The 72,089-nt window shown below is 39.6% G+C and overlaps 2 protein-coding genes across 2 annotated transcripts; both read right to left on the reverse strand.

The window, feature by feature from the left end:
* Positions 1-18,458: 18,458 nt before the first annotated feature.
* Positions 18,459-19,640, reverse strand: LOC114272858 (hyoscyamine 6-dioxygenase-like). The gene is made up of 2 exons (XM_082915757.1): positions 19,434-19,640; positions 18,459-18,605 (listed from the first exon to the last, which is right to left on the reverse strand). Exons 1-2 carry the CDS (start codon positions 19,638-19,640, stop codon positions 18,459-18,461), a joined length of 354 nt encoding a protein of 117 aa, XP_082771883.1.
* A 6,513-nt stretch (positions 19,641-26,153) lies between these two features.
* Positions 26,154-31,598, reverse strand: LOC114272859 (hyoscyamine 6-dioxygenase). The gene is made up of 4 exons (XM_082887302.1): positions 31,250-31,598; positions 30,016-30,275; positions 28,968-29,286; positions 26,154-26,610 (listed from the first exon to the last, which is right to left on the reverse strand). The coding sequence occupies exons 1-4, from the start codon at positions 31,454-31,456 to the stop codon at positions 26,368-26,370; spliced, it is 1,029 nt and encodes a 342-aa protein (XP_082743428.1). The 5' UTR covers positions 31,457-31,598; the 3' UTR covers positions 26,154-26,367.
* Positions 31,599-72,089: the final 40,491 nt, after the last annotated feature.

The following is a 72,089-nucleotide window of genomic DNA, read 5'->3' on the forward strand; positions in this document are numbered from 1 at the left end:
ATGAGACACTCATATAGATAATAACATTTTTTTTCATTTCATAAATTATTAAGTACATGTAGCTATAAATTGGCCCAGAAATCAGTACAATGCTTCAGTTGTTCCCTTACAATTGATTCTCTACTCCTAAGGGATAGGAACAACTGAATGGTTGTAACCATGTCCTGTCTACGGTCAACTAGCCCTTGATTGGTGATTTGTAGCTTTTTAGCAATACAATCCAAGGCTAGGTTAACTGCTGCTAACTGTTTCTCTAATTGGGCCTTTTTCTCCAAAAGTTGAGTTTGAAACTGAGAAGTAGAGGAATGTTGTCCCTTTCATTCAAATATCTCAGTATGTATACGGGAAGAAAATTCCTTGTCCTTCTGTAGTTTCTCTTCTGCAGCTTTAGCAATATGATAGATATTGACATAGAAGTCCATGGTAGCTGCTGCCTGGGATAAGTGGCTTAAAATAGCCATGTTGGATTGCTTAATAACTTTGCAGCATTGGAGGAAACCATTCTTAATGATAGGTCTTTGTAAGGCTTCGAATGGAATCCTTGAGAATAATGTCAGCAATTCCAAACAGGTGACCAAGTCCACTGGAGGCGAAGGAACTCTACTGATAGTAGAGGAACTCTAAAAAATTTCCAAGAGGAAGTCAGCAAGGACCAACGGTTCAGCTTCGCTGTTGGTTGATTGAACTGAGGAAGGCATATCAAATAGGCTAGCTAGCCGGGCTTCAAAAGTATCCATCTCCTTTTCTGACATTGAAAGTACAGAGGAATCACTAATAGAAGGAAGAGATGGCTGCATGGGGATTGGAAAAGGAGTGTGAGGTTTCCCAGCAGTGTCTATAGTCTTGGCCACTAGCAGATCAAGAGAAGAGGGACTGGAGCTGGATGGTGGACAAAAACTTAGTAAGCTACCAGTATTTTCTCTGGGAGTACCCTCAGGACTATAGAAAGAGTAAACTGGGCTGAGGCAAAGGTTAGATGAGACAGATATGAAGTTAAGCTCGGGCATAAAGAAATAGGGATGCTTAGCCTCAAAGAAGGTATGGAAAGTGCAGGGTTGGGAAGTAAAAGTACTGTTTGGATGGGCTCTACACTTAAAGGCACTTCGGTGTTGTTATTCTTTCTTCTTTTTGAGGCTACCTCTAATGACCTTTCATCTTCAAGCAAAACAGAAGAAACAAGTATCGAAGGATGGCGAGGTGGAATAACTGTTGTTGTGAATCAGAAATAAGAAGCAATGGTGAGTTTTTATGTTGAAATCTTGGGAAAGGAAATTACCACAGGGATTAAGAGAAATTACCAGCCTTAGAAGTGGTGGTGATGGTTGGAGAACTACGAAGAGTATAGTGCTGGGCTGTTTGTTGCCTCATTGCAGTTTCTTTTTGTAGTGCATCAGCAGCAGCAGTTTCATCCCTTAGTATATGCTATTGTCTCCTTTTCTCAGACTTTTGGAAGACAATTATTTCTTTGGATTGTTTTCTCTCCACTGCCTTAGCAGTTACCTTGTGAGTAGGGTCCTCAGTAAAATAAAAAAGGGAGACAATCACCTTTTTCTTTTTTCTTTCTAATGGCACTTCTTTCTCCTCCTCTGCCTCCTTCTTGTCTGTATGAGCTACAGATACTTCTTCTTCTTCAGGGTTAAGCAGGAGTTTTCTCTTCTTTTGTTGTTGTTGCTTGCTCCTAAGAATGGTTAAGGCTTGAGCTCTCTAAAAAGAGTCTTCTTGAGAAGTTCCTGCGTTAAATAAAGGCCATAAGCAAACAAACGGAATATTATAAAAGGAAGGGAGAAGGGAAAGAAGAAATGAGTACCTTTCTTCAAAGCAGCCTTGTGACTCTAGGAAGAGGGGCTGACACAGCAAGAGTAGAAGCTGAGATAATAGGAGGAATGGAAGCAGTAGCAGAAATCCCAGTCCCCTTGGGTTTAGCCTGAGAGGGCACATCTAATCCTACTAATAAATCCTCAGAGGAAATGGCCAAAAGCACCTCCATATTGGCTGCCCACCAATTTTGGTATCTTTTCAATGCAGTGCCTTGTGGGATGAAGGGAATGAATTGAAATTCGATCAAGTCTTGAATCAATTTGGAGGTTTCTTCCTCCAGCCTAGTTCTTTGCACTTTCAGATCCCTAGTGGAAAGATTTGGGTTAGTTTGGCTGCATAAAGGAATAGGGATCCCCTGGGTAAGCCCAAATTGCCTAGCAAATTGAGCAGGACAGTAGGTTTCTACTATGCATTTGTAAGCTCAAGGGTGTAAAGTGCCAATAAAAAGCTCTCTTGGAGTTAAGATAGAAGCCCACATGTCCCTGTGTTGGGAGTAGTTTCCGTCAGCCAAGAAGGTCTTCAACCATGTTGGGCCAACATTAGCTTCAAAGGGACATAAAAATGTGTGAGAAGGAGGGGAAGCTGGAAGTTGGTGGAAAAAGGTGAAGTAGTAAGCAAAGTTGGAAGGGTGGAGTGAAACTCTTGCATATTTTTCTCCATAAGTAGTAGGGTTTGGTACCAAAAATCTTAGACATCTGGAGTGTAAATCGGTGAAGTAGATAAAAAGCCAAAGTAGCAATATCCAGAATGGCCCCCCTTGGTTGGCATCCAAAGGTTTTTCACAAAACTGGGAGTAGGCTCTATATACGTGGCCTAAAACATATGGAGCTAGGGCTATCTTCTTTCCCAAAGCAAGAGCCTTGGCAAGAGGGGCAAACTCAAGCATAATCCTTTGAGAAGAAGTGCAAAATAAAAATTTGCAAAGCCAGTATAGAAAAAAAGAGAAGAACTCTCAGTCTGTTACAAGGCCCTCCCTTTGGTTTTCAAAATTTGAGAAATCACTAAAGGAGGAGTTAAGAGGGGGAATGGAAAAATGCACATTAAGGTCAGGGTAATTAGGGCCAAAAGGAGTGCCAATGGGGAATAACCCTAAGAGATGGCATATGTCAAGAACAGTAGGGGCCGTCATACCACATCGAAATTGGAAAAAATTGAAAGATGGATTCCAAAAACAGAGTGCAACGGGTATGAGGAAAGGGTCTTCAGAAATAGAAAACCTGGCTAGTTGAAGAGCATCGGGGAGACAGAGCTCTTGAAGGTCCAACATCCTAGCAGGAACGACTTGATTGTACCATTCTTCCTATTTAGGCCTCAGGATGGGCCAGCAGCGATGGGGTCGGTTCAACCTCCAGCTTCCCAGTCAAGGCCACCATCGTAAAGGAGGCAATGAACTTCTAGATGCGGGTATAAGGCAGGGAGTTGAGCAGGGGCTTCCCTGAAAATGGGTCCAAGTACGTATTCTTCTTGAGCATGGTGGCGGGGAATGAGGATGCGTCCATCGACAACACACCGTTCACCGGCTCTGTATTTGTTACATTCCTCATTAATGAGTCTCCTCAAAGCCACAGAGGGGCTCACGCGCTCAATGATTGGTACTCTTAAAGGAGAAGAAGCCATTATCGAGGAGTTGAAGGAAGAAGGTGGATGAGGAGTGAAAAGTTGCAGACAAGATCAGTAAGGGTGAGAAGGTAAATTTTGGGCACGTGAATAGATAAAGTGCGAAAAAAAAGGGTTTTAAACCTTTTCGTCCAAAAAAATTACCAAGTCGACCCAATGGGTCAAGTAGACCCAAAATAAATTATTTGATGTTTTTGACTCATGTGGAATTAAAACTCTAGTTTTAAAACCCAAGGGGTCTCAAAACCATAACATAGAGAGTCTCTTTTGTTATCCCAGATAGACAACCCAAGAGAGGGGGTGAATTGGGTTATTAAAAATTTCACAATATTAAAATTAACACAATATTTAGAATTTTAATAAATAAACAAAAACAGAATAATAATTATCAATATAAAAGTAAGATAAATAGGGAGAGAAAATCAAACATTGCGATTTATAGTGGTTCGGCACGCCAGACTTACGTCCACTCCCCAAGGAACTTCCTTGAGAATTTCTTTACTATCAATTGAATAAATACACCACCAAGCTTGTGGATTTGGCAGATGACTTACTCTTATTTATTGAGCCTCACTCAATAATAAATGCCTTGCCCTTACAAAATCTCTCACAAAAATAAAGAATAAGAATAAGTGGTACTTAAACCCTCTTTTACAATAATTCTCTCACAAAAAGTAGATATGAAAGTGTAAGAACAAAGGCTAGACTTAGATCTGAAAGTGAAAGAGCAGAATATAATGTACTCAGAATTTTGGAGCTTAAGAAAATTTTCTCTTCAAGTTCTTGATTTTTCTCCACACACAACACTTCTATTTATACACAAAAATATACCCGTTGGACGCTCCTTGCTGACGTCATGGCTTACATAAGCACACTCCTGACGTCATGGCTTACATAAGCATGCTCCTGATGTCATGGCTTACATAAGCACGCTCCTTGATTTTAAATAGTCAGCAAATGTTAATAATTAAAAAGATAAAAGTAAGACTAATTTTTTCTTTTCCTTTTTTGTTTTTTCAAACATGGAGCCATCGTTTTTGTAGACAATTTAATACAAAGTTCACAACTTTCAAACAAACAAATGATTTGCTCAATCTTGTTTATAATATATATATATACACATATATATAACTCCATCTTTTTCTTCTTGTTTGATTATAATATGATATAATCAATATAGTGTAGTGTGATATGATATAATCAATATAGTGTAAAAAGTTTAATAGCGCACGTGATGTATTCTATTTATATTATATGCATTATATATATAATGTTCTAATCACATATTTGCATACAGAAAAATTTCTTTAACAATATTTATGATGGATCTGAAAATATATGCCCTCTTTAAAATATTGTATATGTTGTAGAGATTTTAAACTAAATACATCCTACAACTACACATTTGGATATATCACTTTTTTCAAAAGAAGACAACTCATTAATATCATATTTGTCAAGATAATACAACCAATCAATCATTTTTGTCAAAATAATATAATTAATCAATTTTAATTTTGTCAAAAAGTGAATAGTGATCAGCTTAAATTGTCAAAAAGTGAATAGTAAAGTTTTCAAAAATATTATTATTTAAATAATATTTAACAAATATATATATTTTAAAAAGATAATATTTTGTGTCAAATAATATGTATATTAAAAAAAATCCAAATTGTTACAAATAATATTTTAGACATCATCAAAATTAAATAATATGATTAACAATCTCCCCCCTTTTGATGATGACAATATTTATATGGATTTGACACAAAATAAAATTAACAAAATATTTGATAACCCAGCAACATACTGCAACATATAATTTTCAAAAGCAAAATCATATTTTTTCTCCCCCTTTGACATCATCAACATAAAAGATGAAGAGATGAAACAAACACATTTGATAAAATAATCTGAGCGGCCAAAAAATAAAATAATTGGCCTTCTGTCTTGTCGGAATCATTGTGGGGGATTTTGGAGTATCTTGAGCGCAGAAAATATTGACAAACAAAAGATTTGAGCAGATATGTATCGAGTAATAGATCGATGGAGTGTATAAAAAGTGACACAGATCATAGGCAAAGATACAAAATCATCAAGTGTTGGAGAGAAAAATTTGTTTTAGCTTCTTGAGTAATCATGTCATTCCTTACCTTATCTATCAATGAGTCGGACCTACATGAGGTGCCTGTAATGCAGGCAAATGAGAGAGTACCAGTGGTGCAGGCACATGCTATGCCTGTAAATGAGGGTTCTAGTGTTATTGGTAATCGAAATGATATCGATGCTATTAATAACACTATGGCTCTTAGTACACAGGCCATGACTGCAGTTTCCAATATGGCGTGACGATTATAAGCAAGAGCACAAGAAAATCAACAATGGAGAGATGGGGTGTGCTTGTTAAAACAACAACTGGTTAATATGTGCAAGGAGAAGAAAAAGCTAAAAAGAAAAAATGCACAGTTGGCGAATGCGGTGCAATATTACGCAACGGTTATAATGCCGAGACTCACAGAAGTCGAAAATAGAGAGAAACATGTAAAAGAGGCTCATGAAAAATTGTTGAGAGAAGTGAAACGGAAAAAATCTGTGAAACCTTCTGAAAATTTACATGTAATCGAGTAATATTTTCTTCTTCTGAAATAAAATTGCAAGCATTTCTTCCTTTTTATTTATTTATATTTTTTTAATTTTGCCTTTGCACAAAAATTGTTTGTTGGTGCAGATAAGGAGTATTGCAGATAAGGAAAAAAAAATGTTTATATATACTCCCCCTAAAATTATGCACGTAATATACACACGCCCCCTTTTTTTATATATATTTTTATAATAATTGTTGATCTCGAAATATATGAGTCTCCCTCTAAATTAATGCACTAAAAATTACATAAATTTGAAGAAACAAATCACCAATCTATAATACCAAGGGCCATTAAGATCCGGCCATAAACAGCTACACCAAGTGTACTAGCATAAAAGGAGAAAATAAAAACAAAAACAATTTCTTCAGACAAGGTAGAAGCAACCATTATTAAATTCAAGAGAATTTGGAGCACATACAACAAGTAAAAAAATATAACACAGTGCAACAAGAATTTTAACATGTTGATCAGTGATAACCTTGATGATTGGAAGAAATGGAGAAGATTGGGTAGATCGGTGACAAATTTGTATAGATCGGCAATGGATCTTGATGGATCAGTCACGGATCTTGATGGATCAGTGATGGAACTTGATGAATCGGTAAAGATGGTGATGCAGATTTCGGGTAAAGAAGTGATGGAGTTCGGAAGATTGGTGAGGGATTTGGGTGGATGGTGATAGTGATGAAAGTGATGGATGATTTTGTGGATGGTGGATGGTGGAGCTGGTTGTAGGCTATGGTGAGGGTGGAGATGGAGTCGGCTAAGGGTATGAGGAAGAAGGAGAGAGCGAGAGAGCAAGAGAAAGAGAAAAATAGAGAGTAAAGGAGAGAGCGAGTGAGAGATAGAGACGGAGCGGGTGAGAGAGAGAAAATATATGTATATAATTTTATTATTATTATTAGAAACATTTTATTTAATTATTTATTATTATTAAATTATTATTTTTTTATTTATAATTTTTTTTTAATATAAACACTATATTGGAGTATTCATCATATCAAGTTCAGTTCTAATATAACAAAATTATTCTTCATTTAGAGGCTTGGTAAAAATGTCAGCTAATTGATGATTTGTAGGCACAAATTCGAGTTCAATGTCACCTTTGAGTACATGATCTCTTAGAAAATGATGCCTTATTTCAATGTGTTTAGGGCGTGAGTGTTGAATAGGATTTTTTGAAAGGTTAATGGCACTTGTGTTGTCACATTTTATAGGAATCTGATCATAGTGAAGTCCAAAATCTTAAAATTGTTGTTTCATCCAAAGAAATTGTGCACAACACCCAGCGGCTGCAATGTATTCTGCTTCAGCAGTTAACAGAGCCACTGAGTTTTGTTTTTTGCAAAATCAAGAAGTGAGTGAGTGTCCAAGAAAATGACAAGTGCCATTAGTGCTTTTTCGGTCAAGTCTATATCCCGCAAAGTCGACATCTGAGTAACCAAAAAGTTCAAAGGTGGTTCCCTTAGGATACCATAACCCCAAATTTGGAGTGCCAACAAGATATCTGAAAATGCATTTGATACGGTGATGTGTGACTCTTTCGGTGCGGATTGAAAATGTGCACACATACAAACAGTAAACATTATGTCGGGCCTACTTGCAGTAAGATACAGTAAAGAACTAATCATATCTCGATATTTCTTTTCATCTACAGGTTTACCTTGCTCATCTTTGTCGATTTTTATCGATGTGCTCCTTGGAGTTGTTGCAGGCTTTGATGATTCCATTTCAAACATTTTGAGTAGATCTTTGATATATTTCGTTTGATTTAAATGGATTCCATCATTAGTTTGTTTAATTTGTAGACCAATGAAGTAATTTAATTCCCCTATCATACTCATTTCAAACACACCCTGCATGTCTTTAGCAAACTCTTTACACAAATTTTCATTAGTAACACCAAAAATGATATTATCAACATAAATTTGAACAATTAGCATATCTTCTTTTTTGATTTTTATAAAAAGTGTTGTATCAATTTTTCCTCTACAAAAACCTTTGTCAAGTAGAAAATTACTCAATCTTTCATACCATGCTCTAGGAGCTTGTTTCAAGCCATATAAAGCTTTTGAAAGTTTGAAAACATGATCCGGGTATTTATGATTTTCAAAACCGAGAGGTTGTTCAACATAGACTTCCTCCGAAATGTACCCTTTTAAAAAAGCACTTTTAACATCCATTTGATATAATTTAAAATCTTTAAAACACGCAAAAGCAAGTAACATTCTAATAGCTTCAAGTCTAGCAACTGGTGCAAAAGTTTCATCAAAATCAATTCCCTCTTCTTGATTATAGCCTTGAGCTACTAGTCTAGCTTTATTTCTAGTAACAACTCCAGATTTGTCCATTTTATTTCAAAAAATCCATTTTGTACCAATAACGTGATGATCCTTAGGTCGAGGGGTCAAAAACCAAACTTCATTTCTTTCAAATTGATTTAATTCTTCTTGCATTGCTAAAATCTAGTTTTCATCATTTTCAGTTTCTAAAAATGATTTTGGTTCAATTTGTGAAAAAAACGCTAAGTTACCACAAATATTTCTAATAGAGGAACGAGTTTTTAAACATTCCGCCGCATCACTTATGATGAGGTCTTTGGGGTGGCCATGAGCATACTTCCATTCTTTTGGTAGATTTGAGTCACTTTCTGGAAGAGCATATATTTCTTGAAGTTTCTCCATTCTCATTTCTTCTTCATGTTCGCGTAATGGATTTTCTTCATTTTCCTTTTTGTAAATGCTCTCTATGCTTGGTTGATTTTCTACAATATCATTACTTACAAGATTCTTGGAAATAATATCGTTAGATTCATAAAAAACAACATGCACAGATTCTTCAACAAATAGAGTTCTTTTATTGAATATTCTATAAGCTTTACTGGACATAGAATAACCAAGAAATATAGCTTCATCCGATTTAGAATCAAATTTTTCTAAGTTATCTTTATTGTTATTTAATACAAAGCATTTATAACCAAAAGCATGCAAGTGACTAATATTAGGTTTTCTACCTTTCCAAAGTTCATAAGGGGTTTTCTTAAGAATAGGTCTAGTCATGGCATAGTTTATAACATAGCATGCAGTGTTAACAGCTTCCGCCCAAAAATATTTAGGCAAATTATTTTCACAAAGCATAGTACGGGCCATTTCTTCAAGAGTTCTATTTTTTCTTTCAACCACACCGTTTTGTTGAAGAGTCCTAGGGGCTGAGAAATTATGATCTATTCCTAAGTCATCACAAAACATAATAAAATTATTTTTTGCAAATTCTCTACCATGGTCACTTCTAATACTACAAATATTAAGATTTTTCTCATTTTTAATTCTTTTACAAAGTTTTGAGAAATTATAAAAAGCTTCATTTTTGTGTGCTAAAAATAATACCTATGTATATCTAGTATAATCATCAACACAAACAAGGGCATAAGATTTTCCTCTTAAACTTAATGTTCTAGATGGTCTGAATAGATCAATATGCAAGAGTTGAAGCGGTCTAGTAGTTGAAACAATGTTTTTGGATTTAAAAGAAATTCTAGTTTGTTTTCCAAATTGACATGCATCACAAAGTTTATCTTTCTTAAAAACAATTTTTGGTAAACCTAGGACTAACTTATTTTTTGAAAGTTTGAAAATTAAATCAAAATGAGCATGTCCTAATCTTCCATGCCAAAGCCAACCATTATCATTTATAGCAGATAAACATTTAATGTTAAAATACGAAGATAAATCATGTAAATCAAACACATATACATTCTCATGTCTATAACCTACAAATAACGTTTTGTTTTCTAGGGTGTTTTCAATAGTGCAATGAGTTTTCTCAAAAATAACTCTATAACCTTTATTACATAATTGACTAATGCTAAGCAAGTTATGTTTTAAACCTTCAACAAATAAAACATTTTCAATAATAGGAGAGGGACTTTTACCAATACTTCCTACACCAATGATTTTACCCTTGCTATTGTTGCCAAAAGTCACATATCCGCCATCCTTTGGTTGAAATGTGGCGAACATAGCTTTATTTCCAGTCATGTGCCTCGAACATGCACTGTCGAGATACCATCTATCGTTACTGGATTTTGTCTTGAAACATACCTACAAAAATTTGATTTTTCTATTGGTACTCATTTTTTCTTGGGTCCATAAAAATTAGAATTTGATACTCTTGAACTGTCCTCAGGGACCCATATCTTTTTTATTTTAGCAAAAGGATTTCTTTTAATAGGACATGAAGGTGAAATATGATCTTTTGTACCACAAAAATAACATGTGAGATGAGAGTGAATAGAAGATGTATACACAAAGCCATTTTTGACAGTTTTTACTTTTGAAAAAGGTTTATATCCAATTCTGGCTCTACCAAAAGTATGATTTTGATTTTTAAGAATTTTAGCTAAAGTTTCTTTGCCTTGAGTGAATTTTGGAAGAGTATTTTTCAAGTCTTCAATAGTTTCTTTCAAAATAATTTGCTCATTTTTTAAAGACTCATTTTCTTTTTGCAATACAACTAAATGTTTTTCAGAAATTTAAGACTCTTTTCGAGTTAAGATCTCATTTTCCTTTTTCATTTTTATGGCTTCATTTTCTAAAACATTTATCTTGGAAGTCAATGATTCATTTTCTTTTGATAAACTTGAAATTACTTTCTTTTGACAATTACTTTTCAAACTAAGTTTCTTAAATTCAGCATGTAATTCATCAAAAGCTAATTGTAATTCATCAAGTGTAAAGGATTCGTCATTTATCTCATTTTTGTTTCCAAGTGCCATTAAGCATAGGTTAGCAACCTCATTTTTGCAAACTTCGGTTTCTGTGTCGCTTTCATCACTATCTTCTCCCCATGCTGCAATCATAGCTTTCTTCTTGTCCTTCTTGAATTTTTTCTTAAGTTCTGGACATTCTGATTTGTAATGTCCAGGTTTGTTGCATTCGTAGCAGGTTACTTCAGATTTTTTGTGATTTTCTCCTCTTTGAAAATCCCTGTTGTTGAAGTCTTTTCTAAAAAATTTCGTACGCCTTGTTTCTTTCTCACAAACCTTTGGAACTTTCTAGTGATGAATGCCATTTCCTCATCCTCATCTGAATCATCTTCCTTATCCTCTTGATGTTTCATGGTGGATTTGAAGGCTATTCATTTCTTCTTGTTGTTTTCCTCCACTTCCTTTCCTTCTTGCATTATGAGCTCATGAGTTAAGAGAGATCCCATTAACTCATCTAGACTTAGCTTTGATAAATCCTTGGCTTCGGTGATGGCAATGACTTTTGTCTCCCTACTTTTTGGCAATGACCTAAGTACTTTTCTTACAATTTTAGCATTAGTATATATTTTTTCAAGAGAAGTTAAACCATTAATAACATTAGTAAAGCGAGTAAACATTTGAGGAATAGTCTTATCAGGCTTCATTTTAAAGAGTTTATAATTATGAACTAGCAAACTGACTCTAGATTCTTTAACTTGTTCGATTCCCTCACGAGTCACTATAAGCTTGTCCCAAATTTCTTTTGTGGTTTTACATGTGAAAATTCTGGTGAACTCGTTGGCATCTAAGGCGCAGTACAACATGTTTGTAACTTTAACATTAATTTGGACCATTCTAGTATCTGATTCATCCCACTCATCTTCAGGTTTTGGTACCCTAAGTCTATCTACGGTTTTGGTAGGAATTTTTGGACCATTGCAAATAATTTTCCAACATTCATAATCATTAGATTGAACATGTATGGTCATCCTAGTTTTCCAATAGTTAAAATTTGTGCCGCTAAATAGTGGTGGCCTATTGGATGCTTGTCCCTCGGGTAAAGAATAGCTAGGGGTTTCCATGATCTACTCTAAGACGGTTAAGTCACACAAACTAGAATTTAGGCTCTAACACCAATTGTTATCCCAGATAGGCAACCCAAGAGAGGGGGTGAATTGGGTTATTAAAAATTTCACAATATTAAAATTAACACAATATTCAGAATTTTAATAAATAAACAAAAACAGAATAATAATTATCAATATAAAAGTAAGAGAGATAGGGAGAGAAAATCAAACATTGCGATTTATAGTGGTTCGGTATGCCAGACTTACGTCTACTCCCCAAGGAACCTCCTTGAGAATTTCTTTACTATCAATTGAATAAATACACCACCAAGCTTGTGGATTTGACAGATACTTACTCTTATCTATTGAGCCTTACTCAACAATAAATGCCTTGCCCTTACAAAATCTCTCACAAAAATAAGGAATAAGAATAAGTGGTACTTAAACCCTCTTTTACAATAATTCTCTCACAAAGAGTAGATATGAAAGTGTAAGAACAAAGGCTAAACTTAGATCTGAAAGTGAAAGAGCAGAATACAATGTACTCAGAATTTTGGAGCTTAAGAAAATTTTCTCTTCAAGTTCTTGATTTTTCTCCACACACAATACTTCTATTTATACACAAAAATATACCCGTTGGACGCTCCTTGTAGCGGCCCTAATTTTTGTAGGTCATTATTTATTATTATTATGATTATTATTATCTTATTTTATTTTTGGCTTTATTAATTGTGTGGTCATATTAGAATTTAATGTGATATTTAATAAATTTAATATGGTGATTAATTAATTTAATGTGTTATTTAATTATATATAATTAATTCAAATATTTATATATTTATAATTGTTATATAAAAAAAAGAGGTGTTATATATATATATATACATTTAATCTTTTATTTGTATTGATATATATTGTAATTATGTTGTATTATATAATAGTCATAGATTAGAATAGGAAATTACGTTATTTAAACTTAGGTTGTTGTTATGTGGAGAATTTTCAACACAGCAGCCGCCGAGTGTGTGTGGTTGTAATCACACTCATGGATATATGAAATTAAAATAAATTAGGAACCCATAGATAAATTCCTTATACTCCACCATGACTCCATGGATTGTTGTTTTATTTGAGTGTTTTTGAGAAAGAGTGTATAAAAAAAAAAGGTGAGAATTATGAGATTTATTTGAATGTCTTAAGCTTGGCATTGTTATTTTTATTCTCATGAGTGAGATGTTGTGTATATGTATATTGTTGCCTCGTTCTCATGAGTAGACGGGTGCTTTGATTTACGCGCGCACGTATATGCTAACCATCCGGGAAGTGTGAGTCAAACTCGGAACGATATCCCCGTGCAAGTTTGGTTTCGGAGCGGTGTTAGGTATACGGGAGGCACATGGGATATATGTGTAGGCCGGAAGTGGAGGGCCAAAGTGGTGGAGTTAAGGTACAAAGAATTTAATTATGAGATGATTATTATAGTTTGTATTGTATTGATTTGTACAGGTTGAAAAATAGTGAACGACCTCGATAAATTAAGAAATTTGAGCAGAGGCATGTATACGTGATTCTAGACAACTTTTGTGTTTTAACTTTTTATTGATTAGAACTTTTAATCGGATGATCTTGGTTATTATAGTTTTGATTCATTTTGACAATGCAGATTTTAGAGGCTGTTTTAACCCACGAAACGAGCTCATTTTTATTGGTTTTGCATAAAATGAAGTAAAACATTATTCTGCACACTTTTCGTGTTTTGAACTTTTTTGAAAAATATCATCTTAGAGTAGTTTTTGTTTGTTTTTTTGCTTCAAATTTTTCGATTGAATTCTGTCTGGGTTTTTCTATCAAGTTTTTCTCTCAACCTATTTAGTTTCTGTTAAATTCGTTTGCGTTGTCTTTTAGGAAATTTGATTCAGTACAACTTTCGTTCTTTGAGTTTTGGTCAATTCGAATTATTTAAACATAAAACGGTACATTTTTATACTTCTTCAGTAATTTACTTATTATTAAATTATACTAACTTTATTTTTTTGCAGGATGGTGGGTCTTACTAATTTTTTTTTTTTTATGCAGGGCTGACCCACCATATTTTTATTTCTATTTTGTTTATTTTATAATCAATTTATATTTCGTTGTGTACGGACAAGAAACTAAATGTCACCGTATCTCGGGAAACTGCCCATTCGTCTCAGTGCGGTTGGAATTACTTGTCTTGTCACGTAATAAGAATTAAATGTATTTCTGTTTGTGTCTGGTGGACACGTGGGTGTTAAATCTTCTACTCATACCAGTATACCTGTATACTGACCCGTTTTGTCTCTTGGCAACTCGGGTGCGTTCTGTTTAAGCGCAGCTGAGCTTCCTTCGCAGGATTAGTTAAGGCTATGGTGGTGACAAGAAATAAATATGATCGTAGGACATGTCGTTTGGACTTCTTTTATTTTCTTGGGCTTAGGATTGATATTAGTTTATGTATTTATTATGTTTTTATGACTTTAATATTAAAATAATTTGGTATGGTTTGTAACCGTACTTTATTTAAATTGTTTTGACTAGTTGTTGCTACCTTAATGTTGAGGTATTGGTTAGTTATGAGATTATGGTGGATGGTTTGATTGGCGTTTAGTTTTTTTTTTTTGTTTCACCCCTAGGGTTTGGATGATGGAATATTGATTGGGGTTTAGTCCTAATGTAATATTTAATTGTCCAAATTTTGGGGCGTGACACTCCTTGTTGACGTCATGGCTTACATAAGCACGCTCCTGATGTCATGGCTTACATAAGCACGCTCTTGATTTTAAATAGTCAGCAAATGTTAATTCTTTTTAAGCACGCTCCTTGATTTTAAATAGTCAGCAAATGTTAATAATTAAAAAGATAAAAGTAAGACTAATTTTTTCTTTTCTTTTTTTGTTTTTTCAAACATGGAGCCACCGTTTTTGTAGACAATTTAATATAAAGTTCACAACTTTCAAACAAACAAATGATTTTCTCCATCTTGTTTATAATATATATATATATATATATAACTCCATCTTTTTCTTCTTGTTTGATTATAATATGATATAATCAATATAGTATAGTGTGATCTGATATAATTAATGTAGTGTAAAAAGTTTAATAGCGCACGTGATGTATTCTATTTATATTATATGCATTATATATATAATGTTCTAATCAAATATTTGCATACAAAAAAATTTCTTTAACAATATTTATGATGGATCTGAAAATATATGTCCTCTTTAAAATATTGTATATGTTGTAGAGATTTTAAACTAAATATATCCTACCATTACACATTTGGATATATCACTTTTATCAAAAGAACGCAACTTATTAATATCATATTTGTCAAGATAATACAACCAATCAATCATTTTTGCCAAAATAATATAATTAATCAATTTTAATTTTGTCAAAAAGTGAATAGTGATTAGCTTAAATTTTCAAAAAGAGAATAGTAAAGTTTTCAAATATATTTTTATTTAAATAATATTCAACAAATATATATATTTTAAAAAGATAATATTTTGTGTCAAATAATATGTATATTAAAAAAATCCAAATTGTTACAAATAATATTTTAGACATCATCAAAATTAAATAATATGATTAACATCTTTCAAGAGTAAGTTTTGGGAGGGAAGTATATTTTAAATGCTCAGCTTGGCTTCGAAAACCTGTAGCTGGCTTCGAAGCCAGTTTCCTCCCAAGATCTTTGAAGCTTATGCCTTAAAAGACATTAGTTAAAGCTTGTTCTCTTCAAAGGTTTTATAAGTATACTCTTAGGACATCTTTATAAGGTAATATCCTTCGAAGGAGTCTTTGGAATGCTTATCTTGTGTAAAGTTTTCGGTTCTGAAATAAGTAAGCACTACAAAACCAGTTCTTGGTCAAGTAGTGAAGAAACCCAAAAGACTTACCTTTACATGAAAGTTCATCCTTGAATGTTCTATCTAAGAGAGGTCTTCAAGAGTAAGCAGTGTAATTTCTAAGAAAAAAATTCCATACTTTGAAGCACTTAAACTTGGTTTCGAAGCAAGATTGGTGAGTTCAAAGCTATTATTCACACAGATTATATTAACCATACAATTGGAACATAACACCAGACCATAACAAATGAAATTTGAGAAGCCTAGTTTTACTGATAAGTAATATTTACATTTGGAAAACTACTTGGCTATGTTCTCAATTTCGTAAAAATAAAGAATGGACAAAGTCACAAGATCATGGAACTTTTGTCCAGCAAAATTCAATAAATACATATTCTTTTTCCAACCTATCTTCTGTCTTATCTAAATTTAGTTTATCTAATTGGTGAGCCCTTAGTTGGAAAAAGAGTTACTGGGCCTTCATTTCAAATTCTGTTTGTTTAAGTGCCTTCTCCATCTCGTTTATTTCTCCTTCTTCAGGTGCATCACCCATAGTGGCATCTTCCTTATACTCTGGATCTTGGTTTTTAAAGTCTTCATATTCTTCGAGAAGATTCTCTACTTCATACTGAATTTGAATGCGAGCAGCAGAAGTATTCCTTAACAACTTACTGGTAATAGAAGCATTTGTGTACTAGTTGAGTAAAAGAGGAAGTTGATCTAAGAAAGTATGAAGTTCAGCCTGGGCCACATGATTGAGGATGTGGCTTCGAGAAACAATATCACAAGACCATAATAAGTTATTGTGAGGGATGTCATCTCGAAGGACTTCGAAGGATAAAAGAGAGAAAGTGGCAAGCAGAGTCTGAGCTCTGTACTGTTGGTAAGGAGTAGGAGGAACTGGAGCCTAGTAGGGAGCGAAATGCTAGCTCTCGAAAAGGGTGAGTTTCAGTTCCTCAATCCAGTTAGGATTGGGGGGGCAAGGGTGAAGCAGTTGGGTTCCCTCCAAATGAAGGTGGAAATTCAAGCTTGTTCACGCATTCTAGCCAATCAGAAGAGCAAAGTTTTACTTTTTTGCCTAAGAGTACATGACTGATTCCCAAGGCTTCAGTAGGGTGTGGAGTCCTTCGCACTATTCTGGATGGCAAGGTAGAAGTATACCATGCCGAAAGTAGGTTGTCTTCAAGGCTGCGAAGACGGTCGAAGGGAATGTATGGATATACTACAGAACTGCGCATGGAGGGGTGAATTACAGTGGGATCATCAAACTTAGGAAATTGATGGTGTATTCGTTCTCTTGTTTGAGGTTAAGTGGGTGTGGGCCAAGCGTCCCAACCAATACTTTTAGAAGATGGTGAAGCAGCTTCATCCCATGCAGAAAGTTTTGGGGCAGAGAAGGAACTTCCAATATCCATTATTGCAAGTTCTTGGTCCAGAAAATTGTAATTAGTAGATTCTTGGTCCAAAGGTTGATAAGTTGCAAAAAGCTTTCATAACTTGCATGAATGGGGGCGGATAAATGTGGCCAATAAATGCATAAAGATTCTTTCGAGGGTAATCATCATTGTCAAATGCCCCCTCGTATGCTCGATCAATGTAAGAAAAGGTTGGTTTGGCCATTAGAGATGTAACAATCTCTTCGTATTCGCAGAATATGAAGGGAGTATTTAAAGCGTGGGAAATGATTTAATGAAGGTCAGTGCTTCGTTTCTAAGAAGACGGTTATACTTCTGCCCAGTCCATGTATGTCCTAAAATGTGGGCAAAGTGCACTGGTCCGCTAATATCACAAAGTATTGGGTATAATAGTGCGGAGGATAATGTTGGCTATATATTTTGTATAAGCCAATTACAACTTAACACGTGACACGAGAAGGGCAATTCGGGGAGTTAATATAAGTTGCCAATCAAAGTCGGACACGTGGTAGTTCGTATTGGTAATAATGGATCTGTGTAGCACTGGAATAGTCGAGAGACATAAGATGATGTGGCCTAACGGTTACTTATAAATTTAAATTCAAAATCAGGAGGGAAGCCGAATTGCAAGAGTGCCGTAGTGGGACTAACTGTAAGAGAGCATGTTCAGCAATCATGAGAGGATGCTTCGACGATTGGGAGCCTGCGTCGACGGTTCCCACTGGGAAGTATAAATAGCAAGGAAGGCCCCAAAATGAGGGACCCATACTCAGATCCAAAAACCAGTTTATTGCTTCATATTTTCTTTACAGTTTTATATTTCCAGTTCTTTACATTTTCAGCACTTCAATTCCTAGGAGTAGTTTTTCAGTAGTTTGTTGCTGTGAACCTCGTCGAGGCTGGGTCATTGTAACTTCATTGTAAGTTTTCATTTTCTTAATGAAATTCGATTTCTGAGTTATATTTACCTGTTACTATTCATAATTTTCTCCTAACAAGCTACCAGTAAAATCCTCTTCATTGAGACTGAAAGAACTTCAACACAATTGCTTGATAATTGGTTGGCAATTATAAATTTTGTAAGGACTAATTGATCTTTGCTGACACACCTAAATTTACACTATTAACCCCCGAAAGCCAAAAAAGTCAACATTAGTTTATTGATATCTGGTTGGGTTTTCAGGCCAATTCTTGATGTGTTCCTCCAATGGGTTACAGTGATGGATAAAACAATCGCTCCAATAATGAACTCCATCTTCGTTATCAATATTTTTCTAATCGCTTGTGAACAAAACACAGCTTTTATCGCGAACATCCTTCACAAACTGCGCTTTGTACTCAGCTGGTGTTGTGCAGAAAAACTCATTCAACACATTCATTGCCTCATCCATTAACGTTCTTGAGACTCCATGGTTGATCACCTATTTTCCATTCCACCATGTCCAATAACAATTAATACTATTGATTTAATCACATTGTTTAGTTTACTTTATAGTTAGGAGGTCCAAATTAGGAGGTCCTTTAGTTTACTTTATAGTTTTCTTTGTTTCGTGAGCATCGTTAGGAGGTCCAAATTGTACACTTTATAGTTTAAAGGGGACAAAGTGTCTATTTGTACGTTTTTATATTTAGAGGGTCAAACTGATACTTCTTAATAGTTTAGGGGACTTTCGTGTAAAAAAACCCTATAGTGAACAAAATTAAAATATATTTTTGAGTAAAATCATTTTACATGAAAAATATTAGGCAAATTACACCGGTAGTCCCCATATTTTGGCTCTTGTATCATTTTGGTCTATGTAATTTCAATTGGCTCGATTTTGACTATGAATTAATGATTTTGTCTCAATTTGGTCCGATTCATTATAATTGTTAGTTTTTTTTTTATTTATTTATTTATTTTTTATTTATTTTTTATTTTTTTTTAAGCATATAACCGACATGTGTTAAGTTTTTATAGGCAAAATTATAAATTTATTAAACTCAATATGTTAAACTCAACTAATTCATGACCGATTTCCTTTAAAAACTCTAATCGATATTATCAATTAGATGAAATTAACACAAAATATAAAATTTAGGATAAAAATCGAGGTAATTGAAATTATAAGGAAAAAAAAAATGACACAAGGGGCAAAATGCATGGACTACTGATGTAATTTGCTAAGAAATATTTTACTGCAAAACAAGCATAATCTAAAAACAAAAATATAAATAACTAGGTGACATAAGAAAATGTAAGTATGAACCTGAAACAATCCGAATTCCTGGCATGCTTTTAAGATTTGCTGAACAATCTCAATGCGATCATCAGGATCGGCAATGGTTTGATAATCAATGACTGGAATGTCTTTGCCAATAGGAACATTAACCATCCCAGGTCTTCTATCTGGTGGGAGTACATAGCTATCAGGCAAGGATTGAACAATTAGCCTGTTTGACAAAAGCACCTCCATTGTTTAAAAACTAAACAACAAAGTTTGATGATATAGAGACTTTAATTATTATGATGATGCTGGGATTAATATGGACATGGTTTACATTTATAGATGATTGCCTTGTACAGTATAACTGCACAATCAACCAACCACAAAGTACAAACTTCAGATGTAACTATTTTGGGAGACAAATAAAATAATCCCTATTCATTTTCCAAGATATTGACAAGTTTTTATTTGTGAGAATCACTTGGATTAGATTCCACAAATTCATCTGGAGAGTAAACAAAATACAGTAGTTGAAGAATTGTTGTTCATTTTCTGCTGAAGAAGATTGAACAGGGTTCTAAGGAGTATATAGGATTGCTTTTTTATTTGTGTGTGTGTGTGTGTGGTTATATTTCACTTTGGAAGTACTATAAATTCACAAGCTGAACTAAATAAGTTAGAAATGATATTTTTCAGTTGATAAATTGTAATGGAGACCTTGGAATGAGGTGATGGGATATTGTGGTGGATTGGTTGAGTCTTTGTTTATTAATTGCATTGTGTATTTCTTACTCATGGGACTTATTAATAGATGTTAGTTAGTGGCCGACGATAAGTTATTCGAAACTGATTGATTATGGTCAGATGGTGTCTGTGGATCTGCTCTCAAATCCGTGGATCATGTTCTTCTCCACTGTTCCAAGGTTTGGAAAAATTGGGCTGCAGCCATCGATTGATGGGGGACTGTATGGGCGACTCCAAGCTCTATTCAGAACCTATTTCATTGGTGGCAAGGGACTTATGTATGTTAGAATGAAATTCAGAGACATCTGGGAGACAATCCCTTCTACAATTTTTTGGACCATTTGGAGGGCAAGAGATTTGCTGTTGTTTGAGAAAATCCATCCTAGTTGGGACTCCATTCATGGACTTGTCAAGCTAAGAGTGGTCAGTTGGGTAAAGACAAGTTCCAAGCACAAGGATTTCTCCATCAACGAGTTCATTAATCACCTGCAGCAAATCACAAATGGACCAGACTGAGTTCTTGTTGAGTTTCTGGTGGAAAATCCTTTGTCAATTGTGCTTCCTCTGTTTTCTTTTGTTGTTTTCTTTTGTACATGATTTGGTGTCTCCTGCCAACTTATTTGGGATGAGTCGAGGTGAGTATGATGCAACTACTCGCCTCCCTTTCGCTGTATTAATGTTTTTTTTTCTTACATTAATAACGGGATTTCTTTTTTGTTGATTAAAAACTAAAAAAAGTAGATTGTGAATTGGAGAGACAACCTAGGCATAGTTTTATCTTACCATTTGATATATCAGTCTAATTGTCAAGACTGTATTGGAGATATACACTACATTTGACATTTTGAGGTGTTAAAAAATAAAATAAAAATGATGCCATAGCTACAAATGCTGCTAAAACTTAAGGCGACACTTCACATTAAACGTCAATTATACTAACCCGTTTTATCTCCTCATTACAATTACTTGTTCTTGCAATCTAACTTTGATGCAATTGCCTTGGTTTTTATTGTTGTATGCTTCACTTATTTTGTACATACTTTGTTAGTTTATATCTATAAAATTTATAATAAAAAGAAAGCTTAAGACCTATTTATTGTAAATGTACCTCCCTTTCATTTGCAGTTTGAATTTAGGATTTTAACATCTCTTACAATTATTAAAATCCAGCCATGATATGATCTTTTTTGATAGGGACAAATACATGACCATTCTGTATTGAAACTAAATTGGAACCAAATGAAATTAAACAAAAAAATAAATAAATAAAAGAAATGGGACTTTTAACCGAGCCAGTAGTCGCCCCCTTCACCTCACACTTCCATGGCATTTTTTTCTTTAATTTTTTTTTTAATTTTATAAATTTAATGTTAAATCTGATCTTAATTTATTAATTTGTGGTTACTGATATTATTATTTTTTGTTATTTTTATGTGCAAATTGGTTTTGTAATATATTATTATAAGAATAATGTTATAATAATCTATTTATTTAAATTGAATATTTTTTATCTAATAAATTTACATACATAATATTTAACCCCTTCTAGAATAAAATCTTGGTTGTCTAGATGCATGTGTAATCGACTTTTTATTTTTAATTTTTTTATCAACAAAAGAAAAGGTTTTTATTGATGACCGCAATATATAAATACAAAGGCTACATCAATAACGAAAGGCGAGTACAAAGACATCATAACAAAGCAAATCTATCCCAACTAAATTGACACCAAAATACTAGTCTAATCATCGGCTAGCACAGTTGGTGAGAAACTAGCTGAACCACTAAGGCATGTGTAATTAAGAATTAATTGAAGTAACCATCAGCATTAAGAGTTAAACAAATAAAACATAAATGGGATTTGGGCCAATCCAAATCAAAGGTATCTCAAGGAAATTTTTCTTATTTATTTATTTTGAGATGTAGAATTATTGCAGATTACATATGTTAGTATAATAGAAGATTGAAAGAGAGGGTAGGGGACCTTGAGACTCAAAGGTTTTTTTTTTTTTTCCTTTCAAAACTTATTTATTTTGAGATGTAGAATTAATGTGGACTACATAGCTTAATAATAGAAGATTGATAGAGAGGGTAGGGGACCGTGTGACTCTTCAATCTCAATAATTTTGATTCTTTTATATAAGTTAATGACATTATATTTATGCACAATTTGTATAGGTGTCACGCTCCAAATTTATAAGATTCGAGCCATGAGAATAAAGACACAAAATATAGCAATAGATAAAGAGAAATGGATGAATTGAAAGAAATTTATGGACATCGAATATTTACATAATGGAAACCACACCCTCTGAATATGCAACACTCATTCTAGGATATTTTATCTATCACATACAATTTTTTTATCCAACAATTACATGATTTCATATATATAACAAGTGATGTTGCAATTACAAATTAAAACATTTAAATGTCTCCATGGGTCACAATAAATTAAATAGAGTCTAGCCCTTCACAGGTAAGGCATACAACCAGAACACCAAAAGCCCAAAAAGCCGAACAAAGGAGCAAATTGCTTACATCCACTTCTATGTCGCTTAGGGTCATGGTCCACAATAATACCTGAAAAATGATAAACATGATAGAATGAACCAAATGTCCAGTAGGAAAATCTTAAACTCAAGTAGTATGAATCAATTATGCACATGATCAAGAAGCAATATAATAGATGTGTTATCAAATTCCAAAAACTTGTTTGTATTTTATAATAACCATATCAACTTTCAAGGTGTAATGAAAAAATACAATTTTCATTTTAAAATAAACTTTCACAACTTAAAATTTATCAATCAAAACTAAAGTTTTTATTTCATTCCACAAACAATCTCTTAATCAGGGACGGACCTAAGATTCAATTTTCGGGGGGCCAAAAAAAAATATAAAGACAGATTTTAACAGTAAGACAAGTGAGGTTAAATTTAAAAGTAATGGATGTTCATGCAATTAACCCTTGTTATTTTTCATGCTATTAATTGGAAGTAGATAAACTCTTATTTTTGTTAAATATTTTATATTACAGTAATAATATGTGGTAGTATCATTTATCCTTGAGAATTTTTACATTGTTATAGCGAGAAATAATAACTGAGTTAGTGTAAGACAATGCTTGTCAATCTAATTTTTCATTTATAATTTTTTATTGGCCGAGACACCACATAAAAATTGTGTCACTATTACACTTAAGTATTCCACTCTATAAAATATTTTAGAACATAATATATTAGAGAGTTGTTATGGTGTGCATATACACGTTATCACAACATACATAATATAACCATAATTTTTTTTTACCAAAATAGTTCGTAACATTTTGCATCACAAATAATTCATAACATTTACACAATTCATAACATTATTACAATGACTCATAATTTTCATATTTACTTTAGAGGTGCACACCATAAATTAATTATAAATAAATTTATCACAAAATAACACTATAACTATTTTTAACTTTCATCACAAAAATTCATATATTTTTTATGATATGGGTGTACATGTAGCATTCTCCAATATATTATATAGATATTGTTATTATTGTATAATAAAGAACTATTAAAGAGAAAAGTTAAAAACTTGAGCATTAAAGCGTGGGGGCTAGGGCCCCTATAAGTCTACACACAGTTCCGTCTCTGCTCTTAATGAATCATGCAGAATCCTTATGTCGTGTATTCGTCAATAGTCCATTTCAAGAACTACCTAATCACCTCACCTTATTGATTTCTAGCCGAAAGGAAATTGATACCTATTCTGCAAAGGTTTTTGATCTTTCACCAAGGATTTCAAGCCAACTTAAACAATATCACAAACTATACACTACCTCGGATTCACCCTCTTCATAGAAAAACGTCCATTATTAATCGCAATACCACGAGTTTTTTTTTTTTCTTTCCCTTTTCACATCACATTTCTCAATTTTATTACCGTACATGACATTCCATTATCCATCCATTTCATTCTCAAAACAAATTCTCAATCATCTTTTCAATTTCAAATAGGGCAAAATTCATTTTCGTCCTTTGTGGTTCAAGGATGGAGCATTTTACCCCCGTAAATACTTAATTTTAACTTTTTTTTTTTTTGATCAGCAAAAACAGAACTTTATTGATGGAGAACATACAAAGTATGAAACAAAACATCAATAAAGAAGAGGGTGCAAAAAGCATCACAAAGATACATCAAGATCCCAATCAAGTTGGCACCAAGATGCATACCAAATCATTTGCTAGCACACACTCCAAGCTCCAAGTTGGTGAGCAACCAACCAAGCCAAAAAAAAAAAAAAACCAGAAAACTACAATGACAGCCCCAGCAGCCAATGACAAAATCACCCCATGCAACTGTGGATTCACCCAGCAAGCAGCAGCAACAGCATTAACAGAACAGCAGCTCAGCATCATAAAAACCAACATTAAAAAAAACCAACACTGCAACCCTGCTGATGGAACCAGCCAAATAGCCACCCTTACTTTAATCAAGTCAGGTAGGTCCCCAACGTCATTAAATTCTTTAACTACTAGCACTCAAAAAACCACAGCAGCACCAATCTTTCGACAAAAAACCAGCAGCTCCAGAAAACCCAGCAGCAGCACCAATCTATCAACAAAACAGAGCTCCTTGATTATAACTTAAACACATAAAAATTAATTAAATCACCTATTATTTCTAAAACTTCTATTTATTTAACCTGATATAAATTCTTAGTTACACACAATTTCTATAGATATATACTTGAATTCCTAACTATAAGCCCAATATATATATATATATATATCTCTTCTATTATTATAAAGTGAAGGCTTGAGATGGTGATGACACAATATGATATTTTGTTTTTCAAAAATACCCTTCTACCCTATTGAAAAGGAAAAATTATATAGCGAGCTGAATGGGGCTTTAACCTATTGACTTCTAATTCGAGAAACAACATTTTTACTAATTGAACATCATACAACATATATATTTTTAAATCAAAATCAAAATCAAAATCAAAATCAAAATTTATATTTTAGAGATTTAACAGCACACCCATTGGGTGGACACTCACCCACTAGTATATGTACTAGGTGATTAAGGTCGTCTGAATGATCTTGTCTTTCAGCTGCCACAAATCAGAACTTCTTTGTAAGAAGTTTTCTTGGACTTTGCTGAACTATTGCAGGTGGCGGTTAGATGTGGGCTGTTTTCTTGTCTTGTTTTTGTTGTTGTTTTTTAGTTTGGATTGGTTCCTCGCCTATCCCTTGGCTGCATGCTTGCATATGATTCTGCTCACTATTCGGTGCTAGCCTAGTTGGGATTGGAGTGTTTGCTATGATACTTTTTGCACTAGCCGTTGCTGTATTGATGTTTTTGTTTCAATGCTTGTTTTGTTCATTGAATTTTCATCAATAAAGCTCTTTCTTTTTCGCTGATTAAAAAAAAGGTCATTTGAAATTTTCGGTGTTGGAGTGTGTAGAAGGCAATGCTACACTTATTATATTGAGAATAAGATAGCTAGGGTTATAGGCTTTGGGGAAAAAGATGAGCATGAAGGTAAATTTGTTATTAAACATCATATTTTTACTTCGGACTCAAATTTTTTTTCCTTCATCATGTTCACTCTTGTGTTAGGTGCATCATGCATGTGACACATTTTGTCCATATAGATGAAATTATTAATGATAAGCAAGTAAGATAAACAATGGCCAAAACCACATGAGGGGTAATTGATTATGATTAAAAGACAAGATAAAGTGCTTCTAGGTTAAATCACAAGAGGTAAAAGTGAATTTTGCCTTATTTATTTTAAATTAAGACCAATAACTTTTTTTGTTTTTGTTTTGTTTTGTTTTTCTATTTTGTTTTATTGCTGTAAATTAAACCAAGAACTTCATTCCCTTGGTAAGATATTGAACAAAAATATACATGACCTTGCTAGCAAGCTTAGCTAGGTTGTCCATTGATTCCCTTTAATCAAACCAAAAAGGCCATTGATTGCCACAACATTTTTGAAACAACAACAACAACAACAACAAAAAGCATACATTACCGCCCTCCATCACAAGTACTAGTACATATTTTCCCACACCCTATTTTACATGAATATAATACATATCAAACCAAGTTTGGCTGCACCCATTAATTGTGCCAGAGCATGCATGCATGCATTCATGCATGTATTTATTTTTCACTCACACATTAATACATAGATATATTGGATAGGAGTTATAAATTACGCGATCACAAAACGTTGCAGTCCAACATCTTCTTCAAGTCGTCCTCTCCAACCCGCAATAAATTCTCCCATGGTGAAAGGTTTGTAGCGCTGAGGATTCGATTCGTTAATCAAAGCTTTTGAGGGTTCCGTTATTGAGTCATCAGTCGGAACAAGAAAAGAACCAAGTGTGGTGCGATGTTTTTTTGTATTTGCCACCACTCTGTGTCTTGGACTTGAAAACATACCATTACTGATCGGCTACAATACAATACAAACAAAGGGTCCACTTTACGTCAAGAATATCAAAACAAAATCTAGACTACTCATCAACTACATTAGTTTATGATAAAGTTAAAAAAAATATATTATCTTAAGTTCGAATATAATATAGAAAATAACAATAGTTGTTCTGATATTGGTGAATTAGAATTATAAGTTTAAAACAAATTTTACAAATAGATGCAAACATTCCAATTGGTGCACTAAATTATAAATTAAAAAAATATTAGATTCTATTCCGAACTCTTGCATCGTTTATGGAATATTATTTACAATAATTGTAACTATTGCACAAAGAAAATTTTCAAAATTAAAATTTATAAAAGCATAATTAAGATGACAATGTTAAAAAGAAAGTTTAAGTGGGGTTAATATACTATAAATTGATTAGAATTTGTTAGTAGGACTTGCGTACAATGATTAGTAATTTTACATCCTAGAAAACTAATAAATAAATAAATTTTAAATAAAAAATTGTACCACAATATTAAAACATTTTAAAAGCCTCAGTTGTTGCTTTAGAACTCAAAGTATCTTGAGTTGGTCTGGTCATTCTGTTGTATCACCAAGGATCTTCTAGAGTTTTTTTTTCCTAAAGTTTCATAAAGTGGTGTGTTGTATGTGTGAGATTTAATGCTAAAAAATTGATGTGACTTGTCATTAAATCTCAACCATACAATACACCACTCTAGGAAACTTTAGGGAAAAAAAACTCTAGAGGATCCTTGCTAATAAATTTGCGTTATATGATGCATTGATATTAGTTTTTGTACAGTAAGGGTACATCAACATGAACTTTTTAAAAAGTAGATTATGCGTACGGTCTGATACATTCGTAAAAATTATTTATTTTTAATTTGGAGTAATACAAAAAATAGTTAAATTATGGGCAAATTACATAGACCTCTCTCGAGGTTTAGCTAAATTACAGATACTCTTGAGGTTTCGAAAATTACAGATACCCCCCTGAGGTTTATATTTTCATAACAAATTGCCCCTTGAGATTTATATTTTCATAACAATTTGCCCCCTAATTTGTTATGCAAATAATACCTTCAAGAGAGTATCTGTAATTTCTCAAATCTTAAGGGGATATCTGTAATTTTGCTAAACCTCGAGGGGTATATGTAATTTGCCCTTAAATTATTTAGTTAGTTAAGCATACCTACAACCCACATTTTAATACAAAATACATGTATAAACCAAAGATAAGTGTGATTATATGACAGATTTACAAAACAAAAATTAATTTTAGAATCATATTAAGTACCGGAAAAAGGTCCAGTGAAACTAGGCCAAGTTTGGCATTTCTCCAAAAAGATAAAAAGTCAAAAAGTTACTCAAAAAGTTAAAAAGTTATCACTATTCATAAAAAAAAATATTAAAAAATTAATTTTCTACACAAAAGTACAACTCAACAATCATGTATGTTCAGCGCTGTGCAGCGTTTGTTAAGAAAAATTGCACACTTTGAGTACAATTTTCACACACTGCTGTTCAGCCTGTGGGGGCCATCACGGGTTCCGTTTTGATAATCTGAACCGTCAATGTATAGAACTCGTCGAGTACTATATGACTGTAAAAAATCACATTGATCGGATATCGATAACTACATGATCAAATCAGTTTTGTATAAAAAAATGGATGGTGTTATAATTAACGATTGAAAAAAAACAAATATGATCAGATAGCTATCGATATCCGATCAACGTCATTTTTTATAGGCATATAGTACTCGACGAGTTCTACACATTGAATGGTTCAGATTATCAAAATGGGACCCGTGATGGCCCTCACGGGCTGAACAAAACCGTCCAGTGCAATGCTTGAAAAGTAACCAATAATTTTTTACCATCAATTCGGCTGTGCAGATTGTACGGCTGTACAACACACCTCTCTAATCTTCTCCTACACATTTCTTTATATAATTTTTTAATACACATTTTTCATAAAAGGCAAAAAGTTAACCCAAACATCCATATTGTTTTCCACAACTTTTTAGTCAAAAAAGACAAAAAATGAACTCATTTAAGACACCCCAAACAAGAATAATGTTTTAGAGCACTAAATTGGGAGTTCTTGAGCATCACTAATGATGTGGCACAGTGATCCCCACCAAAGTGATGTGATGTTTTGGCTTGAGTTTGTTTTTTTTTTTTTTTTTTTAAGCTCATTAGAGCTATTAGTGATCCAAAAATTAGTAGGATGAATCACCACTCCCTCCAAACAATTCAGTTTGGTATAAAAGAAAATACAATTCATAGTTTTAGCCATGGTAAATAGCATATGCCTGCAAGTTCAACTGAACATTTAAGAGTAAGGAACAGAAATGGTACCTTGAATTGAACACCAGGGATGATAACAAATGCATGAGGAATGGGCTGGACACCGATCCATTGGCCATCCTTGCGGGTTTGAAGTCCAGGCACATCACACTGATGAAGAGCGGTGATGAGGTTGGGGTCAGAGTGTTCAGCATGTCCCAAGGTCAAACTTGGGTCTGGGCATGGAATGTGGTGATTCACTGACAATAGCTGTGTTTTGCTATGATCCCCTGCAAAATACCCTGGTTCTAATCCTAGTCCTTCACATAATAAATCCAAAATAGTCAGCAGAAACTTCCTCACTTCAACAGAATATGGCCCGATAACTTCTCTGAAAATTATACACAAACCAAAATTATATTGTATGATTAGAATCGAATCAATTAAAAATGAGAGACTAAAACAACACAAGGCAAAGCAAGTGACTACTGACATAATTTGCCTTTTTTTGTTTAAAAAAAAAACCCATAATTCTAGCGATAATTATTGACAACGTTAATGAGGGGGATCACTTTAACACATTTATTGGGTGTTTGGGGTTTGCTTTTTTGTTGGCTTATTTTCATCCAAATAGACTTTTTGTTTTTAACTTTTCAAAAAGTTTTAGGATTTGCTAATTAAGGAGACGAACCATAAAATTAAAAAAAAAAAACCCCAAGGGGTTTGGTTAGTAGATAGAGAAAGCAATCAAAGGGCTTACCACCTAAGGAGTTGTAGGTTTAAAATCAACGAAGACCAAACATTCCAAGCCTTGAGGCCACTGGAGGTTATGTGGTCGTTAATTTTAGGGTCTTGAATTTAGTTGAGGTGCGCGTAAACTGACCCAAATACTCAATTATCAAAAATAAAAAAATGAAAAATACAAAAATTGAAAAAGTCTAGAACAGACCAAAATAATGCCAAACTAGTGAAATATTTTTGGGTTTTTTTTTTTTTAAAACTTTTTTTAATGCGGTGAGAATGAAGTGGAGACCAAAATAATAAAAAAAGAAAAGAAAAAAAAGGGATACTTTAGAAATGGCCAAATGAAGAAAAGAGATGATATTAGAGAATAGTTTACTGATATTTGGGTGGGTCTTCAGGCCAATTCTTGATGTGATCCTCTAGTGGATAACAGTGATGGATAAAACAGTCCCTCCAATAACGAATACCATCTTCGTGATCATCATATATCAAATTGCTTGTGTACAGAACACAACTCTTATCCCTGGCATCTGTGATGAACTGTGCTTTGTATTCTGCAGGTGTCTTGGTGAAAAAATCAATTAACACACTCATCGCATCATCCATTAACTTTCCTGGAACTCCATGGTTCACCACCTATGTTCATTTCCACAATATGCAATAATTATAATTAATATTTAGAAGTGCACACATAGATAAAATTAACAGAAATTTAGACAGAATGATCAAATTGTGTCTAAGGACTAAATTGTTTAAATTCAAATTATAGGAGACTTAAGTGAAATTGAGTCAAACTAAATGGGTGAAAAGTGTAATGGGGAAATTGCAAATCAGTTCAAAAACTAAAAATAATTGCAAAATCCTAGAAAAGTTTATCACTTCAATTATTAGGGTTGATAAACTTCACCACTGATTTGCAATTATTTTTTGGTCCCTCCACTTAATTGCAGTTTCCCCAAGTGTAATTAACCCTAAAATATTCCTATGAACCTTTCATTATATTAAATTGAGAAAAAGTCATTACCTATTGAGGTGATTTTTTCATAACGGTTGAATAATGTAACGGAGATCATTTATTACAACCATGTATACAATTGAGACAATCTCAATCTGGTTTGGATTACACGTCACTTTAACGTTATTGTGTCATATCGTTATCAACATGGTTTTATATATGTATGCTGGTTTTCATTAATGGAGTTTTTTTTTTTTTCCTTTCCTGATAATAGAAAAAAAAAAAAACAAAAAAAACATGGTTTTATTATATATTGTATACATTTTTTAAAACCAGATTATCAAGAGTATTGGTATAAATTGCGGTTTAGCAGTATTCAAAGTATCAAACAATACATATTCAGAATCAAGTGTCATGATTTTTTTTTTTAAGATATCATTTGTTGAAAAAAAACTTTATATATACCAGAGGAATCGATGGTGAACCAGGTCGTGAATGAGATATGAACCGACACATATCACGAATCAGTCGGGACAAATGATTTCCATTACTCCTAAACTCGATACATTGTTAAAAGCTTAGGTATGGAAAAGAAGTAGCTTAGTTAGTTGTGGAATTCAATAACTTGGTGTCATGAGAAAATGGAAGTATGAACCTGAAACAAACCGAATTCCTGGCATGCTTTTACAATTTGCTGAACAATCTCAGCGCGATCATCAGGATCGACAATGTTTTGAATATCAATGACTGGAATGGCTTGGCCAACGGGAGCATCATGTTGTTTGGGTCTTTTATCTGGTGGGAGTACATAGCAATCAGGCAAGGATTGAACATCTGATCGGGTTGACAAAAACACCTCCATTGTTAAAAAACTAAAGCAAGTTTGAGGATACAAAGACTTTAATGGTATGCTGTTGGGATTAACATGGATGTGGCATTTATAGATGATTGTATTGTATAGGACAACTACACAATTAACCGCACAAAAAGCACAAACTCCTGATGTAACCATTTTGTTTGGGAGACAAATAATATAATTCATATTCATTTTCCAAGATACCAACAAGTTTTTATTGGTAGGAATCACTTAGATTAGATTCCATAATTTCTCAATCTTATTGGACATCAGGATTCATCAGGAGAGCACTATCAGAATACAATATTTGAAGAAATGTTGTTCATCCAGCGCATGGCAGCAAGTGTTTTTTAACTACTTATCCATGGCTATGTCATGCAGTATTGTTGACAATACAAGTAATAAAGTTGCTCATCTGTCTAATAATTTAAGCTTTTATATAAGTTTGATGGTTGATAACTCAACATGGTATCAGAGCAGACAATAAATTCTTTATGATGTTTTTTGCAGAATTCAAGTTTGATATTCAATTAAGTAACTGTGGGGATATATTTTCTGAGTACCAACACGTGGCCAAGGTGATGCCGACGTGTCAGCCGAGGTGTCACGTGTCCAGGTCATGACGCCGAGATTATCTCGGCAAGGTCGAGGTTATCTCCGAAGATATTGGAATCCGAGATAAGCGAATAAGGGACAAGAGTCCTAGAATGATGAAGGACTTAGCATGGATAAGGATAACACTCTTAGGGAGTTTATCTTTATCTTTTGGAAAGTCCAGGATAAGCACTGAGCAAGAGTACATTGAAGCTAGGCTTCTAGTGGGACAAGGATTGAGCTAATTATAAAAGAGAGGCACCCCCATGGGTCTAAGCTACGCAATTTATATTCTGAACAGTGAGTTTAGCACTATTGATTATCTTTGAGAGATATACTGACTTGATCATCGGAGTGCCCCCTGGTGGACGAACCACGCCGGAATCTTCTCTTTCTGTTGCAGGTCAGCTAGGTGTTATCTATTCTATCAGTGTTTTCCTACTGAATACTGAGTTGGGCAGTGTGATCGAAAAATTATTCACACATTTGGCGCCATCTGTGGGAAAGAAAGGAGAATAGATGGCCAGTGACGGACAGAAGGAAAAGATTGAGGACAACACTCCTGCTAGGAGTGACAGACCTATTGACCTTGACGTCGAAGGAGACAACTGCAACATAGAAACTCGTGACCCGAATCACAGCAAGAAAGACGTCGGCCAGGATGGCGACGTACCAAAGAAGCCAAATCGAAGTGGGTACTACAATGAGGATGACCTCTAGGTATGGAAGGATAGATGCCTGCGGAGGGATGAAGAGGTAAAAGAGATGGCGAACAAATTGGCAGACCTGCAATCGGTCGTCAATTTCATGATGCAAAACAACATCATGCAGCCACCATACCCGCTGCAAGACACGCCGATTCCAGCAACCAATACACAGAAGGGAGGACAGAAACCAATCCCAGAAATCCCCCAACACGCCAGGAGCAAAAAACACTCTCACCGACCTTCAAGGGAGATCGGACAAGGAGAGTCGAGGAGAGAAGAATCGCAGAGGACGCATTGCGCCAAGGAGGCAGACCCCAAAGAACATCGGCATGTTCAGGGGCAGGCACTTTGCTTCGACACAACTCATGGAGAAAAACCAAAAAGGACCCACCATGAAGCTAAGAGTAGTATGCCGAAAAGACTGAAGTCAGAAGATAGCCGAGCTCCTGGACGGAGCAAAGAAGACTTGAGAGATTACTTCAAGAGGAAGCAGCAGAATGACGATGTCGAGGTAACTTCCCCTGAAAAGCCGAGAACACCATTCTCGGTGGAGCTAGACAAATTTGAGGCTCTGAAGAGATTCAGTATGCCAAGGTTTCAAATATATGATAGTAAGTCGGACCTCAACTTTCATGTTGGATTATACCTGAATTCAATGGCATTGTACAGTGGGTACGAGCCATTGCTCTACAAAGTGTTCCCCTCATCTTTTGGGGAGATTGCATCAGATTGGTTCCACAAATTACCAAGAGAAGCGTGAAGACTTGGGAAGGCCTGGCCGAGATGTTTGTGGCCAGGTTCGTGACAAACAAACTGCAGCCATTAAGGGTGGACGCACTAATGGCTCTGAAGATCAGTAAGAATGAAGGCCTTAGGGCCTATGCAAAAAGGTACTATGAGGTGTTCAACCTAATACCAGAGTGTAATCAAGAGGTGGCGGTCGTATCTTTCAAGAACGGCCTAAAAGATAACTGTCCACTACGAAAATCTTTGGCAAAGACATTGCCAAAAAGCATGGAAGAGCTCATAGCGAGGATCGAGAAGTACGCCAGAGTCGAAGAAGATACATCGGGGACCAAGGAGGTGTAGCACGCGCCCGCGAGGGGCCCTCGCTACAGTTCGGACTCGATTTGTGTCACGGTTCTTAACCTGAACCAAAGAGTCCCAAATCTGGCAAATCGTTTTGAGAAACAGATTTTTGAAAAGAAGTGCCAAACATGGACTGCTTTGCCAGATACAGAGTCGCCACCTAAATATTTTATTTTGGGGAAATTTAGGAAACCCTGACTCGGTGCCAAAGGCCACGTGTCCGTTATCACCAAAGTTGCCTCGGCTCGGGAACTTGGGTACGATTGGGGAAGGTCAGCTATGAGCACCCCCTCTCGCCCGATCCGAAGATCGGCCTCTACTAACCATGATATCCGATTTTGAAAACGTTATGTGTTCTTATTCCAGTTATTAGCCTAGAATTACTATGTTATGCGCACAGCAAATAAGTATAGACTAGATTGCCTAATTTGGAAATAAGCATTGCATATCCATTTGTCTTGAAAAACACTTTGGAATTTGCTACTTGCAAGTAGGCTAAAATACGGATTTCAACGAGTTTTTCCAACTCAGACAATCCAACCTTCACCCACAGGCATTCAAACAGTTTATCACATAAGCATCTAGCCACATGGTAAGCATGCTGTCATGATAGCATTCACACGCATGCGATATGCCAAAGCATGAAAATACTTACATGGTACTCCGTGCCAAAACAAAGAACTCGTTAACAATCAATGTATGATCCGAGTCCATGTTTAAATGTCTAATGCAACGCATACGGAATGTCACTAGAGTAGGCTCGGCTATTCTATGAATGACATGTGAAAATGCACAAGTAGCATGTATTCAAGTTAGATTTGAAATACCAATGCAGTTAGCGTGATGCGCCGAGCCCGGTGCATGCAAGACAAATGTATGAATGCACGCATGCATAGCATAAGGTATGCTAATTTAAACATGCCCTAATCTACCTTCATAAGCAGGTAAATAAAAGGGAAGAAAGAAGTGGGGATTGGAAGACATGCACACACACGCATCCACACTTATTACAGATTCGCCCTTGCCCGGAGGGACCAAATAAATATTACAGATGATTAACTTACAAGCTAATTAAATATTACAGGCCATCTAATTAGCTAAGCAAATTAACTAATCTAGGGAAAACAGATAAACCGCCTCGGGAAGAGAGCCCAATGCAATGCGTGCTCGGTCCCGCTCGGAGGTACACTGCCATGCGCAAGCTGCCTCTACTTTCCCTGCTATACTCCTCTGAAGACTGCCAAAGTCTCAAGATGTGCTTACTGGATGTTGAGGAGTGCCACCGGCTGAAGGGAATCATCACCGGCTGTGATTTGGTGTCCATCGGCACACAATAAATCCATCAGCCACCGATTTATTGCCGGTCGGCACTCTATGCAGTCGATCGGCAAGAAGTTCCTGCAGAATCTGTTTAACAGCAGCAGAGGACAGAACTTTGCATGGTAATGCAATTCAAGCCATATGTGCACCAATCATGTCCCTTATCATGTGAGTGAGTCAAAGGGACATGCTCCTTGGTTCTCGGACCATCAATCGCGCATTTCCATGTGTGATGGCCCAAGGGACCAAGTGTGCACATTTTGATGTCAAATGCAATGCAAACCAACAAACCAAAGCCCAATTCCTATCACTAGATCAAGGAACAAGGCATGCATGCTAGATGCAATGCAACCTAGGCATGCAAGCTAAGGATGCAACATGGGAATGCAAGATGTACATGCAAGCATGCAAACAAACATGCAAGGTAAGTATGCAAACAAGCATAGGATGGACTTAAACATGATTTAGGCAGCCTTAAATAGACCTAAAACAGTGGCCAAAATGCTGTGAAGTGAGGACTAAACACACATACACACATGCACATGTTAAAGGGCTAACACTCAAGCACAAAAGGGGCAACTCTCAAGCACACTTGAAAGAGGCATAACATGGACTAATGGCATGCAAGGTAAGCGTACAAGCATGTTAAAGGGACTGAAATAACATGGCAAATGGTCCCAACCCACTAAATTAAGGCAAGGATGCATGCTATACATTCACACACTTAAGGCCAACAAGCAAAAAATGCAAAGGGGCTATACTAAGCATGCCAAAGTCGACCCAAACAACTAAGGACAGACCTCAAACATAGCAAAATAAGCACAAAAGCTTCACAAAGCCGAGCCTAAAACATGTTAGAACAATGGTTTACAACCTAAGGCATGTTAAGGCAACAAAGTGGCATTACAAGGCATGTATGCTAAGCAAGCATGGTGTACCAAAACCAACATACAACAATGCTATTTCATGGCAAGATAAGCATAAATAACAACCAAGGCATGGTCAACATGAGGCTTAGCTAGGTGCTCATTAAAGAGGCAAACATGGCCCTTTTCAAGGACAATAAGGAGAAGGGGTGGCCCTCCCCTTTTTGGGACTTCAAGGCACCATCCTTACCACTGAAATCCCTCAAGATTTCAGTGGTGAGGAGGCCCAAACACCAAAGTCCCGGAGCTCACACAAAATGGCACAAAATGGAGCCTTACAAGGCTTAAGAGGGGTCAAACAACCTCAAACCACAAAACACTCTAAACAAACTATTTAGAGGGCCTAAAAACAGAACTTTTTTATATTATACACTAAGCTAAAAAACAGTTCTAAGATAGGCAAAAATAGTATGCAAGAATGGGGTAAAAAGGGGTAACATTGTTACCCTTGTTGACCTTCTTCACAAATGGTGGACCAGCCCCTTCCTTGAGCTCAAAACAGCTCCAAAGCTTCAAGAACAAACCTCTGGCCCTTCAAGAACCAAGAAAAGGTGTAACACTATGTGTTTGTGTGCAACAGTAAGCCTAAACACACACAATACAAGAAAATGAGAGATATAGATATAGGATAGATACAAAACCCTAAACCTAGAACCAGAGCTTCTCTCACAACTTTTCTAACCTTTTTTTGTCTAACCCTAAAGCCAAGAGAGGAGGGCTCCTCTTATAGAGAAGCCAATCTTGTAAAGCTTACTTAAGAAGCTAACAAGGAAGCCATCCCTCCATACACGTGTATGGAGGGGAACAAAATGCAAGCCAGCTGTATTAAAATATCTGCAAAAGCAGATGAACAGTAGTCGGCTGCTCAAAATTGCCATTTTGACAAAATGGACTGCCGACCGGCAACAAAGAATGCCAACCAGCAATATACATTGCCGATGGCAACAAAACACCAGTCGGTGGCCTCTGGCCATGGCCGGTGATGTGTGGGGATGCCTCACAAGGTATTCCCTGCCCCTCCAAGGCAAAACACAAGTGCTTGGTGCAAAACCAGACACTAAATAGTCGAGTTCGGAGATCCTGAGGCAAGGCGCGTAGCCGAGACCTCCGAGAACTCCAAACGAACACAAACATGGATGATCACCGGGTGTTCAAACGGTGACGTCCAAGTCTTGAGGACGGTAAAAAATGGGGTGTCTACAGGAGGCAAAGCATGAAAAGGGAAACGGCTCGCCGAAGCGAGGCCGAGGTAACAACGGATCCAGCAAACAGGAGATAAAACTGAGGGCAACACAGGCATGATAACTGTGTTCCGAATCCCAATTCACAAAGTCTTGGATCAAATTCGGAATCAACTCTATTTCAGAACACCAGCAAAGGCACCATGAGAATTCATGGGAAGAAACCTTGGCAGGTATTGTGCTTACCACAACGAAAACGAACATATAACTCAGGGCTGCAGAGCCCTGAAAACACACTTAGAAGACCTGGTGAGGCATGGCCATCTGAGAGACCTTGTCGATGAGGCTAGAACAAGGGAAGAACAAGCAAGATTGCCTCAGGCGACAGCAGCCCCACCTCCCCTAGCACAGCAACCACAAGTAGGAGGACCTCGGGTAATTAATATAATTCACTCGAAGGTCAACGAAAACGAGATTCAGGGGGAGACCCAGAAGGTAAAACATCTGCAGCATGTCTACCAAGTCGGGGAGAAGAGACATTGAGCAGAGGAGTACCAAGGACCAGAAGTGTCCTTTTCTGAAGCCGATCTTGAGATGGTACAACATCCGCATAATGATGCCTTGGTAGTATCCCTCCAGGTTAGGGAATGCCAAGTAAAGCGCATCCTGATTGACCAAGGCAGCTCTTGTGACATCATGTATGTCCAATGTTACAAGGAGCTTGACCTTCACCCAGACGATATGGAGCAGTCCAATAGCCCAATGGTCGTGTTCAATGGAACGCCGACATGGCCATTGGGAACAACCAGCTTAGAGGTGCTGGCAGGCAACAGGAAGATAACAACAGAGTTCACCGTAATTGACACACCCTCCCCTTACAACATCATTGTAGGAAGGCCATGGTTACATGCAATGAGGGCTGTTCTCTCAACTTTGCATCAACTATTGCGGTTCCCAACAGAGTATGCTATTGAGGAGGTCAGAGGAGATCAGCTGTAGGCAAAGAATTGCTCCATGACAGCAATGAAATCCACTTGCAGCATTCGAAAACCAGAGAAATCAGAGATTGAAGATGAGGACGTGGAGGTCCTAGAGGATATCGGTAAGGAGCCGACCGAAAAGAGTGAAGAAACACTGAAGAAAATCCTCGTCCAAGAGGGGGATGAAGAACGCTTCTTTCTTCTTGGCTCGCGCCTAGCCGAAGAAGAAGAAAGAGAGATGAGAGTTTTCTTGAGAGCAAATATTGAGGTGTTTGCTTGGACGCCTTACGAGATGCCTAGCATTGACCCCGAGGTCACTTGGCATAAAATGAATGTTGATAGGTCGGCAAAACCGGTAATCCAACGAACAAGAAGACCGATGTTGATACACGTCGAAGCAATGGAGGAGGAAGTAGACAGACTTCTCGAGGCCAGGGCCATTCGAGAGGTAGATTACCTGACATGGCTATCAAACACAGTAGTAGTGAAGAAGAAGAATGGTAAATGGAGGGTCTACGTGGACTTTACCAGCCTGAACAAGGCCTGTCCCAAAGATAGTTTTCCTTTACCCAAGATTGACCAGCTGGTAGACGCCACTTCGGGACATGGAAGGATGAGCTTCCTGGATGCCTACGGGGGATATCATCAGATAGCCATGTATCCCCCAGATGAGGAGAAGACTGCATTTATCACCCCAAAAGGTCTGTACTGCTACAGAGTGATGCCTTTTGGGTTGAAAAATGTAGGAGCAACTTACCAAAGACTGGTAACCAAGATGTTCAAACACCTGATTGGCAGAACGGTGGAAGTTTACATTGATGACATGGTCGTGAAGACCAAGGAACCTAAAGGTCATCTGGCCGACCTAAAAGCAGTCATTGACATCCTTAAAATATATCAGCTCCGACTCAATGCAGTGAAGTGTGCATTTGGAGTAGGATCTGGTAAGTTTTTAGGATACTTGGTGACTAGAAAAGGCATTGAGGCCAGCCCAAATCAGATTAAGGCCATCCTGGAATTGAAGAGCCCGACGTCGGCAAAACAAGTACAAATGTTGACTGGAAGGGCCGCAGCCTTGAATAGGTTCATAAGCAGAAGCTCAGACAAGTGCAAACCTTTCTTTAACTTAGTGAAGAAAGACATAGATTTTTTATGGACAGAAGAATGCGAGGCCGCCCTGACCAACTTGAAGAAGTATCTGACCACAGCTCCAGTTCTTTCAAATCCAGAACCTGGGGAGGAGTTGTTTTGTACTTAGCAGTCTCAGAACACGCAGTAAGCGCAGTGGTAATCTGAGAAGAAAAAGGGGAGCAAAGGGCTGTTTACTATGTAAGCAAAACCCTGGCCGATGCAGAAACAAGGTGTATACCCTTAGAAAAATTGGCACTGGCTTTAGTAATGGCCTCAAAGAAACTGAACCATTACTTCCAGGCCCATAAAATTGTGGTGTTAACAGAACACCCCTTGAAGTCTTTGCTACAACAAGGAGACTTGACAGGAAGAATAACCAAATGGGCAGTGGCCTTGGGATAGTATGACTTGGAGTACAGACCTAGAACAGCAATCAAAGGCCAAGTTTTGGCCGACTTTGTGGCCGAATTCACACCAGAATCCATCGCACATCGGGCTCCGTTGAGCCAAGGTGAACGATGTCCAAGCAAGCAAGGAGAAGCCCAGCCAAATGCAACAGAACAAAGGGAAAAGGAAAAACTCAGACCCTGCAGCATTTATATCGGCGACTCCTTTCGACTGTTTGTCGATGGGAGCTCAAACCGGCAAAGAGCGAGGGCAGGAGTAGTACTGGTATCTCCAGATGAAGAAGTATTGGAACAGTCTATTTGATTGGGGTTCAAGGCCTTAAACAATGAAGCAGAATATGAAGCATTGATTGTAGGACTAAAGCTGGTGGTAACAGCAAAAGCAGATGAAGTGATAGTCTTCTGTGACTCCCAACTCATAGTCAACCAGACAACGGGCGAATTTGCAGCCCGAGATGAAAGGATGTTAGCCTATGCAAAGGAAGTCAATAGGTTAGTAGCTTTGTTTCAGAATTGTCGACTCAGCCGAGATGATAACAGTCACGCCGATGCACAAGCCAATCTGGCCAGTGCAATACAACCTGAAAAAGTAAGGACGATAATGGTCGAATACTTGTCGGGCCCAAGCATCGAACCACTGACCACAGAGCATGAAGCAATGTGTGTGGACATGGGACCAAGCTGGATAGATGCAATTGTTGCATTCCTAAAAGAAGGAAAGCTGCCAGATGACCACAAGGAGGCACACAAGATCAGATTGAAATCGACAAGATTCAGTCTAACAGCAGAAGGACATCTCTACAGAAGATCTTTCACTGGACCCCTTTTAAGGTGTGTACACCCATCACAAGTTGAAGATTTTTTATATGAAATACATGAAGAAATTTGTGGAAGCCACACCGGGGGCAGATCACTAGCCCGTAGGGCCATTACCCAGGGATATTGGTGGCCCTACATGTAAAAAGATACAGAAGCCTATGTCAAGAAGTGTGAAAAATGCCAAAGGTTTGCACCACTGATACACTAGCTAGCAACAGACCTTAACCCGGTATCCAGTCCTAAGCCGTTTGCCTAATGGGGCATGGATCTCATTGGGCAACTGCCCCAAGCAACTGGACAAAGAAAGTACCTGCTGGTAGCAATAGATTACTTCACCAAGTGGATAGAAGCTGAGCCCCTAGCCAAGATCTGAGATGTAGACGTAAAGAATTTCTTATGGAGGAACATAATCACTAGATTTGGAATTCCGAGGGCAATAGTTGCTGACAATGGAACACAATTTGACAGCAAGCTAATTAAGAACTTCTGCACAAAGTTTAAGATCAAGAGCTAATTTTCAACCCCAAGCTTTCCTTAAAGCAATGGACAAACAGAAGCATCCAACAAAGTTATCCTCGATGGGATAAAAAAGAGGCTGCAAGCAGCAAAAGGAAAGTGGGTGAATGAACTACCAAATGTACTTTGGGCATATCAGACTACGCCGAGAAGATCAACGGGGGAATCCCTCTTTGCCATGACCTATGGCACAGAAGCTGTCATTCCGCTTGAAGTCGGCATCCTTGGGATCAGAACCCAAGGAGTAGAGAATGGGACTAATGATGTACTCTTAGCCCGAGATCTGGATCTACTAGAAGAAAGAAGAGAGAAAGCTGCAATTCAGCTCGCAGCCTACCAGCAGCAGCTTGCTAGAGCTTATAATAAAAGAGTCAACCCAAGGGAGTTCCAAGTCAGCGACCTAGTCTTCAGAAAAGTCGTCGGCAACAAGAAGGATCCCAGGGAAGGCAAGCTTGGCCCAAACTGGGAAGGACCCTACAGAATCACTTCGATATTGGGCAACGGGGCATATCGGCTTAAAGATAGTGAGGGCAAAGAGTTGCCAAGACCCTGGAATACTTGTAATCTGAAGTTTTTCTACCATTAGATTTTCCTTGTTATTTGCCGACGTCATGAATAAAATTTTAGCAGAATTCTTCTATATTTGTGACTGATGAAGATACATAACGTTGTTTCGGAATACGTGCATAATGAGGCCCCGAGTGGAACTTAGGTTTACATTAGGGGGCAGAGAGAAGAAATGATGTTTAACACTTGTTGAAACTTGAGTAAAGTTTACAAGTTAAAGTTAAACTGAAATGATGTTTAACACTTGTTGAAACTTGAGAAAAGTTTAGAAGTTGAAGTTAAACTGAAATGATGTTTAACACTTGTTGAAACTTGAGAAAAGTTTACATGTTGAAGTTAAACTGAAATGATGTTTAACACTTGTTAAAACTTAAAAAGTTTACAAGTTGAAGTTAAACCGAGATGATGTTTAATACTTGTTGAAACTTATGAAAAGTTTACAAGTTGAAGTTAGACTAAGGTAAAACACTTGTTGAAATTTTATGATACCAAGGTTATATTTAGAAAAGTACTTGGGTACTTGGAGAGATAAATCATCAGTTTGTATTACCGAGGTGTTTCACCCCGAGAAGGTTGCACAAGACTAAAGAGCATTTTTGAAGACACAAAATTATTCTAAGTATGAAAGTCATACAAGAGCTATAAAGGGAAGACAAACAATGCAAACATTCAAGAAAGAATGAAGTTGTATTCATAAAAAGGCACATCGGCAACTTAAAGAGTTTACATTACTTTGAAAGGAGAAACAAAGTACAAGAAAGGAAAGGAAAAAGACATCAAAACTAAGATTCCTAAACATCATTGGCAGGCTGAGTCTGGATCTCGGAAGACTGCTGGGAGGACATCTCGGCTACCTTCTCGGCCGCAAGCTCAGCATCAATCTCTTGAAGGGTCTGATCAAGGCTCTTGTCGGCGAGAGGCACGTCCAATGATGCCTACTCAGGGGTAGCTTCCTTGGGCACCTCCTCACCCTCCTCATCTTGAGTCAAGTCCAGGACTTGATCATTCAGAGAAGGGGACTTGGCCCCAGCAGCATCTTTCGACTTCCTCACCAAAACTTCCTCCTCAGATTTAGAGTCGTCATCGGATTGAGTTGGAGTTGGAGGGAATGGAAGAGGAATGGCGTTGGCGTTCCGAAGGGGCGAGTCCTTGGGGACTTCAAGTTTTTTGAGAAGAGACATCCAACCAAGGGTAAAACCCTTATTGCATGCCTGCTTCACTTCATTTTCATAATCCGCCGTAACATCGGCCACCCCTTTGTTGTAGCCCTTCTCATCCGTTGCCTTGACTTCGGCCTCTTTTGTGGCCTGAGCATCTTGCAATTCTTTTTGAACCTGAGCCGTTTTTTCCTCGGTATCCTTCTTTTTGGCCTCAAGCACCTTCTTGATGGCCTCAACAGATTCTGCCTTTTCTTTGGCATCATTTTGGGCCTTGATGGCAGCCTCGGCCTGGTTTTCTAGATTTTTTATTTTTGATTGTAAACTTTTGTTGGCCTTTTGAAGACTGGAGACCTCCCTCTTCATCTCAGCCAGCCTCTCCCGGTTCTCGAAAGATTGTGCCGAGAAAGAATGGGCATGCTGGATTGCCTGAGAAAACATAAAATAGAACATAAGTTGTTAGAAAAATTACAAGTATGGAATAAACATAAAGAAAGAAGAAGTTGCCAGATAAAGACACTTACTTGAACGGAGCGTTGAAGCATCAGAGCGTAGTTTTCATACTCGCTTAACTCGGCGTTTCGGTCGAGATCGCCGGGGAGAAGCAGAGCGGTACTGAGGGCTACGCCGACGTTAATGTCATCAGTGCTATCATTAGCCATAACTAGCTTATCTTCCAGAGTAATTTTAGGGGCCCAAGGGGCATCATGTTTTCGAGATCCCGAGGTAGTTGCCATAGATGACCTCGGTTTCTTTGATTTTGGGGATTCAGATGGTTGGTCCTCGGCATGCCTCTTCCAGCGGTAGACTGAGACTTGTCGCTCTCAGCCAATTTACAAATCGGCAAGGTGTCCTCAGTGTCGACCTGAGTCACCTTTGCTTTTGGCTGAGCTTTCTTTATTCTTTTCGGCTTCGCAGGTTGCTGGGATTGCGCTGGTGGAGCGTCAACGGTTGATGGGATACTGGCCAGGACATCTTTTGTAACAGTTTTTTGATAGCCCATCTCAGTAGAAAAAATGGTTCGTCGTCGGTGTTGTCGTTGCGATATCGAGATCAGGTATGGAGCTGAGGTTGACGGCTGCTCAGCTGGATCAGAGGTTGATCCTTGGTCTGTCCGAGATGTGGACGCAACTTGTGGAGTTGTCGCAGAAGGTGGAGAAAGGCTTTTCTTCTTCTTTTTTGGGATGTCGGGAAGAGCCGACTTATACGTGGGGATGAAGTTGAAAAGCGGAGCGGCCTTCCGCTTGTGGACTGGCAAATTCAGAAGTTTCTTCAAGCCTTTGCTGGGAAAGAAAGACTGACGGAAGCCCTTTGGTGGCTGAGGGAGAGCTGCAAGAAAAACAGACATTAAAAACAAATAGAGTATCGAAGACTTTGAAACAAACAAGTAATATGAACACAGGGCTCTTACCATTGTCCTCTACAAAAACTGATCGTGGAAGAGGGTAGAGATGGAGGTCCTCGTCTGGAGCAAATTCCCAGTTCCCCGAGGTAATGAAGTAATCATCTCCAGCTCCCTTGTTGGAGTTTGGGAGGTCGGCTACGATTTTGTATTCTGTGAACCTCGGCTTAAGGTAGTAAATATAGCCCGTATCTTTTTTGAGGCCACACATGGTGTAGCAATATTGAATGTCGTTAAGATGATCCTAGCATTTTCTTATTTTGCTAAGGCAATTATACCGTTAATAACTCGATAGGAATTGATGGCAAGTTGCATAGGGTTCAACTTATAATAATGAAGTATTTCACGAAAAAAGGTGTTCAGTGGGAACCGAAGTCCGCACTCGATAAAGGCCACTACAGTGAAGGGCATAGAATCAGTGGTGGGCATAATGGAGTCGTCATCCCCAGCCAACCTCAGATGGACGTCGGTAGGGATGGAAAACTCTCGCCTAAAGTATTCTAATTTTGTCGGGGGTGTTTACCCTATGCTTCCACATACCCATGATATCGGCCTAGCTAGGAGGAACTGGATTTTAGAATAAAGGTGTTTTAAAAGGGTTATTGGGACCTCGGCAAAAAACCTAAAGTATGTGCTGGGTAAGGATTTGCGAAAATAGTTTCAGTTTTTCCTAATAATCGTGGATTCTACAAGCAAATCCCAAACCTAGATCTATGGAAACGAAGATTGAAGGCACAAAAATCTGGAAAACAGAAAAGCAGGAATGTGCTTCAGAATCAAGAACAAAGATGGACTATCAAAAACAGTGGCAAAAATGCAGAAGAGTTGTGAACAGTGTGTGCATTTGTAGACGCGCCCTTGGGCCTTACTACAGTTCAGACTCAATTTGTGTCACGGTCCTATATCTAATCTCGCGGAGTGCAATGCAAGACCGATGAATCATCAAAGAGCCCAAATCCGATAAATCGTTTTTTTGAAAGAAGTGCCAAACATGGACTGCTTTGCCAGATACAGAGTCGCCACCTAAATATTTTATGTTGGGAAATTTAGGAAATCCTGACTCGTTGCCTAAGGCCATGTATCCGTCATCACCAAAGTTGCCTCGGCTCGGGAACTTGGGTACAATTGGGGAAGGTCACTTCGTGAGCACCCCCGCTCGCCCGATCAAAGATCGGCCTCTACTAACCATGATATCTAGTTTTGAAAACATTATGCGTTCTTATTCCGATTATTAGCCTAGATTTACTATGTGATGCGCACAACATACAAGTATAGACTGGATCGCTTGAATTGGAATAAAATATTTCATGTTTGTTTCGAAAAGCAGTTTGCTACTCGCAAGTAGGCTAAAAATATAGATTTTGCCACCCTCGGGTGGGCTTAGGAAACATGGTTTTGCCACTATCTAGTGGGCTTAAAACTCACGGTCAATGCATTATTCCAATTCAGATAATCACCCACAGGCATTCAGGCAGTTATATCATATAAGCATATAGCCTCATGGTAAACATGTTATCATGGGAACATTCACACACATGCAAGATGCTAAAGCGTAAAAGCTTACCTAGTACTCTGAGCCAAAACAGAAACTAGTTTAGAAATCCATGCATGATCCTAACTATACAGAAATGCCTAATGCAACACATGCAAAAATGCAACTACAATAGGCTTGGCTATTCTAAAATGACATGTGAAATGCTACAGCTAACAAGTATTCAACTCGAAATTGAGATACAAATGCAGTTAGTATGATGCGTCGAGCCCGGTGCATGCAAAACAGATGAATGATGCAAACATGCAAGCATAAGTATGCTAATTGAAACATGCCCTAATCTGACCATCATAAGCTGGTAAATAAAAGGGAAAAAGACGTGGGGTTGGAAGACATACATCACACGCACGCACACTTATTACAATTGTGCCCTCGCTCGGAGGGTCCGAATAAATAATACAGTCCGAATAATAATTACAGTCCGAATAAGTACAAAACCCTAATTAATTAACAATTTAACTAGGAAAGTAAGTAAATTAGCATGCAAATCCATGGATCGCCTCAGCTCTGTTTCGAATGATGAAAGATGCATGCTCGAGTTGCCTTGCGCGGAAATCCATTGCGATGTCCCGATTTGCCTCTGTTTACAATTAATGCCGGAATGCTGTGTAAGGCTTTAGAAAGCTGCTGATTTCTGATTTGCTGCAACAAAGAGCAAGAAAGGGGCACAGCAAAGTATTTTCACATATGTATGCATGACTACTCTTCAGGGAGTGTAGTCCTCGATCCTCGTGTCACCAATTACGCATCTCGATGCATGATGGCCGAGGAGTCGAATTGCACGACTCGATGTGAAATGAATGCACATATAAACACAACAAGACCTAAACTCCATCATGGATACTCCGGAGTGCCGGCGACTGGGAATTGAGACACGTTCTGTCACTCGGAGTACGAAACGTCCCTCGTTTCCCGTGCTTGGGCTAACTCCTATCCCAAACACAATGCAAATGAGATGGCATACACAATGCGACTAACATACAACCTAGCATACGCAATGCTATGAAATGGCATGCACAATGCTCTAATATGCGACCTAGCATACGCAATGCTATGGATTGAAATGGCATACACAATGCACGATGGACTTACACCAACATGAATGGACCTCAGCCACACTCACATCAGTGGCCATTAGATGAAAATGAGACAATCAAAATGTGTGCACACATGCACGATTACCAAGGACCGAACCTAAGGCATGGAATGCCACTCTACCAAAGCATGGCAAGGGATGAAAGATGGCATACAAACATGCAATTTACAGCTCTGAAATATGATGCTCAATGGTCTCGAATCATGCAAACATGGCACACAATGCAAGTTAGGGGGCCCGGGTACCGAAACTAGTGAAGTGCATTACACTAGAGGTACCCGAAGCAATGCACCAAAGGAAACACCAAACCCAAATAGACCCTAGGCAGGTCTGAAATGGTGGGAAAAAGGCCTAAAATGATGGCTCGGAATGCAACGAAATGGAGCTCATTCAATGGTCCGAAAACAAAGCATACAAGCCCGACTCTCAAACGCATTTAAAGAGATGAAAACATGGCAACATGGCATTCAAACAAGCTCTAAAATGTGATGAATAATAGGCTCAAAACATGAACACACCTCAGTATATGCATGCAATGAAATTCAAAACTCGAAGCTAGGCAAATGCATTGAACTACAAGTATGCAAAACAGACATCATTCAACCACAAGGCCCAAAAACAAAGCTAGGGTAGTCCAAAATAAGCACATTATCAGTTTAAGACATGGCCAAAATGTGCTAAAATCAAGGTCCAACAAAGCATGCAAAGAAAGCTAGTGAACCATGAGTTGTTCTACAACTATATGAAGCATATGAAAAATCATTAAACCAGCCAAAAAAAGATGTATTCCATGCCAAAATATGCCCAAATAACCACTGAAACTCAGTCAATGCATGCAAAAATGATGAGCTCCTTTGGAAGGCCATGCAAGGGGTTACTCTACACCTATATGATGGACACATAAAAGGTCAAAACCACCTCTGGAAATGAGTTATGACAGCTCTAAAACTCATGAAAAAGGCCCTGAAATCAACATAGGAAGCATGAAAATGAAAGACCCTTTGAAAGGCCTTGAGTGGGATTGTTCTACACATGCATCACAGACATAAAATATGGCAAAATGGGCTTCGGACAGGAACTAACGCAGACCATAAAACTCACAAAATAAGTCCTGGAATGTGACTTCACAACATGAAAAATGGAGCTCCTTTGGAGGGCCAACAAAGCTAGTAAAGAGAATGAGGGGTGAGAGGGTCACCCTTCTCTGATTTTGGAGCTCAAAGACACATCAAAGCCACTGAAAATCCACTGGATTTCAGTGGCTAAAAGGCCAAACCAAGGCCAATGCAAATGCTCAAATGCAAGACCCAAAACACAAGGAAATGAAGCATGGGAGAGGGAAGATGACCCCAAACAGAAAAGAGACCTTAAACAAATATGTTTAGAAGATCAAAAAAAGACCTTTTCTAGTTAAGGTCGAAGTCCAAAAATGCTTTCAAATGGAACTAAAGCATAGAACAAAATAGTGCAAGAAAGGGGTAAATGAAGACTTACCCTTGTAACACAGCAATACAGCAACTTCTGGACCAAGAATGTGGGCTCTCAACCTCTGCAAATGACCTCCAAGGTGCTGGAATGAATGGTGGAGGTGTTGTGCTAAGGGTTGGTGTGCAAATGGTGCAAGAATATTAGGGTTTGGAAGCTTGAAGTATAGAGATAGAGGGAGTTGTATGTATGCTCCAGCCAAAAACTTTCTAACCCTTGCAAATGGAGATGGAGAGTTGGTTTTATAGAGAAGAAGAGCCAAGGCTTCTTGGAGAAGCCTTAAGAGGGGTGCAAGCTTCTAAAGGAAGCTAACCAAAAGGGTCAAGCTTCTCTTAGAAGCTAAGCAAAGGGACCAAAGCTTTCTTAAGAAGAGAAAGAAAGGGCTCAAATCTCGGACAGTGGGTCAAATGCTTCACAGCTGGCACAGCTGTGTTGCACTTGAGAAGAGCAAAAAGCAGAAAGCTGGCCAGCCAGCTAAGGTTGCCGGCCGGGCCACTCTCCCTGGTCGGCCGACAAGGGGTCAAAAGGGTCAATGAGAAATGCTGGCTGGCCATACTAGAAAAGTGGCCTCCCAGATGAGTGCAACACAGCTGTATAGTGAAAAACCAGAAAATGTGACTCAAGAAAGAGAAAAACCAACTTTTTAGCAAGGTTCAAAAGGGTCAAGAAGAATTACTGGTCGGCCTACCCATATTGGTGGCCTCCCAGATGATCACAACACAATGGTGGTATGAAAAGCCAGAAATTGTGGCTCAAAAGTGAGAAAAACCAGCTTTCTGTTAGAAAAATCGGCTTTAGGAGAGAGAAAACGAAAAAACTGATTTCCAAGGGGCAAAGGTGGCCTCCCACCATACTACCACCCCCCTAACAATGAAAATAGGGTCCCTACCAAAAATAGACCAAGACGGATGCAAAACGAGGGTTCGGGGGCCAAAAAGGGCAGTCCAAGGCTTTGAAAACAGGCTGTTAGGCACCGGAGGTGGCGTATGACCACGAAGGTGGTCTCCCGGGCCACAGTGTCCCTCTAAAGGGAGGAAACAAGGTGTGTGCCAAAAAACCGGAGCAAACGGAGGTAGTTAAGGGGTCCCGAACCGAGGCACACAATCGACGTCTCCGAAAATCAGAAACTAGGCTCCAAACGGGAAAAAAAGGCCTACGACCACGAAATGTAGCCTACGGCCACTGAGAGGTGGTCTACGAGACCTCTCCCTCCCTTCGGGAAGAGAAAATAAAGAAAAAAGGACCTGGTTCGCAAACCGAGGCAAAGCACAAAAGAGCCCTAAAGTCCGGAGGCAAGGCTCGCAATCGAGACTTCGCAACCTCAGAACGAGCACAATATTCAACATCACCGAGCACTCAGTTGGTGATGTCTGAGTCTTAAGGTTGGTCAAAAATGGGGTGTCTACAGTTGCCCCTCTTTAACAGAACTAGGAAGTCATAAGTGACGGGAGTGAATGTCAAAGCCCAGAGACGACTCATTTTTGACAAGGCCGAAGACTTAGACAAACCGGCGAGATAAACAAAGATGTGCCCGTAGGCATGCCCGCAGACGGAGGGCAAGGTGCAAAAGACAATGCACGGAGATTTTAGCAATTGGACTTATACGTTGCACGAAGCCAATTTGATAATTGGACTTATACGCTACGCGAAGCCGGTTTGAAAATTGGACTTATACGCTACGCGATGCCGGTTTGAAAATTGGACTTATACGCTATGCGAAGCCGGTTTGAAAATTCAGAATTTATGCAATGCAATGTAATGAAACAATGCAAATGATATGCAATGCATTTGAGATGATCAAACAACAAGCAGTAGAAAACCACACAAATATCATAAAGATGATGGAGATGCAAAATCCGTCTACCATAGAAAAGGTGCCGACACCCTCAAACCACAATCCCATCTGTGGAATAGGCTCGTACACATGCAGAACTATGTGTGTGTAGACGGAACACAAGATACAAGTAATTGGGTGGCACGATATAAGTAAGGAATGATCTGCTGAGGAAAGATCATGATCCTAAATGCTAGATGCAACACACTACACTACAATGCAATGAATGCAATGGATAAGGCGCGCGGCCAAACCGTATCCTGCCTAGGAAAGGCATGGACACAAACAAACCACGTCTAACACGGAAATGGTGCCGTCACCCTCAAACCACAATCCCATCAGTGGAATAGGTGCGTACACAAAATCTCACAACCATGCTTCAACGTGAAAAGTATGGGTACATGCCAAACCAAGCTTAATATGGAAAGGCGCAGGCGACAGAATGGAGGTGATCCAATGAATATGCAGTAAATGCATGCAATATATGCTATATACAATGCAATGTACATACTAGAATGCAATGGATGCAATGAATGGAGTGAAAATGGCACGCGGCCAAACCATACCTTGCCTAGAAAAGGCATGGACACAAACAAATCACGTCTAGCACAGAAATGGCGCCGTCACCCTCAAACCACAATTCCATCAGTGGAATAGGCGCGTACACCTAATCACATAACCATGCTTTGACGTGAAAAGTATGGGTATATGCGAGACCAGGCTTAACATGGAAAGGATGCATGCAATGGATGCTATATGCAATGCAATAAACATAATGTGATGCAATAGATAGGAAGTGAAGGTACCTTACAGGGGCAATTGGCAATGACCTACCTCAGCAATGTCTTACCTCATGTTGATGTGGGAATCTTCCCCTTCTTTTCAGTTGAACCACAGGTACTACTTTTCTCCCTAGCTATGGTCGCAGCTTTCCCTATTCTCCAACAGGGTGACAGACTAGGTTGGTTCAGTATCTAGAATTGAGGTGCATACATATGCTATCTTAATCTATGGGGCTGTCATACAGATTTCAAGCCGAGGATATACCTCTAGGTATTTAAACCAGACTTTAGTCTCGGAAATCCCGAACCTTTGCGTTTTAGGCATAAGCCATTCGAACTCCAATTTCCATCGTCTTAGTTGGTCTCCTAGGAACTCACCGCAAACACAGGCATGTGGCTATACCAGACCACCGGAAGTCGTTCGGGAATGACAAACACCAAAGGAATTGCACCTTTAGAGGATTTAAGGTCTCCTAGACCAGAAAGTGCGCAAGACAGTGCGAATGATACAAAAATACAATGTGCACAAGACAGTGCGATGCTGTGTGAATGCACAAAGCAGTGCTAAACAGATGCACAAAATAGTGCGATGCTAAAGGTGTACAAAATAGTACGAGCAGGGTGAAGGCACAAAATAGTGCGATATAGATAGGGTGCGCAAGATAGCGCGATGCAATGCACTAACAAGTGCAGGTAAGGTGCGCAAAAATAGCGCGATGTGATACGCAAAGCACAAGACAGTGCGATTGAGGTGCGCAAAATAGCGCGAATGATAAACTGCACAAAACAGTGCGATGCACAAAATAGCGCGAATGTAAACTGCACAAAACAGTGCGATGCGCAAAATAGCACGAGTTATTTAAAATGCACTAAACAGTGCGATACGCTAAACAGCGCGAGTGATATGCAATGCACAAGATAGTGTGAGTGAGATATAACCACAAGATGCACAAGACAGTGCTAGTGAGATACAAAGTGTAAGTGCACAAGATAGTGCGATAAAATGCACCTTCTATGCAAGTAATGGTCACAGCACAAAATAGCGCGATGAAATGCATGCACAATGCAGGACCTGGTACACAACTTACGACATAGCATTCCATTCATTTGGCACATAGCTCACAACACAACACTTTGTTCGTTTGGCACGCAGCTCACAACACAATATTCTGTTCGTTTGGCACGCAGCTCGAAACACAACACTCTGTTTAATCTGGGCACGCAGCTCTTTTTTTTGGGCACACGGCTCATTCTTCGGGCACACAGCTCCTTTTTTGGGGCACAACTCCTTTTCGGGCACACAGCTCGTAACACTACTCAATTTGAACACTCAGTCCATAACGCAGCATTTGGTTTGCATTTTGAACACACAGCTCAAGCACTTGAACTTCTGAACACGCAACTCATACTTATTGTCATGAACACGCAGCCCACCTTTTCTGAAATCTGAACACGCAGTTCAAACTTTTGTCATGAACACGTAGCTCACACTTTTTGAAATTTGAACACACAGCTCATTTTCGATTGTGAACACGCAGCACACACTTGTTGAAAAAAAAGTTGAACACGCAGCCCAAACTTTTGAATCTCTGAACATGCAACTCATATTTTGAATGTGAACACACAGCACACACTTGTTGAAAGTCGAACACGTAGCCCAAAATTTTGAATTTCTGAACACGCAGCACACAGTTGTTGAAAGAAGTTGAACACGCAGCCCAAACTTTTGAATTTCTAAACACGCAGCTCATATTTTGAATGTGAACACGTAGCACACACTTGTTGAAAGTTGAACATGCAGCCCAAACTTTTGAATTTCTAAACACGCAGCTCATATTTTGAATGTGAACACACAGCACACATTTTTTGAAAGTTGAACACGCAACCCAAACTTTTGAATTTCTGAACACGCAGCTCATATTTTAAATATGAACATGCAGCACACACTTGTTGAAAGAAGTTGAACACGCTGCCCAAACTTTGAATTTCTGAACACGCAGCCCATATTTTGAATGTGAACACACAGCACACACTTGTTGAAAGTCGAACACGCAGCCCAAACTTTTGAATTTCTGAACACGCAGCTCACCTTTTCTGAATGTGAACACGCAGCACACACTTGTTGAAAGTTGAACACGCAACCCAAACTTTGAATTTCTGAACACGCGGCCCATAGTTTGAATGTGAACACGCAGCACACACTTGTTGAAAGAAGTTGAACACGTAGCCCAAACTTTTGAATTTCTGAACACGCAGCTCATATTTTGAATGTGAACATGCAGCACACACTTGTTGAAAGAAGTTGAACACGCAACCCAAACTTTGAATTTCTGAACACGCAGCTCATATTTTGAATGTGAACACACAGCACACACTTGTTGAAAGTTGAACACCCAGCCCAAACTTTTGAATTTCTGAACACGCAGCTCATATTTTGAATGTGAACACGCAGCACACACTTGTTGAAAGAAGTTGAACACGCAGCCCAAACTTTGAATTTCTGAACACGCAACTCATATTTTGAATGTGAACACGCAGCACACACTTGTTGAAAGTCGAACACGCAGCCCAAACTTTTGAATTTCTGAACACTGTAGACACCCCATTTTTGACCGACCTTGAGACTCAGACGTCACCAGTTGAGCACTCGGTGATATTGCATAATGTGCTCGTTCAGAAGTTTCAGAGTCACGGCCGTGAGCCCTGCCTCCGGACTTCCGAACCCTTTTCTGTGCCTTGTCTCGGTTTGCGAACCAGACTCGGTTTTCTCTGTTTCTTTTCCTGAGGGGAGGGAGAGGTCCCGTAAACCATCTCTCAATGTCCGTAGGCTACATTTGGTGGCCGTAGGCCATTTTTCCCATTTCGGAGTCCGGTTTCCGGTTTTCGGAGCCGTCAGGCCGTGTGCCTCGGTTCGGGACCGCTTAACCATCTCCTATTGCTCCGGTTTTTGGCATACATCTTATTTGCTCCCTTTTGAGGGACACTAGGGGCTGAGAAACCCACTTCGTGGCCGAATACCACTTTCGGTGCTTAACAGCCCATTTTCGGGACCCCGAACTGCGTATTTTGCCCCCGGAACGTTCGTTTTGCAACGGTTTTCGTTCATTTTTGGCAGGTACCTCTGTTTTATCACGAGGAAGGTCACTGAAGGGTGGGAGGCCAGCAATTGTTGCAGCAGCCAGTTATCTCTCCTCCGGAGCCTCCCGGCGCCCGTTTTTCCAACTTCCGGGCTAATGTTGAACACCCTAGGGTTAGTGTTGCCAACTTTCAACCACATATCTGTGATCTACACATCTGGGAGGCCCCTAAAAGTTGGTGGCCGGCCATTAAGGTTACCTGACCCTTTTGACCCCTTTTTTCCGAGCCAATGTTGAACCCCTTGGACCCACTTTCTTGGACTTTTAACCACATGGTTGTGTTGTACACACATAGGGGTACCTCTCCATTAGCTGGCCGGCCAGAAAATCTCATTGAACCTTTTGACCCCTAGCCGGCCGGCTAGGGGGTGTGGCCGGCCGGCCACCTGCAACAAAAGTGTTAGGCCGGCCGTGTTCCTTGCACTGTGCACTTTACAGCTGTGGGGCAATATCCCCCAGATATTTTCTGTATCCGGGGGATATTTTGTGGGGGAGTTTTGCTCTCCTTCTCCCCCACCTTTACACCCTCTTTTGGACCCTTATAACCAGCTGGTGGCCTCCTTTGTAAGGGTTAGAAAAACTCTCCTTCAAGCTTCCATAGCAAACTCCATCTTCTTCCTTCTCAATTCTTGAAAAAAACCTAAGTCCCTAACCATCATTCCTTCTACACCACCAAGCTCTACCACCACCATCTCGTTTCCAGCAACAAGGAAGGTTTCTCAAAGGCTTAAGAAGCTGCAAATTCATCCAAGAAGCAACAAAAGTTTGAGTCTTCAAGGGTAAGTAGTACTTTTACCCTTTTGACCCTTTTTCTTGATCTATTTCTAAGCCCCACTTCCTTTTTGTTTCAAGCTCCGGCCCTAACTGAAAAGGGCCATATTTTGAGCTCATCTTCACTTTTCATTAAGGGCTCAACCCTGTTTGAGCCCTCCATGACACACTTGCTTCATTGATCCTCTTGTATGTCATAGTTTTGCATGCTATTTTTGACCCATGAGAAATTTATTTTCGAGCATGTTGTAAACTGATATAAGGCTTATTTTGAGCCCCTCTTCAACATTGGAGAAGGGCTCAACATTGTTTGGTGTCTCCATGTGTTACTTGCAGTTATATCCCTTATTTGGTCCCATTTTTGCATAAATTGATAGCCCTCTTTGCTTCTGTTTTTGGACCTTGGTCCGAACTGAAAGTGGTCTTATTTTGGCCTATACTTCATGTTTCATTAACACTTTTTTTCTTTTTGGCGATTATTTTGTATACTTCATGTTATAGCACCTTTTGAGCCTTGTTTTGCATCACATTTTTAGCATATTTGTATACTGATTTTGAGGCTGCCATATACTGTAAATGTTCATATTTTTGGTCCATATTCAGTGTTGTAGAAGGAAAATTTTCAGTTTGGGTTTTTCTTATACCACTTGCTTCATTACCCCTCTTTTGGCCCCTATTCTTGCATGCTATTTTTCCTTACCTATGCTTGCTGTTTGGCCATGTTTATAACTGTGAAAGTTCATCTTTTGGGACTGTCTAGCTTCTGTCTTTGCATTGCATGTCCATATTGTGCATGTTTGGCATAGCTATAGGCCATTTCGGGTGCCTAAATTCGCATTTCGGGACATTTCCTTGCATTTCATGTCATTTCGCTTCATTTCGGGACTGTTTTCCCCCATATTTTGTTGCTGAAATTCTGTTAGAATGCTTGCATATCATTTTTGCCATGTTGCATCACATTTTATCATCGCCTCGGTTTGCGTGCCCGTGTGCACGCATTTCGAGGCACTTCATTTTTCATCCGCCGGCATCCGATGTGAGTGTGGCTGAGGCTCACTCATGTTGGTATAAGCCCATTTGTCATTTCCATGTCATTTCATCACATTTTATCGTCACCTCGGTTTGCGTGCCCGTGTGCACGCATTTCGAGGCACTTCATTTTCATCCGCCGGCATCCGATGTGAGTGTGGCTGAGGCTCACTCATGTTGGTATAAGCCCATTTGTCATTTCCATGTCATTTCATCACATTTTATCATCGCCTCGGTTTGCGTGCCCGTGTGCACGCATTTCGAGGCACTTCATTTTTCATCCGCCGGCATCCGATGTGAGTGTGGCTGAGGCTCACTCATGTTGGTATAAGCCCATTTGTAATTTCCATGTCATTTCATCACATTTTATCGTCGCCTCGGTTTGCGTGCCCGTGTGCACGCATTTCGAGGCACTTCATTTTCATCCGCCGGCACCCGATGTGAGTGTGGCTGAGGCTCACTCATGTTGGTATAAGCCCATTTGTCATTTCCATGTCATTTCATCACATTTTATCATCGCCTCGGTTTGCGTGCCCGTGTGCACGCATTTCGAGGCACTTCATTTTCATCCGCCGGCATCCGATGTGAGTGTGGCTGAGGCTCACTCATGTTGGTATAAGCCCATTTGTCTTTTCCATGTCATTTCATCACATTTTATCATCGCCTCGGTTTGCGTGCCCGTGTGCACGCATTTCGAGGCACTTCTTTTTTTATCCGTCGGCATCCCATGTGAGTGTGGCTGAGGCTCACTCATGTTGGTATAAGCTCATTTGTCATCTCCATGTGATTTCATTGCATTCTGCCATCGCCTCGGTTTGCGTGCCTGTGTGCACGCACTTCGAGGCATCTCATTTCATTGCATTCTGCTATCGCCTCGGTTTACGTGCCTGTGTGCACGCACTTCGAGGCATCTCATTTCATTGCATTCTATCATCGCCTCGGTTTGCGTGCCCGTGTGCACGCACTTTGAGGTATCTCATTTTCATTGCACTCTGTGTATGTTAGGATTATATCTTAGTTGCATTTCATGCATATCATGCATATTGCATTGTGTCCGGAATAGGAATTAGCCCGGGCACGGGAAACGAGGTACATTTCGTACTCCGAGTGACGGAATGTGTCTCAATTCCCCAGTCACCGACACTCCGGATTATCCATGATGGAGTTAGGTTTTAGCTGTAGTTTCATGTGCATTCATCCTATATTGAGCTGTGCATTTCGACTCCTCGGCCATCATGCCTCGGTATGCGTGATTGGTGGCACGAGGATCGAGACATGCATATATCTGTGCAGATACATTGCTATGCCCCTTTCCTGCTCTCTGTTGCAGCAAAACAAAGAATCAACAACCTTTTGGGGCTTGGCACGCATTTCAAGAACAGGTGTAAACAGAGGCTAATTGGGGCATTCCGGTGGATTTCCGCGCAAGACAACCCGGACATGCATCATCCATCAGAAGCAAGGCGGTCCCTAGCTTGCACGCCAGTTTTATTTGCTTTCTTAGTTAGTTCATTAATTAATTAGAACTTTGTAATATTTCGGACTGTAATATTCTTTTATTCGGGACTGTAATATTTGGACTGTATATTTATTCGGACCCTCCGAGTGAGGGCACAACTGTAATAAGTGTGCGTGTGTGTGTTGTATGTCTTCCAACCCCACGTCTTTCTCCCTTTTATTTATCCGCTTATGATGGTTAGATTAGGGCATATTTAAATTAGCATACAGTATGACAGCATGTCTGCATCATTCATCTGTTTTGCATGCACCGGGCTCGGCGCACCATACTAACTGCATCGTACTTTCAATTCCAAGTTGAAATTATGGTAGTTGTAGCATCTCATATACCATCTTAGAATAGCCGAGCCTGCTATAGTTGCATTCCGCATGTGTTGCATTAGGCATTTCTGTATACTTAGGATTCATGCATGATTTCTAATAAGTGTCTATTTTGGCTTGGAGTACTCGGTAAGTTTTTATGCTTTAGCATCCTTGCATGCGTGTGAGTGACTACCATGATAGCATGCTTACCATGAGGCTAATTGCTTATGTGATATAACTGCCTGAATGCCTGTGGGTGAAGGTCGGGTTATCTGAATTGGAATAAATCATCAAATGTTTCAAGCCTACCTGCGGGTAGCAAAACCTCTTTCGAAAAAGGCAAACATGAAATGTTTTGTTCCAATTCGGGCGACCCGGTCTATACTTATATGCTGTGCGCATCACATAGTAACCTAGGCTAATAAACCGGAATAAGAACTCACAATGTTTTCAAAATTTGATATCATGGTTAGTAGAGGCCGGTCTATGACCGGGCGAGCGGGGGTGCTCACGAAGTGACCTTCCCCAATCGTACCCAAGTTCCCGAGCCGAGGCAACTTTGGTGATGACGGACACGTGGCCTTTTGGCACCGAGTCAGGGTTTCCTAAATTTCCCAAAATAAAATATTTAGGTGGCGACTCTGTATCTGGCAAAGCAGTCTATGTTTGGCACTTCTTTCAAAAAATCAGTTTTTCTCAAAATGATTTGCCAGATTTGGACTCTTTGGTTCAGACTTAGAACCGTGACCGACGAAAAGTCGAGTCCGAGCTGTAGCGAGGTCCCCCGCGGGCTTGTTACAAACACGCAGCTCACCTTTTCTGAATGTGAACACGCAGCACACACTTGTTGAAAGTTGAACACGCAGCCCAAACTTTGAATTTTTGAACACGCAGCCCATATTTTGAATATGAACACGCAGCACACACTTGTTGAAAGAAGTTGAACACGCAGCCCAAACTTTTGAATTTCTGAACACGCAGCTCATATTTTGAATGTGAACACGTAGCACACACTTGTTGAAAGAAGTTAAACACGCAGCCCAAACTCTGAATTTCTGAACACGCAGCCCATATTTTGAATGTGAACACGCAGCACACACTTATTGAAAGAAGTTGAACACGCAGCCCAAACTTTCATTTGCACGCAGCTTATACATCCCACTTTGAACACACAGCTCACGCATTTCACTTGTGAACACGCAGCCCGCACATTTCAATTCTGAACACGCAGCTCTTATATTTTCATTTGCATGCAGCTCATTCTTAATTCTGAACACGCAGCTCATAAATTTTCATTTCTGAACACACAGCTCGTTCACTTCATTTTGAACATGCATCTCACATATTTCAATTCTGAACATGCAGCTCTTAACACAACTCTGCTCGATCTGAACACACGGCTCATAACATAGTATTCTTTTAATTTTGAACACACAGGATGCGATGCCTGAGCTTGCAGAAGTGGAAACAAATTCAGATGCCCGACATTTTCCCTTTTTCGTTTCCCACATGACCCGGGTTGAACCCTGTGGTTTTTGAAAGAACAAAATCTTGTTTTGCCCAAATGTGGAGAACGACACGGCACTCTAAGCACAAAATGATTTTTTGAAATTAAGAAATGTATTCTTAACTGGGTATTGAGCCTACGACTGAACGCAGTGAAAAAGACTCAACAACGAAAAACAAAAGGTAAACAACCTGAGCATAATGAGACACGCTCAGAACGACTCAAGGCAAGAATCGAGACAAACAAAACAAAAGACACGACACACAGACGTGTTACAAAGACGAGAGACCTCTCAATACGAGAGGAGCCAGTTTCTTCGAGTATTATTTCCCACCCTTTCTCATTTGTGATTCTCACACCACACGGTCCTCAGGCTCTGTTTTTGTGGAAAAAGCCCTTTTCCTCACTTTTTCTCTCAGGGCACATCTCTCTATTCTTCAATCTCTCATTTTTATCCCTCCTCTGGGTGGTTGATGGATGAACAGGAAGTTACGCGCTTACGCCCAATCATAATCAGCTCGCGGCTATTTCCTCCGGTGACATCTGTCGACCCGCCGGATGAGGGAACGGAGCATCTTGATCCATTCCAATCTTATGCTTCACACTTGGCTTGATATCTCGCTGCTTGGAGGATGAGAGAGCTTTCAGCCCTTTTGCTATTAACTTCAGTTGTGCCTTTTCTGGCAGGTAGAGTGCCTTCTTGGCAAGTATGGTGCCCTTTCTGGCAAATGCATTGATAAAGGAGAAAAGACAGAAAACCTGACTCAACTGTGCCTCTAGTTCATCATTTTGACCATTTTTGTTTTTTTTTTTGCTTTAAAACCATTTTAACCAAAATGAAAGTTAGATTGACACACTTGTTCAATTTTTTTATTTGAAATCATGCAAGTCAGGTTATGAGCACTGAAAATTTTCCTTCTTTAGGTCCAAGAAATGGTGCAGTTTTGAAAAATAGAATATTTTTCGAGAAAATTAGTCAACCTCAATAAAAATTCTCAAAAACTGTTTTTGCAAATGGCCACCGCTCAACGAGCATGGAACCTTACTCTTGAAATGCACAGCCTCAGATTTGACAGAAAATTGCCCCTTGTCTGAACGGCACCGTATGGCAATGGGAAATTGCCTCTTGTTTGAACAGCACCGCGGCACGTTGTATGGCAACGAAAGTTGCCCCTTGTTTGAATGGTGCCGCAGCGCACTATATGGCAACGAAAAATTGCCCCTTGCTTGAATGGTGCCACGACGCATTATAATCAATCCTCAGAGTGACGATCTCAACCGAACTCTCGGATACAGAGAAGGCAAAGATGATCAAAATCACTACATAGACACAGTCGAATTTGAAGTGTTTTACGGCTGGACTTCAGAATGAAGTTGCCTACGTATCCCAAAGATGGAAATCAAGCCTTTACGTAGTTTGGAGTTAAGGTACACTCGGGTATTAACCTCCCCTTTTGCGCTCTAACTTTTGCCAAGGCCGCCCTTTCTGGGTTTTCAACCTTGCGAGCTTTGTTCTTCTTTTCTTTTCAATTCTTTTCATTTCTTTTCTTTTTTTTCTTTCTTTTTTTTTGTTCTTTTCTTTGCTCTAACTTTTGCCTGGGTCGCCCTTCCGAATTTTCGGCCCAGCGAGCCTCTCAAAGGTAAAAGTGTAGCTTTGTCCATGTCAAATGGTTTTGAGATCCTGAAGTCATCTGAATCCAGGAGAATGGCTGCTATTCGCTGACGATGCATGAGTCCATCCCAATGGGGCTGAATTTGCCCCTAGTGTTGTGGATAGGAACTCAGTTGTTCTTCAACAATACTTTCTTCTTTCTTTCCTTCTGGGATTTGGCATTCTTGCCAGTCTTCATTGATTTGTGGAATGATCCATCTTCGGCTCTTCGAGCACAATCTGGCATCTTTTGCCTCTAGTTCGAGGGGTGCTTCCGATCTAGCTTTGCAAGCTTCTTTTGACGACATCTGATCTTCTTGATCTGACTTCCTTGCCCCTGATTCACGGGTTGCTGCAAATCTGGCCATACAGGCCTCACATTGTGATTGACCTTTGAACATTCTGAATTTCAAATTCAAGGTTTGAAAGTGAGGGATTGAGTCTCAGGGCTGGGAGCGATCCTAAGCTGCACAATCTCAAGAGCGATTCCACATAAGTCTTCGCAAGGCTGCGCAAAATATTTTTTTTTGAAATCTTTTAAGAAAGTGACTAGTTGCTCGCGCTGAAAACAGTGCGGAACTAATTTGGATCAAGCCAGGATCCTTCTCAGTACTCACATTAACAAACATGATCTCATTCATTAAGGGCTTAGCACGCCTCTCTTTCTCTCAATTGATCAAATTTTGCAAAACCCGAGGAATTCCTCCCTCTTCGTTTTCATCACAGTGTTTGAAAAGTTTTGGAAAACTTAGGTCAATGCAATGAGTTCGAGGCACAGAAAAGAAGGCAAAAAGTACTATCATTTCATTCAAACTTCTGGCACAACTGGCGCAAAGCAGAAGCAAGAACAAGAGTGTGAAAGTCACTGCTGTTCATTCAAATCTGTTGGCATAACTGGCTCCAAGGCAGAAACAGACTCAAAAGAAAGAAGAAAAAAAGACAAACACAAAACAAGACAATGATGCCCGAGGTAACACCCCCGGAATCACCCGACTCCTATACAACAGGACTGACTCGATAGAACAAGACAGACCCTAACAAAAGACTGACCCAAAACAAATAGACAAACTCAAAACAACACAACTGAACTGACCTAAATACCCAAGTCAGAAACCACAAAAACTAGCATTCACAAATGTTCAAAACAATGCGTACCATACGCCACATCTGGAGTAAACTGAGTGCCTCCCGCAGGGGGTTCAACCCCTGATCACATTACATTATCCTTCAGATTCACTAATCCAGGGACGATAGACTTTGCTGAGCTTGGTGGGAGGATGACCCCATTGTCAAACAAATCCTTCGTGGCGAAGACGGAAGCAATTGTCAGTGTTGTGACCGGTTTATTGATGGTACGCACAGTACTGGGTAGTATCATGCTTAGCTGGAAGGGGATTCGGGAGGGGGCGAGGCTCAAGAGGTTTGAGGTGGCCTTTCTCAACAAGGATCTGAAGAGCCTTAGACAAAGGCATATAGAGGGCATGGAAGACCCTGCGACCTCGGGGTGGGTACTTCGAGGTTTGTAGATTTTTGCTGGGTACACTAGCGAAAGGGTCAGCAGGTGCTGGCTTGGTTTGCCGATCTCTTCCGAGTGCATGGTTAGAGCTCAAAGGATCGTTTCTGGTACGACGGCCCTTCTCTCGGTTTTCCCTTTGGCTTGAACTGCTCTCACTCTGAGTAGGGAAAGTGTCATCCACAGTTTTTACAACAACAGCGAGCACCTGCTGTTTATTCAGTCCTCAAGCTTTCAAAGCCTCAGCAGCCCATAGGAGTTGTTCGTAAGGATCGGTGTCCACCTTCACCTTGTTCTTACCACTCGCCTCAGCTTGGTAGAAGGTTTGAGTTGCTACATCAGAGTGGAGCCCCGTTGTTGTCGACATGCCATTGTCAAAATTTGGGATGGCTTCAAGTTGGCTGAGCTCAATTACAATTCGCTCCGGTAGCGGGGGCTCTTCCGGCATGAAGTTCCCGGCATACGATGTGGTTGGTGGTGGAGCCGATATTCCGTAGGCTAGATCAGCCACAGATCTCTGAAGATTACCAATCATTCCCATCAACTCGAAAGTGGTGGGCTCACGAGCTTGAAATAGTTGGGGTTCCCAGATCGGATGTGCGGCAGGTGACCTGGGCGGGTGTGGCATGTCAACATCGGTCTCACCCTGCATGGTGATTCCCTGGTTTAATGCGGCTGCCATAACCACTATTCCGTCTGAATTCAGTGTCATCACGAGTCCACTGAACTGATCGGAGGTGATGTGACTAGTGACTGGCAGATTAGACGAACCGGACTGGTGACTGACGGATATGATGAACCGGTGAGCCTTTTCCTATCTTGCCTTAGCAAAGGTGAACACTGGTTACTCTGAACCGAGTCTCTTGAACCTTGAAAGATAAAACATGCAGCATCTCAGCCCAATCCCACTAATACAGATGCGAACATAACTAAATAACTGCATTCGACCATTGATCACTGTTCCCAAAATTACTGCCCCCAAAACTGAATCTGATACCCGTAGATATACCTGATTTCCAAAATACTGAACTGGTGCCCTTAGGTCTGATACCCAAACTTGTGAGCTGATACATGCATTCCTGTAGAGACGCACTCTAAAAGCATATAGCAAACAAGTGAAAGTCAAAACACCCCTATGTTGAGGTAGGGTTTCCCTGTCATATTTTGTCAGGAACTAGGGTTTCACTACGTACGTAGCAGTTTCAAACAACCTATAAATGGGTAAACAACCTGTCCTAGTTTGCAATGGTCACTATGGATTCCGAATATGCACTAGGTTGAATGGTCAAAAGGGTGCCCTGGTAAAATCGAGGTTTGTGTTTCCGTCGTGGTAGAGCCCGCAACTGGTCAGCCTTATGGCACGCTTCTCGAAGCGAGCCTCCGGCAAACCGTTCAGGAATAGCATACGGCAAACACGGTGTTCTAGGCGCACCAATGCAAATGCAATGCAAAGAAACACATAAGTGTAGTCAAAACCAGATATCACAAGTTCGAGTCAAGTTCTCTAACTCCCCAGCGGAGTCGCCAGAAACTGTAGACGCGCCCTTGGGCCTCACTATAGTTTGGACTCAATTTGTGTCACGGTCCTGTATCTAATCTCGCGGAGTACAATGCAAGACCGATGAATCATCAAAGAGCCCAAATCCAGCAAATCGTTTTTTTGAAAACAGATTTTTTAAAAGAAGTGCCAAACATGGACTGCTTTGCCAGATACAGAGTCGCCACCTAAATATTTTATGTTGGGGAATTTAGGAAACCCTGACACGTTGCCTAAGGCCACGTGTCTGTCATCACCAAAGTTGCTTCGGCTGGGGAACTTGGGTACGATTGGGGAAGGTCACTTCGTGGGCACCCCCGCTCGCCCGATCAAAGATCAGCCTCTACTAACCATGATATCTAGTTTTGAAAACATTATGCGTTCTTATTCCGGTTATTAGCCTAAATTTACTATGTGATGCGCACAGTATACAAGTATAGACTGGATCGCCTGAATTGAAACAAAACATTTCATGTTTGTTTCGAAAAGCAGTTTGCTACTCGCAAGTAGGCTAAAAATACAGATTTTGCCACCCTCGGGTGGGCTTAGGAAACATGGTTTTGCCACTATCTAGTGGGCTTAAAACTCACAGTCAATGTATTATTCCAATTCAGATAATCCAACCTTCAACCACAGGCATTCAGACAGTTATATCATATAAGCATATAGCCTCATGGTAAACATGCTATCATGGCAACATTCACACGCATGCAAGATGCTAAAGCGTAAAAGCTTACCTAGTATTCCGAGCCAAAACAGAAACTAGGTTAGAAATCCATGCATGATCCTAATTATACAGAAATGCCTAATGCAACACATGCAAAAATGCAACTACAATAGACTCGGCTATTCTAAAATGACATGTGAAATGCTACAGCTAACTAGTATTCAACTCGGAATTGAGATACAAATGCAGTTAGCATGATGCGCCGAGCTCGGTGCATGTAAAATAAATAAATGATGCAAACATCCAAGCATAAGTATGCTAATTGAAACATGCCCCAATCTGACCATCATAAGCTGGTAAATAAAAGGGAGAAAGACGTGGGGTTGGAAGATATACATCACACGCGCGCACACTTATTACAATTGTGCCCTCGCTCGGAGGGTCCGAATAAATAATACAGTCTGAATAATAATTACAGTCCGAATAAGTACAAAACCCTAATTAATTAACAATTTAACTAGGAAAGCAAGTAAATTAGCATGCAAATCCATGGACCGCCTCAGCTCTGTTCCGAATGATGAAAGATGCATGCTCGAGTTGCCTTGCGCGGAAATCCATTGCGATGCCTCGATTCGCCTCTGTATACAATTAATGCCGGAATGCTGTGCAAGGCTTTAGAAAGCTGCTGATTTCTGATTTGCTGCAACTGAGAGCAAGAAAGGGGCACAGCAAAGTATTTTCACATGTGTATGCATGACTACTCTTCAGGGAGTGTAGTCCTCGATCCTCGTGCCACCAATCACGCATCTCGATGCATGATAGCCGAGGAGTCGAATTGCACGACTCGATGTGCAATGAATGCACATATAAACACAACAAGAGCTGAACTCCATCATGGATAATCCAGAGTGTCGGTGACCGGGAATTGAGACACGTTCCGTCACTCGGAGTACAAAACGTCCCTCGTTTCCCATGCTTGGGCAAACTCCTATCCCAAACACAATGCAAATGAGATGGCATACACAATGCGACTAACATACAACCTAGCATACGCAATGCTATGAAATGGTATGAACAATGCTCTAACATGCGACCTAGCATACGCAATGCTATGAAATGGCATACACAATGCTCTAACATGCGACCTAGCATACGCAATGCTATGGACCGAAATGGCATACACAATGCACGATGGACTTACACCAACATGAATGGACCTCAACCACACTGACATCAGTGGCCATTAGATGAAAATGAGACAACCGAAATGTGTGCACACATGCACGAATACCAAGGACCGAACCTAAGGCATGGAATGCCACTCTACCAAAGCATGGCAAGGGATGAAAGATGACATACAAACATGCAATTTATAGCTCTGAAATATGATGCTCAATGGTCCCAAATCATGCAAACATGGCACACAATGCAAGTTAGGGGGCCTGGGTACCGAAACTAGTGAAGTGCGTTACACTAGAGGTACCCAAAGCAATGCACCAAAGGTAAAACCAACCCCAAACAGACCCTAGGCAGGTCTGAAACAGTGGGGAAATGGCCTAAAATGATGGCTCGGAATGCAACGAAATGGAGCTCATTCAATGGTCCGAAAACAAAGCATACAAGCCCGACTCTTAAATGCATTTAAAGAGATGAAAACATGGAAACATGGCATTCAAACAAGCTCTAAAATGTGATGCATAATAGGCTCAAAACATGAACACACCTCAGTATATGCATGCAATGAAACTCAAAACTCGAAGCTAGTTAAATGCATTGAACTACAAGTATGCAAAACAAACATCATTCAACCACAAGGCCCAAAAACAGAGCTAGGGTAGTCCAAAATAAGCACATTATCAGTTTAAGACATGGCCAAAATGTTCTAAAATCAAGGTCCAACAAAGCATGTAAAGAAAGCTAGTGAACCATGAGTTGTTCTACAACTATATGAAGCATATGAAAGCTCATTAAACCAGCCAAAAAAAGATGTATTCCATGCCAAAATATGCCCAAATAACCACTGAAACTCAATCAATGCATGCAAAAATGATGAGCTCCTTTGGAAGGCCATGCAAGGGGTTACTCTACACCTATATGATGGACACATAAAAGGTCAAAACCACCTCTGGAAATGAGTTATGAAAGCCCTAAAACTCACCAAAAAGGCCCTGAAATTAACCTAGGAAGCATGAAAATGAAAGACCCTTTGAAAGGCCTTGAGTGGGATTGTTGTACACATGCATCACAGACATAAAATATGGAAAAATGGGCTCCGGACAGAGCTAACGCAGACCATAAAACTCACAAAATAAGTCCTGGAATGTGACTTCGCAACATGAAAAATGGAGCTCCTTTGGAAGGCCAACAAAGCTAGTAAAGAGAATGAGGGGTGAGAGGGTCACCCCTCTCTAATTTTGGAGCTCAAAGACACATCAAAGTCACTAAAAATCCAATGGATTTCAGTGGCTAAAAGGCCAAACCAAGGCCAATGCAAATGCTCAAATGCAAGACTCAAAACACGAGGAAATGAAGCATGGAAGAAGGAAGATGATCCCAAACAGAAAAGAGTCCTTAAACAAACATGTTTAGAAGATCAAAACAAGACTTTTTCTAGTTAAGGTCGAAGTCCAAAAATGATTTCAAATGGAGCTAAAGTATAGAGCAAAATAGTACAAGAAAGGGGTAAATGAAGACTTACCCTTGTAACATAGCAATACAGCAACTTCTGGACCAAGAATATGGGCTCTCAACCTCTATAAATGACCTCCAAGTTGTTGGAATGAATGGTGGAGGTGTTGTGCTAAGGGTTGGTGTGCAAATGGTGCAAGAATATTAGGGTTTGGAAGCTTGAAGTATAGAGATAGAGGGAGTTGTATGCATGCTCCAACCAAAAACTTTCTAACCCTTGCAAATGGAGATGAAGAGTTGGTTTTATAGAGGAGAAGAGCCAAGGCTTCTTGGAGAAGCCTTAAGAGGGGTGCAAGCTTCTAAAGGAAGCTAACCAAAAGGGTCAAGCTTCTCTTAAAAGCTAAGCAAAGGGACCAAATCTTGCTTAAGAAGAGAAAGAAAGGGCTCAAATCTCGGACAGTGGGTCAAATGCTTCACAGTTGGCACAGCTGTGTTGCACTTGAGAAGAGCAAAAAACAGAAAATTGGCCGGCCAGCTAAGGTGGCCGACTGGCCACTCCCCCTGGTCGGCCGACCAGGGGTCAAAAGGGTCAATGAGAAATGCTGGCTGGCCATACTAGAAAAGTGGCCTCCCAGATGAGTGCAACACAGCTGTATGGTGAAAAACCAGAAAATGTGACCCAAGAGAGAGAAAAATTAGCTTTTTAGCAAGGTTCAAAAGGGTCAAGAAGAATTACTGGTCGGCCTACATATATTGGTGGCCTCCCAGATGAGCACAACACAATGGTGGTATGAAAAGCCAGAAATTGTGGCTCAAAAGTGAGAAAAACCAACTTTCTGTTAGAAAAACCGACTTTAGGAGAGAGAAAAAGAGAAAACTGGTTTTCAAGGAGAAAAGGTGGCCTCCCACCATACTACCACCCCCCTAACAATGAAAATAGGGTCCCTACCAAAAATGGACCAAGATGGATGCAAAACGAGGGTTCGGGGGCCAAAATGCATAGTCTGGGGCTCCGAAAATAGACTGTTAGGCACCGGAGGCGGCGTATGACCACGAAGGTGGTCTCCCGGGCCACAGTGTCCCTCTAAAGGGAGGAAACAAGGTGTGTACCAAAAACCGCAACAAACAGAGGTAGTTAAGCGGTCTTGAACTGAGGCACACGGCCGACGGCTTCGAAAACCAGAAACTGGGCTCCAAACGGGAAAAAAAGGCCTACGACCACGAAACGTAGCCTACGCCCACTGAGAGGTGGTCTACAAGACCTCTCCCTTCCTTCGGGAAGAGAAAATAGAGAAAATAGGACTTGGTTCGCAAACCGAGACAAAGCACAAAAGAGCCCTGAAGTCCGGAGGCAAGGCTCGCAGCCGAGACTTCGCAAGCTCAAAACGAGCACAATATGCAACATCACCGAGTGCTCAGTTGGTGATATCCGAGTCTTAAGGTCGGTCAAAAATGGGGTGTCTACAGTATTCAAGACGTGAACAAGAGCAAAATCGTGAAATAAACACACTCAGATACATGATTCATAAATCAATTGCTTGAGTAAAATAATAATGGCAACTAATGATGAAGCAGAATTTCTTGAAAAGCAACAAGAAATAAGAACCAGGAGAAACAATGGCTTACCAAAAAGAGGGCGACCGGAATGGGATTTGCCGAAGTTTGACGATGGTTGCAGAGGCAGAAGATCGGTGGAAATCATGCTGGAGGTGGTAAATGAAGCAAGTTGCAGAACTCAGAAAGCTTGAGCAATGGCAGATTTGAGGAAAAGAGCTACAGAGAGAAAAAGCTAAAGGATTGAACAAAAAAGTGAAACGACGAAAAGAGGAAAATTTTTTTTTGTTAAAACTTGAAACGGCGGCAAACAAAATTAATGCACCTAAAACAACGTGAGCTTCAGACGGCGCACGCATGCGCGAGACGATTTAGAAGAGCGTCACAAAGATGATCTAGTAAGAGTAAAGTACGTGGCTAGGAATGGTTGAGTTGTTGTGCACGACAGCTCATATGCGTGAGAAGAGCTTTTGGAATTCTTGATCTTTAAGAAGACATATCGGCCTATAGTGATGAACTTGGCTTAAGCCGATGTACTGGCAGGAAGTATCGATATAGGTTACATCACCTCAGAATGCCGAGGTAATAGAACCTAGGGGGCAGTTGTGGGGATATATTTTCTGAGTACCAACACGTGGCCAAGGTGATGCCGACGTGTCAGCCGAGGTGCCACGTGTCCAGGTCATGACGCCGAGGTTATCTCGGCAAGGCCGAGGTTATCTCCGAAGATATCGGAATTCGAGATAAGCGGATAAGGGACAAGAGTCCTAGAATGATGAAGGACTTTAGCATGGATAAGGATAACACTCTTAGGGAGTTTATCTTTATCTCTTGGAAAGTCCAAGATAAGCACTGAGCAAGAGTCCATTGAAGTTAGGCTTCTAGTGGGACAAGGATTGAGCTAATTATAAAAGAGAGGCACCCCCATGGGTCTAAGGTACGTAATTTATATTTTGAACAGTGAGTTTAGCACTATTGATTATCTTTGAGAGATATACTAACTTGATCGTCGGAGTGCCCCCGGGTGGACGAACCACCGCCAGAATCTTCTCTTTCTGTTACAGGTGAGCCAGGTGTCATCTATTCTACCAGTGCTTTCCTGCTGAATACTGAGTTGGGCAGTGTGATCGGAAAATCACTCACACAGTAACTAATTGTTTCAAAAGCTTAAATCATGAGAAAATGAATGTAAAAATCTATTGAGCTGTTCAACACAAACAATTGAACCAATCCCAAATTCCAATGATCCCATACTTTCAATTTTGAACCCTTGACGATCTCAATATCGATTGTTCTAATCTAATGATTTCACTTAATTAATGTGTAAAATTCAGGGGTGGCATATATAGTTTGTAGCATCAAACTGGATAAATTTAAGCCTTACCCTAGGGGAATGAAACCTATGTATCTATCTATTATACTATTATGCGATGAAAGTTATGAATTTAACAGAATATTAGGTGCCGTTTGGTAACACTTACGTTTTCAGTTTTCTGTTTATATTTACAGAAATTTAAAAAACTCAAATAAAAACTTGTTTGGTAAAATTTTTTATTTATAAATCAGTGGTCTCAGTTTATAAATTTGGCCAAAAAATGAAAACACAAAAAATGTGTTTCCATTTTGAGTTTTTAATTTTTTTTTTTTTATCACCCAACATTAGCCACCACCCACCACCATTTTCCATCATCGTCTTCCGCCACTACCACCCACCCTCCACCACCACTCACCACCCACCTGCCACCACCCGCCACCACCACCCACCTGCCACTCACTCGCCACCACCACCCATCCCTCGCCGCCACCACCTACTTGTCATCCACCCGCTACCACCACTCATCCACCTACCACCACCACCACCGCCCACTTGTCATCCACCCGCCACCACCCACCACCTGCCACTACCATTCACCGTTCGCCACCACCACCCGCCACTTACTTGCCACCACCACGCACCACTCACCTGCCACCACCATTCACTACCTGCCACCACCAGTCACCTGCCACCCACTCGCCACCACCACCACCACTACCATCACCATCACCCACCACCCACCTACTACCACCACCCACCACCCACCACCACCACCACCACCCATTCGCTACCACCTACCACCCGCCACCGTCACTCACCCACCCACGACCACCACCACCCGCCACCCACCTGCCACCACCACCCGCCCGCCACCGCCACCGCCACCACCACCACCACCCACTCACTACCACCCGCCACCGTCACCCACCCACCCACCACCACCACCACCACCCGCCACCTACCCGCCACCACCCACCATCCGCCACTCATTTGCTACCATCACCCGCCACTGTCACCCACCCACCCACCCACCCACCATCACCCGCCACCACCACCGCCACCACCACCCACTCGCTATCACCCACCACCCACCCACTACCACCACCACCCGCCACCTACCCGCCACCCACCACCACCCGCCATCGGCCACTCACCACCCACCACCCACCACCACCCGCCATCCGCCACCCACCTGCCATCACCATCCACACCTTCCACTAACTACCACCCGCCACCGTCACCCACCCACCCACCCAGCCGCCACCACCCACCACCACCAGCTAACCACCACCCACCGTCACCACTTTTCACCACCGTCTTCCGCCGCCACTTGCCACCACTTGTCATTTCTCACTCCTTTTTATATTTTTAAATTTTTTTAAACATTTTATAAATTACCAAACGCATTTGTAGTTTATGTTTTTCTAAAAATAAACAAAAAATAAACAAAAACCAGTTTATAAAATTTTTGTAAATATAAACTGAAAACGTAAACGTTACCAAACACACGTTACAATGATCGTGATCACATTTGTGTACCATAAAGTGTTCACTATCTTATATTTTGAAAGTTGCTGAATTTGCACAACTCAAGGCTGGCTGTGTATTTCTGTTTTGGTTGAAGGTTCTTGGATGGCTCTGTTTCGATGTGGTTGCTGAACTTTCGGATTGTTTAGAGTTGTACTCTAGTGGGTTGAGAGCTTTTCTTTCCTCTGTTCTTGATTTTCTTGTTGGTTGAATTCTCTTTAACCAATACTTGTGGGTTATGCTGCAAATGATTGAGCTGCCTTTTTGTGACAACCTAGTTGGAATAGAAAGGTTGCTTTGATGCTTATAGCACTTTCCTGTTTTGTCTTTATTAAGTTTCATTTGGCATTGGTTACGGTAGTCAACTTTTTTGTATTGAGACTTTTTTAGCCTCATTTGGTTTTTGTTTTTGGACTTTTTTAGCTTTTGTGAGCGAA

Source organism: Camellia sinensis, chromosome 1, assembly GCF_055761805.1.
Source record: "Camellia sinensis isolate YWXY chromosome 1, ASM5576180v1, whole genome shotgun sequence".
In the NCBI taxonomy this organism is placed as follows: Eukaryota; Viridiplantae; Streptophyta; class Magnoliopsida; order Ericales; family Theaceae; genus Camellia; species Camellia sinensis.

Excerpts from the sequence above, each read along its gene's own strand:
- LOC114272859 (XM_082887302.1), bottom strand. The coding sequence starts at position 31,456 with ATGGAGGTGTTTTTGTCAACCCGATCAGATGTTCAATCCTTGCCTGAT. Across the intron at positions 30,276-31,249 it reads AGGAATTCGGTTTGTTTCAG|GTGGTGAACCATGGAGTTCC; the intron begins GTTCATACTTCC and ends AAATGAACATAG. Across the intron at positions 29,287-30,015 it reads GAAGACCCACCCAAATATCA|AGAAGTTATCGGGCCATATT; the intron begins GTAAACTATTCT and ends TATAATTTTCAG.
- LOC114272858 (XM_082915757.1), bottom strand. The coding sequence starts at position 19,640 with ATGGAGGTGCTTTTGTCAAACAGGCTAATTGTTCAATCCTTGCCTGAT. Across the intron at positions 18,606-19,433 it reads AGGAATTCGGATTGTTTCAG|GTGATCAACCATGGAGTCTC; the intron begins GTTCATACTTAC and ends AATGGAAAATAG.